Source organism: Uloborus diversus, chromosome 4, assembly GCF_026930045.1.
Source record: "Uloborus diversus isolate 005 chromosome 4, Udiv.v.3.1, whole genome shotgun sequence".
NCBI classification, from domain to species: Eukaryota; Metazoa; Arthropoda; class Arachnida; order Araneae; family Uloboridae; genus Uloborus; species Uloborus diversus.
This window is the reverse complement of record NC_072734.1, coordinates 76,062,638-76,123,710: the sequence shown is the minus strand read 5'-3', so window position 1 is coordinate 76,123,710 and position 61,073 is coordinate 76,062,638. Positions and strand designations below refer to the sequence as shown.

Here is a 61,073-nt window from a genome sequence, read left to right as displayed (position 1 = left end):
AAACCCTATGAGCTGAAAGTAAGTACACAAGAATTTAAGGGAAATTATTGACTTTCAAACTTTAATTACTGCAGCCCATGATGTCTCTGGGGGTTAATTTTTGTATATGTACTCAATGGCCCCCCAAGAATATGTATACAAAAATCATTACCATAGCCCCCCGGGGGGGGGGTGACAGAACCCCGGGAAGGTACAATTTGAGGGGTAAAAACGAGGGGGGATGGGGGTCAAATGGCACATTAGTAGGGCACAGGGAATGTGTGTGCGAAATTTCATCTTGCTTCGTCTTTTCGTCTGGGCTGTAGCCCTGTCAAAGAAAGCGAAAACTTTTTTGATTTTCTAACTTAAATTCCTCCTCCCCCTAATCGTCCAATTGATTGTACTTTGGTTTACGTCGTCAGGGGCCACTAGAGATTGAGTATGCCAAAAATCAACTCTGGGGGTATTCATGGGGCTGAGATACAGAGCGGTAAAAAACCCAGAAAACCCCAACTTGTTCTGTCGTGTAAACTGTACTTAGTCGTGTTTATTTTCTTTCATCTTTCTTGTCGATGGATTTGCTTTTGTTGGCTGCTGACGTTTGGTTTCCTTGGCGGTAGGCATTTGGTTTTCTTGGCGGCCGGGGCGCTCCCGCGTCCCGTGATGGGGGACTTTTGTTAGCCATTGCCGCAGAGAATCAATGAATACAATTCTATAGAAACAAGATTGGTACACGAAAAGCAGGAAGGCAAATTACTTTTTCTTGGCATAGACGTTGGGACTGGAAAACTCAATAAATGCAACAGTAGTCAAAAACGATCAGCAGGCTTTTGCGATGATTTTTTTTTTTTTTTTTTTTTTGAGCAATCACGATTGCTTATTGTTCTCAGTTGACTGTTTTGATGTGCTATCATTTTATTTTCCCGCCAGCAGCCTATGCAGCACCACCATCGACCGGCTCCTCACAATGCTGCTCCTATAGCGAAAACAGTCTCCAGGTTGCATCCATGTGCTACACACACGCGCATACACACACAACTACACACACATACAAATACATACACCTACACAAACACATATACACACAAACACATACACACACAAACACATACACACACTCAAACACATATACACACACACAAACACATACATACACACAAACACAGACACCTACACACAACTACCCACGCACTCATGCCTACACACAACTACCTACACACTCATGTCTGCACACAGACACAAACACATATGCCTACATCCACATACACACTCCCCACCACACACAACTACCCACACACTCATACCTGCACACAGACACAAACATACATGCCTACACACACATACTCCCTACACACAAACACACATACCCTCCCCCCCCACACACACAACCATAAACTCACATACCTACATACACATACACTCGTGATTGCGAAAAACATGATTTAAATTCAAGAGGTCAAAATTCAGATTATTATTATTTTTTTTTACTTATGGAACTGCCGGGACCTTACTTAGTTGTAAAAAAACTGACCGTTCCATATTTAAACTACTTTGAATATCTCTTCCAGAAAGCATCCGCATGTTCTACAAGAAAAAACGGGCTGTTGGGAGAACCTCTTCAAGCGGATGTCGCATAATGTTGGACAAATGTTCGATGAGCCACCGTTTGGCTATAGAAGGCGTAGATAGAACCCTAAAAGGCCAAAAAGGTTCAGACTGTGAGTGGTGTCACCTTTGTGTTTGACGGTGTCTTTTATTAAACTCTTCATGAGGTGCCCTAGAGAAACGTGTGCAGATTTACTTCAACCTGATTAAAGTCGTCTCTTTGTACGAGCCCTTTACCATCTCTGTATCTTGTAAAAAAAACTGTAAGAGCCCGTTTAAGAGATGGTTGTAAGCATTACTAGAGTCTTTTACTGTAAGAAAGTAACCGGTAAACACATGGAACAGGATAACTGATCAAAATAGATGAGTTGAGAAATTCTCTCTAAATGATTTAATCTTGTATGTTTATTCTGAAACCAAAACTCTGTCAAAAAAATTACACATGGATGGGGGAGAGGACAATAGTATTTGCTAACAACGCTTTTCATCATGCACATGAATTCCTTAACTCCTCACGACTTCTCTTCATACTGTTAAATTGAACCATGTGACCGGATCGGAGCTTTAGGTTTTCCTAACCAAATGATCAGAAAGTACAGTGCCTAGCAACATTTGTTTCTCCGCTCAAATCCATCTGAGTTTTGGTCAAGAATACTTTTAGGATTATCAAACTAATCAGTACATTATTAAAGGAAAAGACGAAAAAAATTTTATTTTCGTCCAGTTTGATTACAACAGGGTAGTTCTGTACACAAAAGATCAGTGCAGTGGAAGATCTTTATCTTTGGTGGAAAGAACAAATTAGGCAATATATGAAGTTTTAAAAGTTTTCGTTCAAAAGATCGGACCGTTAATCGGTCGCAGTTGTCTTCGCTCATTGATCGGCTGGATTACAGTAACGTGGTGGCTTGGCGACTTTGGCTATAAACAATAGAGTTACGTGATCATTTGTTTACATTATAAAGCTACTGTTACTGTAATTTATTGTATTTTTTGTTTATTTGGCGAAATATTTCAAATTGCAAGGAATTGTTTTTTGCTTTTAAAGAGTTTTCAATCATTTTAGTTGAAGCATGTGTTTATTTTATATCGGGAGAGGGTTTGGAGAGGGATGAGTGATTTTCGCTTATTCAGAGAATTGTTTTAACCTTTATCATTTTTTTAAAATGACATCCTTTCGATTGTTTTATTTTTTTTCATTAGGGGGATGTTGCAGCGGGATTTCCCGTTTGTTCTAGATGGGTAGTTATTTGTTTAATCTTAATATCTGAGGACGCTTTTTATCCTTTGAGTATGGCTAAAGGAACAAACCATCAAGTTCGGGAGAAAAAAATAGTTAATAAAACAACTGCTCAGTGGGCATTAGGTAAATCAATGTACGAAATCTGACACCAAGCAGCTTAAAACATTTTCATTTTACTTATTTTTTTCAACAAAACGGTTCAAACACTTGATAGTTATTGAAACATTTTAACTTTTCAATTTATAAAGTTTGAACAGAACAACGTCTGTCGGGTCCTCTAGTATATATATATATGTATTAGATACATATAATATACATAAGATATATGTATTATATATTTTAATAGGGCTGCCCATCTAAGGGGGGGGGGGTATGGCGCAGACTGCGCCATCGAGATTTTTAGGGGTACTTTTCTTACTTTAAGAAGTTTCCTGCTCAAGGGGGGGTTCGCCCTTGACGCAGGGGCGGACTGGCCTGCCGGCCCATCAGCCCTCTGTGTTCATTTGTGCCCTCAAACTTGTGCGACTTTGTTTTTTTTCCTTTCATTTTTTTTTTTGCGCCCTTAAACCTGTGCTCCGACGTTTTTTTTTTTTTTTTTTTTGTGTGCTCTTGATCCTATGCGGCTTCGCCTTTTTTGCGCTTTTAAACCTGAGTGACTTCGTTTTATTCTTTCTCTCTTAAACTTGAGCGACTTCATTTTGTTTCTTTTTTTTTGTGCCCTCAGACCTGTGCACGTTCTGTTTTCCTTTTTTTTTTGTGTTTGTATATGTGCTCTTGATCCTGAGCACCTTCACCTTTTTTTCTTACACTCTCAAATTGGGCACCTTCGAATTTTGTTTTGTGTACTCGAATCTGTGCAACTTCGTTCTTTTTTTTTTGCCCTTGAACCTGAGAGTTTCGTTTTTTTTTCTTTTGTCTTGTTTCTTTGCACCCTTAAATCTGAGCTTCTTCGGTTTTTCTTATGCACCCTCGAGCGTGCGTCTGTGCTTCGTTCCCCCCTGCTCTCGAACCTTTAAAAAAAAAAAAAAACTCCAATTTACTTTTATTGTTCCCCAAACGTGTGCCCCTCCTTTTTTTTCTGCGTCCTCAAACCTGTACTTTTTTTTTTTTTTTTTTTTTGCGCTATAGGCCTTTTATGTGTCAAGGTCTTTTGGGGGACCCAGTCCACCCCTGACCTGGCCTAGGGGGTGGGGGCACCCTGATTTTTTTTTCTTTCTATCTATAATAACTCGAAAACGGTTAGTGATAAGACTAAGTCCTGGGTGGTATAATGCTCCACTTGGGTCCTTCTATCTTGCCCTTTCATTTGGCTGATAAGATCAAATTCACCTTGCACACAGACAGAAGCAATGATTCTAAGCTTGAATACTAGAGTTTTAGTAATTAAATAAATCAAATTTAATTTCTTTTAAAAAGTAAATCAGTTTTTCTTCACAATGAAGTTTTGAAAAACCAGAGAAGAATGTTACTAATTTGACAATGATATGTTGAAAAAGATAAGTAAGGACTAAGGAAGCAATTGTAAGTTTGTTTATTGAATGAATATTACAGACTTTTCATTTTAGATGCTTATAACGCTTAAAGAACTGACAGAAACTGAATTATACATAAGTGGTAGAGTTAATACAAGACTAACATAAGATGTAAGTTATATTTTTTCACATAACAATGTATTTTAATATACCTCAATCAAAAAAATCCACATGTGAGTTTGTAAATTCTTTAAGAAATAACTTTTATGGACAAATTATTTTTCCTTCAATTTACGTTCACCTTTCATCTGCCGTCACACCTCGTTATCAAGTCACTCTTGGGACTGTCTACAAAGTGTCGTCAAAACCGGACTTGCTAATCGGAATAGCTTAAAAAAGCATAACTAGTCATAGTTAATATGACTGTTATTCAATAAGTAAGCAATTCCTTTTATTTTAAACATTCATATTTTCTACGAAGTTTATTTTTAACTGAATAAATAAGGTGTTTCTTGTAATTACCATTTCTTCACTTTTGCCTACAATCTGATTAGATTGTGGCAGCTAATCCTTCAAGTGCGGTAGGGGAAACCTTCCTGCCTTTATATTGGAGTTTAGTAAGACCCCATTTGAAGTGTATTGTGCAGTTTTGGTCGTCTTATCTGAGGAAAGATATTTGTGTATTGGAAAGGGTTCTAAGAAGGAGGATCAGAGGGGACATGATTCAGTTGTTTAAATTTATCAAAATGAACGATGTTAATGGATTGAATTTTTGCAACGAAAGTAGGACAAGGAGTCATTGTTTCAAGCTATTCAAATCTCAAGCTTACCTGGAAGTAAGGAGAAATTACTACTTTGATAGGGTTGTGGGCACTTGGAACAGTTTACCGGAAGAGGTGGTAATGAGCAAGGGAGTGGATAGCTTTAAGAGGGCCATTGATCTTCATTGGGGACTAATAAATTGACTAGGACCAGCCTAGCTGAGCCAAGAGCCTGTTGCTGGTCGTCACATTTGTATTTGTAATTGTTTTCTATATTCTATGTTGAGTATTCCTTGTCAATCTAGGGGGGGGGGGGGGGAGGGTTAATGTTACCTCTTTCTTACATGGGAATGGGAAAAACTTGCTATGACCAACTATGACAGCTGAGAGTATGGTATTGTTTTTGTTTTTTTTTTGCCCATTGTCGGGGAAAAATATTACTTTCTTCTTTACTTGAGCAGAAAGAGAAGCTTGCATTAATTTAAGGTCTTAACAGATATTTCAATTCATTAACCACTCTCATTTTTCCAGATTCCACAAATAAGGTGAAATTACTTTATTTTTTAATGTGACATCTAAAGCTATAAAACTCCCATTTTATTAAATACTTAATACAAGCTGAATCAAGACATCACTTAATACAAGCTGAATCAAGACATCATGTTTACAAAATGACCTTATGATACTTTGATATTTACTAAAAAGATTCAGCTCTCTGTAGCACATTTTATTTCATTGAAAATGAACCAAATTAAAAAACAAAATTAAACTAGTATAATAATGATTGAATGATGAATTACATAATAATAATTAAAATTATAAATGTTTCTTCTCGATAATCTTTTGAAAATGGCGGGATTACCATTGTTTTCTTTCAGCCGATTTAACTTTTTTTTTGCCTTTTACTGCAATCCTCGAGTTATTCTTTTCAGTACTTTCATTAGATTTTTCAACTTTAGTTTGCAAAATTTCTGGGTTCCAAGTCATCACTGGCAGATTTGTTTTAGCAGGATTTACAATCTCCAATCAATTCTAAAATTCTCTTGCTTTCATCATTTTACAGTTTCGCATTCATTTGATTGATCTGTAGTTACTTTAATAGCTGCTGTCTTTAGCGTTTTGCAGCATCTCCGTAAATTTCTTGGCAGTTTTTTCCTTTTAAATTGTAATTCTTTCCTGTCCCCCTTCCCTCTTTTGCAGCCTGATTTTTCTTCTGCTCTTTTTTTATATATAGTATAAGTTGGAAAAGTTTCTAACATTTTTGCAAAGACCCCTAGTAGCACATGTCGTACGACGATATCGTAAAAATGATCGATACCATATTGGTACGTTATCGGATCACAATACACAATGATGTCTAATCCAGCAACAGGTGCGATATTGTGACGATATCGTAAACGACATTGTGTTGACGACGTCAACGATAACATGTCGTTATACTGTTTTGCCAATATCTTCCTACATCGTGAATACGGCATTGTGACGATATCCTAAACAGCATTCTGTCGTCATTGTTTAGCCAAGAGTTCTGATATTTCAATATATCGCTTCACGTCGTCTCACTGATGATGTGACCGAAAAATGCTGTCTTGGAAAATTTTAGCCGCACTTTCAAAACCTAAAAACAGCGGAAATAACTAAAAATAAATAAATAAAAAATAAAAAAGCGAAAATTGCAGATAAGCAGGAGATTTTCATCCTTGATGTTAGCAACTTAAACTGTTGTGGTAACTGGAATTTTACAATACAACATTGTTGTGAAATCCATAGCAACTTAATAACAACCAGAGCAACTTAAGATTATATACCATTAGTTTGATACTGTGAAAAAGTGTTGTAATATCCGCAGTGTTGTAAAATCTGGGTGACACGATAAAGGAGGTTTGTTTGACTATATTTTTACCAACTTATAGATATATATATATGTTCTAATACTTTCTAGCTTATAAATTAACTTTCCAAAAATTTCTTGTTGCTACACATTTACAAAAGTAATTAAACTTTATCTATTTCTATCAAATATATGTATTCTAAATTTTATGTACAGTTTAATGTTTTATTATAGTACAATATATTCATGCAAATATTCATTCGTCTAGGGATGATATATTTTGTTCAGACTTCAATGGCTAGAATATTTGCAGCTGTTTAAAAATATTAGGCCCTAATTCATGAGGTAATATGCTTGCTATATTTTTATTCATCTAGTTCAGCATTGAAACTTTTTAATTATAATTATTATTAAATTTGATTAATGATACAAGTATTTGTAATTAACAAAGATAAATAAAAACTCAACCAAATATATGCACAAATAGCTCTGCATTGACATTAAGCCAAAAAAGGTTTTAATATGATGTACATTGTAGAAGCTCTTGAGTATGGATGGGCTTTAACACACTCATTTTCTGAGGCTGAGATCTAACTTTATTCATAAAACTCTGAGTACTTCAGTTCATTCATTTAGTAAAAACGTTAAGATACTACTATGTAAAAAACTGAAAGGCTGATTGAGTGCAGGTATAGTTGATTATAAATTTTATACATGAATATTAACAAAATAAGGTTAATAATGAGTCTCTAATATCACTCAAAAGACATTTAGAGACATAAAAATCTGGAGATTATTAATTTTAAGTTCAAATATCAAAAAAATTACTATTTCTTTAATCACTAGAGCAACTAGAATTTTCTCACTGTGACTATGTATTTGTGTGTGGGTGGGAGTATAACAGTTTTTATGTCACGTGTATACATGTAGCCACACTAGGATTGGTGTTATGACTTAGAACAGGGTTTGAGGGGGCGACCCTCCAACTCCCCTTCTTCTGTGACGATTTTAGATTTAAAATTAGGCGTCAGACTGAGGACACTATTTCCCCTTGTACTATTGTTATCTGATATCATGTCCTGCAAGCCCGGATCTGCGTACCTGCAAGGCGGGGGGGGGGGGGGGGGGAGTCATATCCTTAAAGGCCCAGGAAATTGAAAAAAAAAAAAAAAAAAAAAAGCACTATAACAAAGTTGCAAATATACACAGCTGACCTCTGGAGAAAGGCCCTACAGATTTTGTCGAGGGGTGCCCAAAATTTATAGATCCAGGCCTGATCTCTTGTAAAATTTTAAGAATCTCTCAAGTTAAATCTGAGCTTGTGTGTGTAAACAAAGAATACATAACGGTTGAATTTGTAAATTTTCTAGTACCAGAACGGCAACTAAATCTCAAGTCATGATCGATTTAATATGAACGGGAAATATATATTTTAAGAAAAGCAGTATCGAAAACAGCGTTCTGGTGCATTCTGGCACCAAATCAACCCTGGTACGTAAATATGACGAACACTTTTTATTACTTAACAATTTTATTTACAATGAAACCATCTTTGATTTTAAGGAGCAACTGTAATCAAGAGAGATTAAATTTCTTACTTTAATTTTTTTGTAGAGTTGCATTTCAAGTAAATTTAAACTGAAGCAAGTAATACAGTCAAACCTGTCTATAACGATACTCTGGGGACCAAGAAAAATAGCGTTATAGACAGATTATCGTTGTAGACAGTTTGAATAAAAAAATTTCAAATTCAAAAACTATAGTTTTAGTCTTAGATAGAATTTAAAACGAAAGTTTTGCAAATTAAAAGGTATAAAGCTGTGTATCAAAGATATTATAACCCCCATGACCCTCCCATTGTATCCGCCACTGAAAATGCACTGAAAACAAGATTAAAAAGAAGTAATAAGTAAGGAGTTTAAATTATAGACAATTTATTGTTCAACAGCAAGTCAGATAATGTCCTTACAATTTATTGTTCTTAAAATGAGTTAAACTACATTTTTGCAGTTAATGTTTTAAATATATTTTAAAAATCATAAAACTTAAAACAGTGCAAAAGTGAACTTTTACATTATTCAAATAACTTACTTGAACTCATTTTATTACAAAAATGAGGCTTTCATTGCTTATGCAAAATAATACTTCAGTTTTGAGTGGAAAAAATATTTCCTGGAATTTTAAAAACATTGAAGACACATAAATAAACTTTAGAAAACTTGTTTACACTTGAATGTAATATTTTTAAAAACCATAGCGCACTTTCAAGAACAAATATTTAAAAATGAACCATTATTATAAAATGGTAGTTTTCCTTAGATATCTATTTACAGTAAATTCTATTTAAGAGCTACAGGTAAACGCCTACAATTATGTAATTGTAATGGTACACTCCTTTCGGTTGTGTTGCAATTACACAAGACTATTGCACTTAAGGAACATAAATCATAAAAAAAGAAGATCATTGTAGTCGATAGAAAACTTATTTACAAGGGGAAACAAAAAATTCGATACTTTATGCCAACAGAACACAAATTAAATATTTTATTAATTTTTCAGAAAATAGGAAATGTTTAATGTTACAACCTTACTAAATTACAATTCACTTTAGCAAAACATACCAATAAAATATTCTATTCTGCTTCATTAGTTGTTTTTGAATAAAATATAAATCCATTTGTCAACAAAATAAATATGCCTACGACTTAAAATACCAAATATACAACTAATATATTTCTTTTATAACAGTTGATATGTAAGCAGCATCACTCTTATCAGCCTGAGCATTATTGAGGAAGTTTTCTCCTCCTTTCCATCAGTTAAGTCTTCAGAATGATAAAATATCTTGTTTCCAAGGCAATGTGGCTACACATCTGCCTTCAGTTGGTTGTCATTCAGAACTATTTTCTCCCCTGGTTTGAAAGCTGGCATGCCCAAGTAAGGACAACTGGCACAACGAAATGCATCTCCAAGGTAACACTGCAGAAAGAAGAATAAAGGACAAACATTTATATTAAAATATTTTTGAAAGATTTAAAAAAGTTTATTATCTACTTTTTTATCAGCACAATAGGGCAACAAAAGTTAAGGCAGTGGTAAGGTAGCTGAAAGGGTAGGGTAACAGCACCAGTAACAGAAAAGGGTCCAATAACAGAGAGTCACAAGTTTGGATTTAAATATTAAGAATTTTAGGCGGGTATAACTGATGTTGCTGCGACCCATGAATACGGTGATGCAACAAGTATTATCAGAGTGAATTTTATCAGCGTGAAGGCAGTGCTGGAAGGTTATGAACAGAACACCGCAAGGTTTGCCTGTGTTTCATGACTTTAATAAGGTTTTAGATCTAAAAATGAAGAACTTTTTACATTTTGAAGAGAAAAGGAGAATTTTGTCCATTACTCATCCTTTTCTCATTTTATCAGTTACTGGGTATCATCAGAATTGATGGTGGGGGTCGGACAATTTTTCGAAATTGAGGAAATAAAAATAGAGATAACTAATTCAGAGAATCCAGAAGCAGCCAAATGTTAGATGAGATGTAGTTGCATGAGAGAAAAATAGTTTTAAAAGTCTAAATACAACAAAGTGCTCAGAAAATTGAGTTAACCTGAGAGCGATGTCTTAAGCATGTCAGTTACTTGTGCCGTTACCCTGACCAAAGTTTTATTGAACCTTTAAAATATTTATGCAGATGCATTAACTGTTTTTGTTTCTTTTTTTTAGATGAAATTGCTGTAGATTCCTTTTTCTAGATGATTTGTTGCTCACTATACAAATACACATAGCATGCCATGTTGTAGCTTTCAAAATTTAAACTAAAACTCTGATCAGATAATTATACACATCTTTGTCATATTTTATTGTATGTATAAAGCACAAAACAGTAAAAGATGAGCAATTGTTTGATGCAGACATACAGATCATAGTGTAAAAGTTCAATTGTATTTTTTATGCTTCAAAAATGAAACTTGTAGGATTTTTTACATGCATAAATGAAATTTTTAAGAATGTTCCTAAAGATAGGTTTAAAAAATATGTTTTGCATCTACTTTCAAAAATGTTAAATGCTAAAATAATGAAATACATACATTGCCACAAGAAGATGTTGCTGATCGATTTTTTTCAATTCTTTCAGATTCTTCTTGTTCTAATTCTTCGGCTAACCCACAGGTGCAATTTTTACAAGCCTTTCTTTGTTTGGTAGTTGCACAGACTAAAATTATAAAACATTAATTTTTACCAAAATTACTTCAATGAGACAATCAGTAAGTCTTATTTGCTTGAAAATATTTATTTACTTTCATACTTTCTGCACTCAACAAATTAATTAACCAACAAAATAAATTCATTTTTTTTACATATTTAATAAATTAAATCAATAGATCCGTAGCCACTTACAGGCTGAAAATAATATTTTCAAAGGTAAACGAACATGGTCACAAATGATTTGGCGCCTCAGAACAATGTAAACTAAAGCAGGTTTCTACTTACTAGGATTACATAAGCATATGAAACACACTAATTTTTACTTCCTTTTACAAAAAAGGAAGTATAGTATTCGGGAAAAAAATTTCACATAAAAATCAACTTTAATTTCCAATTTGCTCACCCCCAAATGAATGTTGAGTTTTTTTTTCGACTCGACCACACGTGGATAAGTGCAAAAGAATGTGTAGACAGGCGAAATATCCATTTTGACGATTCCCGAGTTAATTACAACGAGTTTTCTCATGACGTCTGTATGTAGCTATGTGCGTATGTATGTTGCATAACTCTAGAACGGTATGTTGGAGATTTTTTTTTTAAAATCCGGTTTTTGATTTGGAAACTGTTGGTGATATTTAGAGAGTAAACTATTTATTCCATTAAAATTGCCAATAATGGGAAAATGACATTAAATTGGAGTAAAAGGAAGTCATGTGATGCACACAGCTCTTTTTTTTCGTTTTTCATTACAGAGTGGAGAAAAAGCACTTGATCATATGAAAGTGATACACATGGCCACATTTCTCTACATCCAGCAAAAACACAAAGAGCAGAAATTCATAAAAATAAAACAATAAAAAATGATTTTATTTTAAATAGACCTGAAAATTAGACGACTGATTTCAAAATTGTGCAAAAAAAATTAAACTTTTTCTCACTTTGTTTTCAACTTAAACTTCATTGTAAAATAATTCTCAAAGTTTTTTCTGTGTATAAATATTTTTGATGCACATGTTTAACCTTGTTCTATACTTCAGATACAAAACTTGTCACTTCATAAAAATAAGTGCTAAAACCACTCTAAGCAATGGAAAAAGAAAACTTCGATTTTTTTTTTAAATGTCCCCATTTGGAAACATTGGAATAACATGAAGTTTTATACTACAGCTCTTAACAGATTCTGCTTGAAACTCTTCTGCTGCAACTTAGTACTTTTGCAAAAATACTAGATATAATTTAAACTGTTGTATTCGGTCAGTCAGTATTCGGTTAAGTCAAGTCAACTTAAAACTATAAATGGTTGAAAATGAATAAAAACAAAGAAAAAAATCAATGCTCATACTACATGTTTAGATTTATCCAAAACTGCATAAAGTTTCAGATAACTAAAGGTAAAACCCCGGAAAAATTAATAATTTGTAACTACAAACAATAACTTGAAATTAAAAAAAAAAAACTATAGAGTTAAAAAGATATTAGTGGAGAATTATTGTTTCTATTTATCAAATTTTTTTCGGGCAATTTGCTACTTCCATATGTAGAGGTTCGACTGTGTTTACTTTTCTTTATTTCCTCGAGTTAAAATGTACTTAATGTAATTTATCAAACTTAAATAAATAAAAAGAGGAACTTTTTTACAGTTAACTATAACAACAAATTCAATGAAAAAAAAAATAGTACAACTCTTGTAACAAAACACATATCTGTCATGTTGAATGCATTTTTTTAACAAGACAGTTTTAATTTTTCAGTTCCTCAAATTTTTCTTTTATTTCTTTTTCTATTTGTTTCATTTGGGGCCAAGGGTGCCCGTATGCAAAATTTTAAGGGGGGGGGGGGGGGCTCAAAAATTTCTCCATAATTCTGCAGTATATTTTCCCCATGGAAACCAATTTCAGAACAGATTAGAGATTAAAATTTGACATTTTTAATAACTTATTCATTAATGGCTGGAAAAGAAATTTTTACACATTTTTGCAAAGAAAAAAGCACTGAAAGCAAGAAAGTTCTCATTTCCAAGGAGGGGGTATCAAGCCCCCCTATATGGGCGCCCTTGTTTGAGGCTCTTTTTCTCATGCAGACTTCATCAAACTATTTGCTTGACTGTAAAATGTTATATCTCTCAACACTTCTGCTTTTCTAAAAGTTCATAGGCAGTTTTAAAAGTGAAAAAATATCAGGCTCGAAACACTTTTTGTCTCTTCAAATTTAAGTTCATCACTTATCTGTTTTTTTTTTTCTTGTAACAGTATCATTTTCTTTATTTTTATTTTCATTTTCCAAGTGTTCCATAAATTTTTGTTTTGATTTTACAACTGAGGATAAGTATTCTTTGGTAGTTTTAACATTTAGTAAACCCCCACAGAAATTTATGTGAATCTTTTATTGTTTTGCGAGCAATGTATGATTCTTCTTTGAAGTTTTCAATTTTCAAGGTCAATACAAAATTCGACAAGAACCACATCAGGTGTTTTCCCCAATTACGTGTTTTAGGGTTGCTTCCTGTAACAGTTCACACAATCCTATGCTTCATTTTGCAAAATTATTGATTTTTTGGCAAGCAAAAAAATATTTTGTAAAAAAAAGTGGCATTGGGGTTTTAACAATTGGGAGGGGGGGGGGACAGGGAATAACACATGATTACAGCAAAAATAAAGGACTTTCAGAACAAACTAAAGAGTAAAGCACTGTAAAAAAAATTTAAAAAAATCAAGCGTTTCAGCTTTAAAGGATAAAGTGCTTTAAAGGACCCATGGGAACCCTGTAAGCTATTTCGACAATCGTACCTTTCAAAGAACTAGGATCAGGTTTTTTCAGATCATTTTCATCAAGTAGCTCATCTTCATCAATTAATTCTACATTTTCGTCAAGTGTATCATCAGCAGATAGCATCCAAATTTTTGCAGTATTTGGATCAGTTTTAGCAGAATCTGCAAAACATGAAAATTACTGCAATCTAAATAAAAAACAGCACATTTGGAAATTAAAATATATGAAGCAATTTTATAACAAATCTGCCAACATCTACTGGGAAAAAATCTAGTAAATGATTACAACACACAGAAATTGTGCATTTTTCTTTATTACTTAGGGAAGAATAGGGATTTTTTTCTGCTATCCTTCAAAATAGAATCAAATGCAAGTTCTCCCCCCCCCCCCCAATGCTGAGATGTTAGATTTTGAACAATGGGGGATAGCAAAGAAGGGGGGCAAGCCAGGGTCCACACTCTGGGCAGTAACGTTTAAGGGCTGCAAATTCAAGAGTGATTTCCGAGCAGTTTCAAAAGAGGGTTATGATCCCTTTGACGAGAATAATGAGAAACCAAAAATGCGTTTTTAGGTTTATAATTTCGGACAATTTAGAGAGGAGAGTCCAAGATAACTAAACTCCTCCCTAATGTCACCAAAAATAACTTGGAATTGAATAGAAAATGGCTTTTTTTGCTTAAATTTTAAAGTTTCCAATAGAAAAAATTTCTCAGCATCCCTAGTCTAATGACACTAAGAATAGCTTTAAAATGTGTCTTTATGAGGGATGGCTCTGAAATCAGATGCTTTTTCCTCAGAATAATCAACGAAAATTTAAAATGGGAACTTAATGCAAGAAAAAAGTCTGTGGACCCTCTACCCTTATTCTAACCTGACCAGATGCAGATAAAAAAATGCATGAAAAGGCCTTCAATTTCAAAATCATTTCCAATGTATAGTCACTTCCTCATTTTTTAATGCCTCAACTATGTAGCCCAAAAATATATTTTAAAAACTTGAAACCAAAAACCATTCTGAGGACAGCCCCTAAACTCTCACCTTTCTCCTAAAGTCATCAAATATAGCCCAAAATGCATTTTTAAAACTTGAAAATTGCAAGGAAGGGCGACCAATTTACACCTTTTCTCATTACTTAAAATAGCCAAAATTGCATCTTAAAGATTTCAATTTCAAATATTTTTTTGGGCAAGGTCCTTGAATCTTCCCTCCCTTTACTTAATAATTTCAAAGATAGAGTAGAATAACACATTAAAACTTGGAATTCAAAAATTTCTGGGGAAGACACTGGAACACCACACCCTTTTAACACCATCATTGATTTTTTTTGCATTTCCATCATTTTCCTTGGAAGAGCCTCAAAAATCGAATTTAACCTTTATTATAGATAGCCTAAAATTAATTTCAGCTTTGAAGAAAACTTAGGGATGAATTCCTTAACACCCCTTTTCTCCAATTGTTACCAAACAAAGTCTGAAGTCATATATTTATGATGTGAATTTCGAAAACTTTCGGAAGGAAAGCTGCCTGGCTTCACTTTTTTAGTAAGAGTGCAATTGCTTTTTTCAGACTTCAAGTAAAAACATTTCCAGAGAAGGTCCTCAAAGTCAACAAGGAGAGTCTAAAGTTACATTTTGATGACTTGATATCGAAATATTCCCAGCGAGACTTCCCCAGACCTTTTACTTCACCAAACAGCGTAGAATTTCATTTTTGAGAATTTTCTGCAGTAAGGCTTTAAAACCCTGGACTCTCAAAGACAGCGTTAAATGGATTTCATCTCAAAGATAATTTTGGGTGGGAATTGTTTCTTCTGTCATTACCAAACAAAGCCTAAAATTACGTTTTTATGTAGAGCGTGACTTCAATGTCGAAAATTTTCCAGCAGAGAGCCACGAGACACTGAGTTTCCCTCCCTCCCCTACTGTCAACAAAGATTGACAACATTATTGTGTTTTTAAAAGTTAAAGATTCGAAAAGTTTCTAAAAAAAAGCCCTCAAACTTTCCCAGTTTCCTCAACTTGAGGGAAGATTGTTGAAAATTATATTTTCAACTTCAAATTTGACAAATTCCCAGAGGACCCCCCCCCCCCCCAGTCCCTATTATCACAGATAGCCTAAAATTGAGTTCAATTTTAAAAAGCAACAAAGCAATTTTTGTTATCTTAACCCATTTTACAAGGTCAAATTACGCCTATGATTTCAAATAAACAGATATCATAAACTCAAATTTTAAAATGTATGAAGTTCATTCTTTAAAACAATTTTTGGAATTGTAGATGTAAGAAAATTATTTTAAATTTCAGTTTTAATAAAATATATTTCCTCAGAGTCAAGAGAAGAGGCAGCAATTTTCTTTGTGTAGCATTTTGTTTGCTAACATTTTAACATGAAATAGACTATTAGGCTTTTTTTAAATTTCAAATTTAAACTGAATGGTTTTAAATTATAGTATCAATTAGATATTCATTTGTCGAATTAAATATTCTTCAAAATGCTTGGAAGAGTATATTCAATGGAATTCTGAACCATATGAAAGTTATTTTTCTTTCATTGTGGAATCTATACAGCTTTAATGGCCTAATTTAGCTCTCTAGAACAAAGAAGTACTCAACTTCTGTACTTACATTATTCCCAAGTGAACATAAAACATCACCACAGATTCAAACTTAAATCTAAAATAAATCGACTATCAGCATTATCATCTCATTCACAACATACATAATAAACTGATGAAGAATTCAACATATACAGGATAAAAATTATTTCCTTTTTGATTATTGATAAGTTTTACATGCAGGAGAAGTAAATTTAACTTTTTAAAAAACTTCAATTAAAAAGGTATACATTTTGAGACATGAAAACAAATCATCATTTATATCAAAAAATTTAGCATTTTTAGGGGCTTAACAAAAAGTTTAAGAATTGACTTATAAAGCTTCAAGTTATGTTGAATTGGCTATATGCATTCAGTGTTCGCACTCAACTATCCGTAACTTGGGTCCGAAGGACCCATTAACGAAATAGATTTGGGTCCTTTGGCGGAAAAAATGAGTCCCTTAAATTTTAAACAAATCTTAGCACATAATTGAATAATATACAACTATTTATACTTAGGGAAAAGAAACTATCCACATAGTTATTTGAAAAAGGTATGAAATAAACTAAATTGGTTAATTTTGCCCTTTTTTTCTGTGATTATCATATGTTCAAATAATACACTTGCAAGATTTAGTTATTTGAGAAACTATTTAGTCAGTTACAATGAGGTAAACTCAAAATTTACTTTAAAGTTGGATTTTACCATGAGATAAAAAATAAATGCCTTTGATTGATCAAGCAGAAAGCACTCCCTTAACCTTTGCTTTCATGAACATTTTTCTAGGTGAAAAAAAGCAACTAGCCCCCCCCCCCCCCCTCCATCAATTATCAATGGCAATTTCATAGAAATAGAAAAAAATCGCAAGCGAATTAACACAACGCAAAAATCGCGATCGCAAAAACGAAACATTTTCTCACATGAGTATGAAAATTGCTCATTTGCAATCTTAAATTAGAAAATTTGACTTCATTGCGACTCTTTTAAAATATCTGTGTTGGCTTTGGTGCTACTTTTAAAATTTCGCCATTTTCAAAATGGTGCGATCGATTAATACGTGACTTTTGCAAGTCCAAATAAAAATAGCCCCTCAGAAATAGGTGAATTACTAGAAAATGAACAAGGTTAAAGTGCTTTTGTATAAAATTCATATTCATAAGTAATTTAACAAGAAAAATGTTAAGTTCAGAACTTTGTGTTTTGCGCGATCGGGAAAATGTTCGCCATTTTTTTTTTCACCCATCCTTTTATTGAGGATGCAAGATAATAATTTTCAAAAGTAATTCTGGTTAGGTGGATGCAAAATAGATAAGCTTTTACTACTCAGTTGTCCTGTATCAATCCTGAAGATTGCATTGAAACCACTCTTACTTTTGATCTTTATTGTTGTTTACAGGAATTTCCCCAAGATAAAAGTTGAGGGAGAACTTATTCTTAGAATACAGTACAATGGGCTATTTATGAACTTGCAATATTTTGCTCCTTGAGCTCTGCCCAGGAGGTCACTGTAAGCTCCAGTCTTATCACTAAAATTCCATTGACTGGTCAACAGTAGGGGTGTGTTTGAATAGCTGATACAGAGATAGGGTCATTTTAATCCTTTTCTGTTGATTATCCTGGTCATTGAAGCTTAAAAACATTCACTAGATAGATCTTCAGCATTTTCCAATTTTTTTTCTGGTTTTTATCTTTTGGGTGTTCTGGGTCCCTAAGACCCGAATTTTCGCGGAAGTTGCGTCCCTTTCCCGCGAATTTGCGTAAAGAACCCGCTATAGCGCGTAAACGCGAACCCTGCTGTATACACTAGAACTTTGTTTTACACGGGTTTATTTCACACGGTTTCGATTACACGCGGTTTAAGTTTTGACACCTTTATTTTATTTTATGCGGATGAATTTTGGTTTTATGTGGATGCGGCAATGCAAACAGATAAAATTTTCCCCCTTTTCAAAATCCAAACTCCTAAAGAGTGCAGATTACACATAATAAACTGCATTTTGGCGTCCTAATAATCGAGTTTCGGCCACTGGAGACATTTTATACGATTGGTTCCAGAGCTCTTTCCAGAAGTAAAGTTATTAAACTCATACAGTTCAGAACTCACTGGAAGAAGAGCTTTTAGAAGTGACAAAGGAGGACAAAACCAACGAGGATACCAACATTGAAGACACACAACCGAAAACTTTCACATTGAAAATTTTGAGCTATTCCTAGACAATAGAAATGACCTTTCTGATTTGTTAGTAAAGGAAGATTCTATGATGGAAATGACACAAGTGATCATGGGTGTGTTAATGCTCCGCAAAGAAGTACAGAGGAAAATTCTTAATGATTGCCATAAGACTTATATTAGCCAGTTCCTATTTATAAACAGAACATAAAATTATTTTATATTTTCTTTCTGCATGTTGTGAATAGAAATTGATATAAGTACACATTAAATTTATTATACAATTAGTCATCACTAGAATGAAGTATTTTTTTATCTACGGAATGTAACCCCTATTTTAACACTACTATTACGTCTCAATTTATGCGGTTTCAGTTTACTCGGCGTTTCCGTGTAACGAAACCCCCCCGTAAAACGAGGGTCTACTGTATTTCAAATATAGCAAGATTAGTTAGTAATGTAGAATACTGTTGGCCTCGCTCAAAGGAATACCTGTGGTTCAACACAAATTATTCAGTTAGCAAGGATTTTTATTATGAGGGGAAATATTGTCTACCATACCAATTAAACTTGTCTCAAAATATAAATATGCATATCTATTTAAAATAAGTGATGGTTAGTGGACAAACATTTTATAAATAAATTCATAATCAAGAAAATAATGTAAGGATTAAAAACATATTTCATAAATACATATAAAAGTGGCAAAAATGCAAGTAACTTGAATTACAAAATCTTTTTATTTTTGGCACCACTATTCACTACATTTTTAAAAATATTTGCAAAAGTCAAAGTTTTATGCAATTAACCTGGGAAATTATTTGATTAAATGGAACTATTTTAACATTGTGTTGCTGGGATTCCATATCGTTTTATTCTTCCAAGCAGGGTATTTGTTGATTCATTATCTGATTATGAGAAGAATTAAATTATGTACATGCAGATTATTTTAAAATTATACTAGTTTTACAGAATAGGTTATGCTCGGATTTATATGGTCCATTAGCCTTAACTGAACTAGAAGTAAGAAATTGGCTAAAAGTGTCACACAAATATCATATAAACTTACAAAATCTCAACAAACAAAAAACATGAGTAAGGACTACATAAATATGATTTTTTGTACCTCTTTTGGCAAATGATAAAGGCATAGAAGATCCTACTTCAAAATTTGGCTTTGTAGCTCTTACTTCTATCAATGAAACTTCACTTTCTTTATGAGTAAAATTTGTGTCATATTCTTCAACATTAGATTTGCTAACGGGTTTTATTTCAGGCTAAAAAACAGAGAAAAAGTTAAGCAAAAAGTATAAAAATATCCCATTTCAGTCAATAGCTAGTGAAGTACGTGATATAACCATACTTTTTTGCTAATTCTCGCTTCATTTTATCAAGATTATAAACAATCGCTATTGTTTTCCATAGATCTAAAAAAGGGTAGCGCACTTTTTCTGATAAAAGGGTATTCCTTCAACTAAAAGGACACTTTCTTAAAGGAATTTGGTAGTAAAAAAGTACTATAAGTTTTGTAGGAGAATTTTCCCTGCCCATTTTAGTGGGAAAGGGAAATGAGGGAGATACATTTCAATGTCCATGCTAGAGTGAATTTCAACTTTTCAAGCAAGAAAGTTTGATTTTGGATAAGTGTTGATAAATTTTGAAGGGGCAAGGAAAGTGCATTGAGAAAGCAAAAAAAAAAAAAGGGGGGGGGGTAGGTCACATTGAAGTTGTTTAAAAGGGGGCAGGGCGCAGAGCCTTCATAAAAATGTTTGGGGGAAACACTAAATCACTTATCACTAAAACTACAAACATTCCTAAATTTTACCAACATTTTAAATGCTAAAGAACCATCAACATTATATTGGCATTTACATGTTTTTGAAGGCTTGTATTTATGCTACACAAAGGAGGTTTAATAAAAATACTGCATTTCAAAAAAAAAAAAAAAAAAAAAGAAAGAGGTCAACAATGAATCTGAAACTTAGTATCCCCAAAAGTAAGTAACAATCAATAAATAGTGATCAAAAACGCTTTGACACACAAAATTAGTAGATTCCTGCATACACGTGTTTCAAGGTTTCAGAGAACCTCTTTTTCAATGCAAATAGTGAGTTTTTGGATGAAAAGACATCCAGTAAAAGCAGCGAGAAACAACAGTAGACAATTTAAATAACAAATTAACAAAATAAACAAGATAAAATGAAACTGAGAGCTGAAATTTATTACATGCTTCCCTTCACGAGAAAACTGTTAAGGCTGTTCCGGTAGAAAAACATGCTAAACTTGACTCTTTGGGAACAGCGACAAAAAAAATCTAATCGCCAGATTGCAATGAAACTTTTTACTGTATCAGATGAATGTGTAAAAAACAACGTGCATGAAGTAAATTGCTGCTGAGTTACCTACATTTATCACAAAATGATATTAAAAAGTACTTTTTGTCAAATATGAAATATTTCTCTTAAATACATTCATGAAAAATCATCTAAACACAGAGATTCGAGATTTTTTTCTCTGAACCATAGAAACAATGTAGACGCATTGCAATTGAAATATTTTGTAAATATCATTAAAAAAATTTTCAATGCTCACGTGTTCTGAAACTTATTCGATTCTGTCCACTAATCTTATAGTTGCCTAAAGTGCCAATAGATGGCGTCAAAAACTCGAATAAGTAAGGATACGTGAAATTAAGGTCTATTTTATTAATAGCTCGGCTTTTTTCTCATTTTTATGCTAATAAATGATTCCATATGGACCATAAACTTTCTGTAACAAGTTTCATTCCTTCATATTCTTCATAAATCAGTCTAGATTTTTTTTTCTCTAAAACCAATTGTTCGTGATCGCGTGGAGATCCCGCCGGACAAATATCGCCATCAGTCAGTTTTGCAGATGAACTAGATTTTTGCGAAAAAGTGAGGCTTTCCATGCGTGTGCCCGAAGTGATGGCCAGTGGTATCGGATGTCAGTGCTTGTAGCTTGGGCTCGAGGCGGCAGTGATTGTAGTCAAGGAAAGAGAAAGGGGGGAGGGAGGACGTCCCCGTGTGTATTTTCCGTGTTATTAGAAACAGGTGGGTGAACTAGAATTGGAGGGTTGGCCTACGAGTGCTCGCCACACAATCTTTCCTAATCCGCAATGAATATCTTTCTAAATTGACGCAACAGAGATCATTAAAATTTCGTGATATTTTATTTCAACAACGATTTTAACTATTTTTCAAGAAGTAATTAATATTTTCTAATGTTAACGAAGGACAAAGATGATCTGAAAATAGTTCTTATTTAATTAAAAAAACCTTGCTCAATCCATTTGCGCAGGTGTGACATCTTTGTGCATATATTTGCCCTTTATAACAAAGAGCAAAGTATTATGTATGATAATATATGAACTTTCAAAAAAAAAAAAAAAAAAATTGAACTTGAAAAGTAAAGATTTTTACATATTGTGTGCGTACGCGTAATAGGCTCAAATCATTACCTTGTAGACACGAAACTTTTTTAGAAAGTAGGTACTTCGTATATTATGTAACGTTTAATGGTTTTTATATTTGAATGTATCAAAATTTTAAGACAAAGCTTAAAATTCTGGGAATAAATTGCAAATACAAGCATAAAAATGTCAAATTTGTGCAAATGGATTAAGTAAATCTTCATCTCAATTTTATACTTTAAAGTTTTAGACTTGGAAAAGTAACAGATTAAGTAAACATGATATTGATAAGCGTTTATTTAAATTGCACAGGAAGTATTATAGTGTGATCCGCGAGTTACTGACCATCAGCCAGTAAGTTGAACTAAGTTGTAACAAAGGTTTTGATTTGACCATTATGAAGGTTACGTACGATATACTTACAGAGACATCTAGAAGTTTTCAAGGAAGTCACTTTTCTTACTGGTGCAAATTGTTATCAGATAAAATGTTGAATCACCTTTTTCTAGGTTAAATTTAATTTTACAGGTTCATTTACTGAGATATGCTGATCAATGCTTATTCTCAGTGAAGGAAAAAAAATGCATTTAATAACTATCCATTTATGCTGTTTGTTATTGAAGGTTGGTCGATTACATGCATTGATCTAAAATGCCTTCAACGCCAGTAATTAACAAACACGATCTACCTGTAGTAATGACATAGTTAAATGCTAGTTTTAAAGCTTTTTTCTTTATACCAAAGTAATTACAAACATTTTTATGCTAAAGATATGAATGTGTATAGTACAACTTTTATTGAGAAAAAAAATATTTTAACCATTAATTGACTAGCTTGGTTAATTACTAATGCTCGAGATCAGCGGTTCCCAACCAGCATGTTGTGACTTCCAAGGGAGTCGCGAAGAATTTCTTATAAGAGAACACATTCAAAAACATATCATTAAACAGTTTAAAAACTAAAATATGTAGAGGAAAAAAATCATTTTAGAGAAGCATCAATACTTGAGCGTAGTGGCGAATTTAAAGAGCCTGATGATCCCTCAGCATTATTACATTTTGGTTTACGGACTTGCATCCCTACAAATTGCCGCGAAAGAGTCGAAAAAAACCTCACTATAACATTATCTAAAATTGTCTGAAAGTTCGTTTTTGGAACTTCAATATCGAATTTTTTTGTGAGACAGTCTCTTAACCCCAACCCTCATCCTGAAAGATGTCATGTAATTGCGTTTTCAGGACTTAATTTTGGAAATATTTCGAGAAGTTCCTAGAACCCTATCCCATTCCCTAAAAATAGCAAAGAAATGGATTTTTAAGCTTTCAATTTCGGAAATATTTCACAGGAGTGCCTTCTATTCCTTTTGCATAATTAAAGACCGTACAAACATTCCTTTTCAGGATTTAAATTTAAAAAAAAATTCCGGGTGAGGGTCTCCGATCGTTTTGCCTTGCCATCAAAGATAATCTACTATTCTATTTCTGAAACTTAAATTTCCAAAGTTTCCTTCATATTACCCCCAATCATTTCTCCCTCCCCCCCCCCCCAATCACTAAAACTTGATTAAAATACGTTTTGGTAACTTCAATTCCGGAAAAATTCCGGGGGAGAGGCTACCTATCCAAACATTTGCCTAATATTTAAAGGAACAAACAAAAAATACGAACAAAAAGACTACTTTTTTAAAAAATATTTCTAAAATCCAGGGGGTTCCAATGGCCCCTCCTCACCCTGATTTCCCAAATGACGGACCTGAAATAAACTTTGAAACGAAATCCAGGAAGGATAAATCGTTTTATTGATTTTTAAAATATTTTTGGGGGAATACCCCATTGGATCTCTCTTTTTGCTACATATTTTCCTGGTTTTCACCTCTCTAGCCCTTCCGAAGAATGCTCGTAGTCATAGTATATATTCCATTCTCCTCCAAATAAAAATGATGACAATCAAATGACTACTCATCATCGAAGGGGGGGGGGGGAGTTCACTAATCTTGCTAAAACAAAAGGAAAAAAAATCAGTATTTAGTTAAAATTTCATCACGTTTGGGAAGCAGAGAAGTGCTTGAACTAAATCCAATAAGTAACTTTTCTAACTTGGTTGTCCGTTTTCTGCTCAAGTCATTGTGGCAAAACAAGACGCATGTTTTATTCTGATCAACGTTTTGAATACAACCAACTTTAAACTATAATACTCAAAAATATACTGTCGTGAAATGTATGATAAATTTACATTTTCCCCAATCAAAATTGAGCATTTATATCTCTCATATACAGTCGGCTTCCGCTCCAAAGCGATTCAACTTACGCCAAATGCCTATAACGCGAGTTTTTCTCGAGTAACGAATGTTAGAGCTAACGCAAATTTCTCACCCACAACACGAAAACTTTTGGAAAGGAATCGTGGCGCAAAATGACGGCTTCGCTATTTACTACTAAATATTAGTTTCGTGAATATACTTTCATCCTTTTAGCATCACTAACTGCTCTAGTTCCCACCCAGCGCTAGTCAAAACATCGCTTTGTTAGTGTGTATAAATAACAACTCCACAATTTTCTTTTAATATTTTAAATTCTAAATATGAAAGGTGATGAAATATTCTGCACCAAAGCACGCTGTTTCATGCTATGTTTGTGAAGATAGAAAGAAAAAGTGAAAATTTGTGACAAGATAAGGAATTCTTGAACGCTTGAAACTCTAAAAAATGGTTCGAAGGCAGTGGCGGATTTACCAGGGGGGTGGTGGAGACGACCGCCCCCTCCGTAACTGTCATTTTCGAAAACCAATAATATAGAATTAAAGGAATTACTAGCTTTTGCTATTAATTTCAATCAAGTACATTCCACAAATTTGCTTTAAATTAAGTTGAGACAGTGTAGTCGAAGATGGACAGCATTACCCACTTTTTAATTTGAAACCGAAGCTCGCCCCTCCCCTCTTTTTTGAACATTAATAATTTTTATATTTCTATATGTGTCTTCCAACCTTTTTCTTCCATGGACTACACTATACTGGTATGATGATACATTTTGCTATGATTTAGAACAGTGGTTTCTAAACCTGGGGGTGATAGCCACCAAAAGGGAGATTTAACTCTTGAGGGGAGCGATAAGTTTGTGAGGGGCGATAGGGGGTGATTAAAATTTAAAATACAGGCTAAAAGTGGGCAATTGATTCCCTCCCCCCTACATAGTGGGTTGAGGGGAGAAATATGGCTTCCACGTTTTTCAACCGCCACCCCCTTGAAAAGAATGTAAATCCGCCACTGATCGAAGATAGCACAGCAATACTGTATAGTACTATTACAGTGTAGTGCTTTATTATTACTGCATACTGTATATGTACCGTACTGTTTTTTTTTTTTTTTTTCATGTCTCTCTCTCCCATTGATAATTGATACTGTGCATCGTTTGAATACTGCTGTTTTTTTTTTAAATACGGTAAAAATTCAGCTGTTTATGCAAGAAACGGTAATATATTGTTAAGAAATGGTCTGGAACAGTTTAAAGGGTGTTTAAAAATGTCTTAAATAATTGGATAAGTTAATACAAAATTCGTATATTGTACACGTATATTTGTATATAACACACACACAAAATCAACTCCTTCAAAGTTTCAGTAACGATACTAAAGTTAGTTGAAATCTATGATCTAATAAACTTTAATTTTAAAAGCACCAGCTTTGATACGGTGCTCCATATATATATATATATGTTTTTGTTTTTTTTTAATTATAAAATGAGAAAAAGCTTACTGATGATCAATTGGGTGACGGAGAATTAAAAACAGCAACAATAGCGATAATAATAATGAACAGAAATTTAAAATTAACTTTAAATTTCTTTCTATTAGAATTATGTTGTCTGAAAATTAATTTTTTTTCTCTCTTTTTTCTTCAAGTCCTTATTCTATTATACCCTTCTCAAATAGTTTCAATTATGCGTGCTCAGTCATTTAAAACGAGGGGCATCATGACCGGATAATTGGACAGTTCGGGCAATTAGAGTTTGGATAACTGGAATCCTACTTTGATATAACACAAATGTAATGTATCTTCAAACTCAGAAACCTGTAATTCTGTTATGGGGGGGGGGGGGAAATTCACTTCAGAGAACTCATAATTTAAAAATATTGATTTTATTTTTAAAAAACCATTTTTTGTGAAGTTATTTCTGAAATTAGATTTTTTTGGAGTTTTAAATAATAAAAAATGTAATAAACATCCATGGAATGACACAACCAATGATTAAAAAAATTATAATAACGAAAATTTAAAAAGAATCGCCGTTTTTGGTTCTGGACCAGAAATGGCAGCCGGGGGGGGGGGGATTTTGGAATGCCTCCCCTTTGTAAAATTTTTGTTTATACAATGTCTACAAGCATGCCGAGTTTCATAATTTTATCACAATTTGCAGTTTCTTCCCCCGTAGCCCCCCGACTATTTCCAAGTTAGGCGAAAACTAAGATCGATCTCGGGGGGGGGGGGGGGGGGGGGGGGGGCTGTTCCTCCCCCTCTTTGCATGACTGGGCCCTGTTAAATGCCGTAAAAAACTATGTTTTCTTCTTCAAAATTTTAAAAGATTCGTACCACCAAGTTTTCTCTGTAATTCCATGGTAATTTTTGTGGACCTTTGTCATGAACAAAAGGTAAAATTCCTCGTAAAGATTAAAAAAATGTGACCTTTCAAACACAATTTTCTTTTAAACTGTCCAAGTCTGATTTAACAAACTTTCCAGTCTTTTCTATTACTATTTAGCAATTTCTATAAATGCAGCATGAAGGAAACAAAGCTTCTAAAGATTAATATTTAAAAAAAAAAATACATTAGATTGACAACTTTTATTAGTAGATTTAATAGCCAAAAAGAAGACATTTCTAAAATATGTAGCGATAAATTTACCGAAGTTTCCGCGGTTAAAAAGATGAACCCTTAGTATAACGAAATCATTTCTGATCTAAACTTCAAATCGAAGCAAAAATGCTCTCATCTCATTTCTCTGCAGCGGTTTTGTTTGCTTTTCCGATTCCTTCGCGCTGTCAATGCCTGAAGGCACTTGAGGGGTGTGTTTCGAACAATGAAAGACATTCCTCACTGACTCCTCTGAAGAACAATATCTCCTCCACACAAATTCCGGTTTGTCCCCTTTTCTGGATGTCGCGTAAATCCTGTCAGTTGTAAAACTAGTTTGCGGCTAAAACGTACAACGAGCATGATGCTTTCGTCACAACCAGGGTGCAACATTTTGCGCCATCTATTGGGTAAAGGAAGTTTTTTTCATAAAATGGGACAGTCTTAAGCAAAATAAAGTTCATCAACAATCCCATAATAATCAATTCTGCTGACAAAATGAAACCGCTAAAGAATAAATTAGTAACAAATTTATGTTATGGGGAGACAGTAAAACAAATTGCTAAATATTTGTAAAATAAAACAAGAAATGGAAATGTAAAGACAAATAAAAGTAATTAAGAAGGACAGAACAATAACACTTGTATGACTAAAACCATAGTAGTGCAAAGAACAAGTGTGGGGGGACAATTATACGAAGGGAAGCCAAATTGCAGAAAAATACCGAATTGCTTAAGATCACTTACTACATTATAACCATTCTCCAGAATGCGGAAAGACTCTCAAAAATCAAGATCTGAAGCATGATCTGGGCATTTCTGGATAATATCATAAGAATTAAAATCAAAGGAGTGATTTGATTCCCAGCAATGTTGAGCAATACTAAACCTGTTCCACTGTTGTTTTTTCACATAATTTTTATGCTCATTTAAGCAAAATTTCAAAGAACAACAGCTCTGTCCAACATAGGAATGGCTGCAATTGCCTGTTTGGTGATAGTTTGATAGTTGAAATTTTAACCCTAACTCCAGTGAATTAACCTTAAACTCCAGTAGATAGCGTTAATTGTTGACCACTTTTTCGTTTTTACCAGTCTTACCAGTAAAACAGTTAAGTTACAGGATCCAGTTCAGCCTTGTCAAAATAAAGCATTTTCCTGCATGTCAAACTTTGCCAGAAAATATTATCAAATTATCATGCTATAGCGCGAGTTTCATTGTTGGTGACGTCAGAGCATTACTCGATCAGTGATATTCGCTATTATATACATGAGGATACTTTTTAAAACTTTTTTGTGAAAAGAAATATTTACTAAAAAATTGGAATCTAGATTGAATGTTTTTTCGACATTTTTTTAATACATGATGCAATACTAATTAAAAATGAAACATGTCGTACATAGTGTGCTTCTTTACATTCTTCATTCTTTGTAAAACAAGTAAAAATCAGCTTAGTCTAATAATACATTTTTTACCTTCCAGACATAAATGATCTTTACCAAACCACTTGACTGTGCAAGAGATTTTTCCAACCACCCTTCCACTCGGGATCCGTAAGTAATGAATGGTTTTTAACACTGCTGTGGGAAGGTAAATGGTAGTATGTGCAAATTTTTAATTTATTTGCATTTTTGTCATCTTTTGTATTTTAGCTTTAATGCACAAACTTATTTATTCGGTTTCTGCTGAATAAAAAGCATGGAAAAAAAACGTCAAATTCCAACATTTCAATATTGTTAGTACAGAATCCAAAACACATTCCTTCAAATGTCGCAAAAACTCTTTTCTGCAGATATTGCTCTTTACCTTCCTATGCAGAATGATTTTTTTAGTGGTACTGTAGTTCTCATAAGTTAAAAGTTATGACAATGATAAAAAAAAAAAAATAAGTAGTGAAAATATTTTAATAAAATGTCAAAAATATATCACCTGGCTAATGTTGATGAATCCCGAGAATTTCAAAGCAGATGCAAGCTTAGAGGCTGTTCGAAGGTTTGGTACATTATCTGTGGAAAAAGTTAAAGAAAGAACCATGAATATGCTTTTCATAAAGCTTAAAAAGTACAAAAATACACATTTATTACTTTACAAAACTTGCAATCAAACTCAAGTAAAATAAAAAGGTAACAATGAATACATTATAGCACATGATTAAAGATGTGGCTCAAGATGCATGTAAAATTTTTAAGATTATTTTACAAAAAGTTGGGAACATAATGAAAGATCAAGGGTGGAAAATGCTTTTGGTAGTATGTGGCACGTAGCAGAAAATTTATTATAGCTACTCCTCTTTTACTATTCACTTTTTATTTTTAACCAAAAAAAAAGCAACAAATTAGTTTTTAAATTACAACTAAAACCTAAAAATAATTAACAAAAGTGAACATAACTAATTAATGGCATTAACATCAATTGTATAAGTAAGTGACAGATACTTTTACATAGGAGAAAAGTTATATTGAAAGTACAGCACTAATCAGTGATGACAACCTTTGTGCGATTGAAAAAAAAAATAAAATAATAATAACAGCTAAGTTATCAAACTTCTTTTCCAAGAAATATAGCACATATTTAACTTTATAATAATTGTAGTTCATTATACAAGTAGTAAATTGTAAAATTTTAGTTACACCTTTTTTGAAATATTAACACCACTGCTAGAAGTGCACACTTCAAATTATTCTAAATATTTGTATAGCTCTTTCCAATCTGAAATTAAAATATAATTGCAGCCATTTGTAGTACAGTATTGAAAGCAAAATTAACATTGCACAACTCTTAATAATTTGCCTGTAATTAGTTTTATTTATTTATTTATTATTATTACTTGTTTTGTTTCTCAATTTAAAAAATAGGTACATTCTGATTCAGTAAATTTGTTTCGCACTCTTGGCTTCCTTAAGAGGTTTTCCATCTCCAGCTCAGTCACTTTCCTACGCCGGGCTGATGAGTGCTAATAAGCATGAAACTGCAGTCCTCGGCTGGAAATGACTGAGCTGGCAGTGTATTTCCACGTATTTCTGCTTTAGCCCTGGCTAATGGGCGGTAATTTACTGAATATACCTTGCCTCACGTTCAATCTTCGAGTTGAACCGAACCATTGCTTCGGTCACTCGTCTGGTCTGCTAATTCTATATTAGCTACCAGTTTGTTTCGCACTCTTGGCTTCCTTAAGAGGTTTTCCATCTCCAGCTCAGTCACTTTCCTAAGCCGGGTTGATGAGAGCTAATAAGCACGAAACTGCAGTCCTCAGCTGGAAATGACTGAGCTGGCGGTGTATTTCACGTACATTCTGATTGTTTTAAATAAATTTGTACTTAATGTGGATTATCTAATTTGAGTTTTTCAATTATCCAGGCAAAAAAAAAAAACTATTAATTAGTAATACTAGTTCCAAGTTTTTTTTTTTTAATTTTAATTTTAAAAGCATGCATTTCATACTTCTTTCCTGTATTACTTACCTGGGATTTTTAATCCATTTATAAACTGTTCAAAAATTTTAGTTACATCTTAACAAACATGGTCACCATTAAATTATTCCCCTTTTCAAAATATTTGTTAGAAATTGCTACAGATTTGGAAAAAAAAAAAAAAAAAAAAATCAATTACCAAACCAAACAATGTTGTCTCATTGATGTCACATCTAATTTAATGCAGTTACAATTGTGAAACACTAGCATAAAAATGCTTGCATTTTAATGAAAGAGGTTTTTAAATGTTTTTTCAGAAGTAATTTACGCATAATTTGTTAAGAAAAGTTTTTTTACTTTTGCATGATTTATATGATTAAAGTACTAAACATAAATTTCCTTAGTAAAGCCCTTCAAATTTACAGGATTTATTTTTACTAAGTATCCCAGCTTTTAGATTGAAAATTTTAAGATCAAAGCTTTAACACTATCAGTGCAAATTTTCCTTCAGGAAATTCAACTTCTAAAGCATGATTTTTAAGATTGGTTTTTATTGGTGTTGGCAATTAGATTGGTTTTTATCTTTATGTTTTAAAAATAATTTTACACAAATCTAATGGAAAAAAATCTACATACAAACCTTGTGTTGATACTGATTCTCTAATCACAACTGTTCCTCCTGGCTTCAAAACACGAGCAATTTCAGCAAATATTTCAGCAGGATGAAATGTTTGGGTTGGTGTTAAAGTTCCACAATAAATCACGTCAAATGAAGAACTAGCATGATCAGCTTCAAAATAAATAAGAAAATGCAGATTCACAGTAATAAATATTTATAATTACATTTGCAGTCAAAAAAAGATTGGTTCTTGCGAGCACGGCAACAATTGTTGTTTAATCATCAAAATATTAGGATTGTAAATGAAATATAAAAAAATATGACTGACCAAACAGTTCACAAATTAGGAAAAAAAGAAAAACAATACATGAAATATCACAACATTTTTTTACATAAATTAAATCTTTATTTATCTTACAAAATTTTCTAACTTAACTCATACAAATAACGAGAAAAAAAAAAAAAAAAAAAAAAAGAAGAAAAGATTATGATAACATCTAACAAAATAATGGTCTAAAAAACTTTACTAATACAGTGCCCGCCACTAATAAAATCACTGGATTATAAAATCAGCCGCTTTATAAAATCAAATCTGAAAGAACAGAATCATTACTATATCAAAATATGTTAGAATTATCCTTTAATAAAATCATCCTCGCCGTTTTATAAAATCAAACTTTCGGAGAGCATATACTAATTCTTCTCTGAATAGAACCAGGATTTTATTTTTTCTTTCAAGATTTAAAACAGTGCAACACTAATAAAATAACAAATTCATATAAACAAAAACGAAAAGGTGAAGGTTGTACATTTTTTTTCTTGGAGAGTTGAATGAAAAAAAAAAAAAAAGAAGAAGAAGAATGAAGCAGTCACAAGAGAACTGTTTCAGAGCCATATATTTAGTTGGTGCTGCCTGTTTCCTCTTCGCAGATCTGTTTCGCCTTGCAGCCTGACCACTGAGTTTCAATCAGTTCGTGCACATTCAGCTATCTACAGGGGTTGACAGTTCATTTTTACAATTAAGTTAAAATTGTTAGCTAGCAAGTCGTGATGACTTGAGTGTGAAAGATTAATCCGAAATTTTGAATAAGTATGACAAGTTTCCTAAATGTAGTTAGTGTGATGCTGCAATTAAATTAGGAATTTCTCAATCTTTACTTTCAAATTCTCTTACTCAAACAACAATAAGTCAATATTTTAAGACCCTTGTGAAATTTTTAAAATGTACCTTATGTAAGTTAAAATATACACTGTATATTGCAACTGAACTAAAATAATACAATACAACTAGACTAAAAATAAAATACAACTAATCGTTATTTATTCCTTTTTTAGAGTATTTATACTTGAAAACCTTATATTTTTTTTCAGTGCATGAGTGCCGGTTTATAAAATCAGCCGCTTTATTAAATCAAATGTCCTCAGAACGAATGTGATTTTAATAAGCGGCGGGCACTGTAATAAAGCTGAAAGTCTCTGTCTGGATCTCTGCCTGTCAGGATCTCCGTGACGCGCATAGCGTCTAGACCGTTTGGCCGATTTTCATGAAATTTGGCACAGAATTAGTTTGTAGCATGGGGGTGTGCACCTTGAAGCAATTTTTCAAAAATTCGATTTTGTTCTTTTTCTATTCCAATTTAGGAATATTTTCCCGAACAAAATTATCATAAGATGGATGAGTAAATTACAAAGTTATCATAATGTGGAACCGTAACATGGGCAAGCTAATTGGCAAGAAATTCATCATATATTATTTGTAAATATACAGGCAAACCAAAAGACCTTTTAATTTTCTACTACGGGCAAAACCGTGCGGGTGCCACTATTTAATAATAAATAAATAAATGCAAACAAATAAAAAGTGGAAAATTATGAATTTGGGAAAGGATCTCTGCAAGGAAATATTTTTCTCCCAAAATTACTTACATCACAGGATGCCAAATTTGAAACAATTTTTTTTATTTTAGAAAGAATACAATCAAATATATTTGATTAGGTAATTTGACTCAAATTGATGAATTTTGATTTTAAAAGAAGTTTTTCTTGACATTCAGAATCAATTTGAAAAAAAAAAAAAATCAAACACTTGTTTAAAGAACAATTTTTTTTTTTAGCTTGGTAATTGCATTGTATAGATAAATTTGATTTTAAAAAAAAGAAAGAAAGAAAAAAGAAAAAAAGAAGAAAAAACCCCCACCAACAACAGTTCCACCTAATATTATAAAATCAATAAGGCATAGACAATCTGTATTATACCAGAGAGGTCTAGTAAAGGAATAAAAGATTAAAGGACATTTATACACGGGTGGATTATTGAAATTAAAAAGTGTGGGACAGCATATGGCTTTCCCCTTTGACTACGCAACTGAATCCTAAAATATAAGCTTCTGCTATATTGGCATAAAAACACCGATACAACAACCTACAAATTGCAATATAAAAATATATTTTTAAAATTATATTTTTGGGCTACTAAATTTTCATTGTTGGTCTCTATCCTAAAAGAATGAACTAAGTAAAAGTAAATAAATACAAGTGATGATGTTTAAGGATACAAAGCTTTGAAATTTTTTCTTACACACAACTAAACGTTCCAAATTTTCAACAGCCACCAGTCCTTTGTCTCCAACTGCTTTTTGAAGCTCTTCAACAACTTCCATCAAATGGCCTTGTTTGACAAACGTTCCCCATAACAGCAATATCTTTTGGCCAGATGTAGGTATAGAACTCATACTGAAAATTAAAAAATCAAACATGAAAAAATGCACTTCAGTAAACAGAATTTTTTTTAACTAAAAAAAGCTGCCTATTTATATTTTTGCATGGATAACAAGTGGAAGAAATTTAAGACAAATGATAAGAAGCCCTCACGGTTTTTTTTCTATTACAGTAAAATTAAGTGCTTGGTCAATTACTTTATTTTCTTATCATCCAAAGATTATTTTTAACTGTTTAGTTCATTTTGCTACTAAATTGTGTTATTTTAGTTTTTTAAACTATTATTTCTGATAATGGAATGCATTAGAGACGTACCGAGTAGCACTTTGGCCAAGTCGCCGAGTACCGAGTTACCGAGTACTCGGCCTTTCACCACTCGGCCGAGTTACCAAGTACCAATTATGTTTCAAGAACCACCGACACACATGTGATGAATTTTGAACTTATTGGAATAGTAGTATAGACCTCCTGGTCCATATAATAGTTTTTAAAACTAAATTCCTTCTGAAATTTAATTACACATTACATAAACAATTTTGTTTGTGCCAAAAATTTTACAAAAAAATTATTTTTAAAATTAAAAATAAATAAATAAAAGGTATGATTAATCAAGTTGGAATTAAAACAAATAACAATAAAATCCCTCTAATGCGGACACTAACAGGACAATTTTTTTGTCCGCAGGACAGGGGTTTAATAATGTTATTTTCATTGGAACTGGGGAATTAAAAATTGTCCGCATAAGAGGGGTGTCCGCCTTTGAAGGGTGTCTGTTAGGAGGGGTTTCACTGTATACCAATCATAGTTCTAGTCCGCCAAACATAAATAATTCTTAAAAGCAGATAAAACAAATATGCAGAAACACTGCAGACACGTGTTTCTGCCCCCCTCCCTTCCCGTTACAAGGAACGTCTTTTTCAGTGCATAACATGTAAGTTAAAGAATGTAAAGACATTTGACAAAAAAATCTGACTTTTGTCGGATGTCTTTAAATCCACGAGCTCCCATTTTGTGCATTGAAAAAGGAATTCCTTGTAACGCCAAAACACATGTCTACAGTGTTCATGCACTGTGCTTTTAACGTTGTTTTGTTTCCTTTTATTTTTTAAGCAAAGGTATTTTATATTTTTTTATACCTAATTTTTGTTTGTAGCAAAAATCCATTTTTAACATAAAAATACCATATTTTCTATACTTACCTTTTTTTGCATAATTTCTAATAAAAAGTTTTATTTACTTTGGGAACATTAAAATAAAGATTTATTCTATTGAAGCATTATAAACTGCATTACTCTCAAAATTTAAATTTGACTTACAAATTTTAATTGTAAATGATTGCAAAATATAATGCTTGCTCTTTTTTTTAGACATTTTAGTATCTGTCTTGGACAATATTCAATTTTTTGCAACTACTCGGTATTGGCCGAGTTTCTGATCAGAATTTGGCCGAGTACCGAGTTCTCGGCAAATTGGCCAAGTACCGAGTAGTTACCGAGTACTCGGTAAGTCTCTAGAATGCATCTTAGTATTCTATTGCATTATTTGCATCAGACATTTTGAATGCTTTCTGGTAAATTCATGTGCAAACATTGTTACACTCCGCAACTCTGATTTGTACGTTGTAAGTAATTGTAATATGGCACTGGCTATTTGTCCCAAGGAAAGTTAGACCCACAAATGTACAAGTTAAGCTAATAAAAGGGTGTTAATTAGAATAAACTAATAACTTATCGTTAATAAATTAATTTGATCATAGAATATTGCATTGTCATCAAGTCTGAGGTTGCATTCAAAATTTTAAAAGAATTCGATCACAAAAAGTGAGCGAAAATCGAGTTGCAAGATTATAAATTTAATTTCGGTGTAGACGGGATTAGAACGCACGCCCAATGATTCCCGGAGGTGAACGTCAGCGAATACCCGCGCCTTAGACCGCTAGGCTACGAACGCTCATAAAGTGGTAGAATGTACTAACAGTAATAAGCCACTAGCTCTTAGTCCAAAGGAGAATTACTCACAAACATACAAGTGAAGCTAATAAAAGTGTGTTAAAAATAAGGCAATTGCTATAACTTTTTTTTAACAGAATAGCAGTAAATTTGAGGTTGTCTTACCCAGTGGCGTAGTTAGGGAGGGGCGGAGGGGGCAATCCGCCCCAGGCGGCACTTTGGGGGGGGGGGGGGGCGGCAATTTCACACTTTTGATGCGAAAAAATTTAACACGTTTTTAATGTAAGGAAATCATGCTTTTAATCTATTACTGTAGGCAAAAAAGGAAAAAAAAAAGTCTTCGAATTGTAAGGTTTTAGTACGACAATGATAAGAAAATTACTCTAATACAAAACATGTGTTTTTCTTGTGGATATCTGAGCACTATTGTTTGTTTTTTCTCTTCTTTCGTCTGAAACTACAGACTGAGGGAGGTGATAGTGTGAAGTCAAGGGACCATATTTTTTCCTTCTTTTTGCTGTTAAGGTTAACTGTTACGGAGGAAACAGTTACTTTCATAACCTTTCGTTATATGATGAAGCTACTAATTGATTTTAAGTTAGATTTTAACCTAGGAAACCACCATATTAAACAAAAAAAAACTTTTTTTAAAAGCAAAGTGGCAACAAGAGTAAAAGGAGGGAGGTCTCAAATAGTGCGCGATTTCTTGCTCATTTTCAGGATAGCATTATCTGTTTCAACAATTGCTTTGATTGGTCATTGACTACAAAATTTTCACCAAGATAGAATGAATTTTATGTTAATTTTATAAAAAACAAACTCACAACTCTAACAATAACTGCTTGTACTAAAGGATTAGATCAACTAATACCTTTATACACTGAGTTTCATATTTAGTCATTCATTTTAAGGTAAGGTTTTTGATTACTAAAATGATCTCCATCAAAGAATTTCACATTTCGACCTCTATTAGTGAAAAAGATAATCATCCAAATTTGGTAATATAGCTGTACCGGATCTAGGGAAGGGGAGGGGGTGAGTCTTACTCGTAGCCTGGGTGGCAACTTTTGATTTTGTCAACATTATGTTAGACACTCAAGAATGGATCCAACAAGGAGCTATAACTCCCTATGAGAAACCAAATTGACCCGGAATTTGCTTTTCTAAAACTTTAAATTAGGAAAATTTCGCCAACTATTACGCTTCTTCCAACTGTCACAAAGCTTAAAATGCATTTTCAGGACTTTAATTTGGAAAAACTTCCGGAGGAGAGTCACTTACCATTGAATGACCCACCGAAGACAGCTTAAAGTTACATTGTAAAACCCTCTATAAATGTCACATTTTTCCGTATCCCCCCTTAACGTCACCAAACAGCCCAAACGTGCAGTTTTAGGCTTTAAGTCTCAAAACATTTCATTCGCCCACCCCATCCCTTCACATCTCATCTTTTAGCCTAATATTAATTACTGAATTTTTATAACTTCAATACCATCAAATTTCTGGGGGAGGTCAAACCCTGACTCTTCCTGTATAATGATTAAATATAGTCTAGTGTGTATTTAGGACATCAACTTCAAGCTTTAAAATCCACATCTCATCCAATTTCTCCAAAAATAGCTTAAAGTTGGGTTTTTGATACTTAAACTTCAGAAAAACTCTAAGGTAAGAAGACCCCAGATGTGCATGAAATCCCCTAACGTCATCACAGTTGACTCCAAATTTCGTTTTTAGAAATTTCTGAGGGAAGCCCGCAAAACCTTTTTTTCTCAGTGATAAAGAGCTTAAAATGAGCAACAGTTTCGAAAAAGATTTTGGGTGGGAAATCCCTCTCTGAACTCCCTATCAAACCGTTTTCCGTCAAGCAACGGCTGAAGTCGCGTTTTTAGGACGTCATTTTCAAAAAGTTTCAAGGGGAGACGGAAAAACTATCTGACTTCCCAACATATTTTTTGGAAACATTGGAATGGCGTCAAAGATAGCCTACAATTGCGTTTTTGAAACTTCGGCATCGAAAAATTTTCAGGGAACTCCTGAACATTCCCTATTATCTTTAACGTCATCAAAGATAGACTAAAATTGATTTCAAGTTGAAAATATTTCGGAAATATAATCCAGTCTTTGTTGGAGAAAGGGAATGCCCTTACACCACCAGATGCAGCCTGCTTTTACGAATTTTTCAGTTTTGTTGAAAAGCTTTCCGGACAGCGCCCCGACCCTTCCTCATTATTTCACGTATTCAAAGATAGCCTAAAATTACTTTTTTAACACTTCAGAAAGAACACAAGAAAATTTTTCTTTCTTTCGAAAAATTTCCTGGAGAAGTCTTGACCCCCTAAGGTCACCAAAGAATGCATAAAACTAATTTTAATTTTGATAACAAAAAAAAAAAAAAAAAAAAAATCTGAAGGGATCTCCAAGCATCTTTTCTATAAGAGTTACTAAAAATTAATTGAATTCGAATTTTGACATAACTTTTGTAATACTTCGGTGGGGCTCTAGTTTCTTTTTTTTTCCTTCTATAAGAAAAATCAAAAGGAAAAAAAAAAGTTTATTTTCTTGTTCATAAAAATCTAATTACATAAAATATTTTTGGTTCCTTAATGTCTCAACTATTTCCCATCAAAAAGGGCAGCAAATTGAGGAACCGCCCCGTGCGGCAGAAAGTGTAGCTACGCCACTGGTCTTGATAAATTTTACATAACCTAATGACTTTAAGTAACATATTAAGGTTATGTATCTACTTAGCAGAGTTAACTTTGAACTATAAAGATGAAAAGACGAAGACATTGTTAGCGAAACTTTATTCCAACTTACTAGATGATCGCCACTGTAAAACTTCAATAACTACTTAGTGTTGCCAAACAATAATAAAGAAATATATATAAACAATAATACAACTTTAACAGGTCTTACCACACAGACTCACAATAAGACAATGTGGTAATCAAACAGTAAATTAAATAGACATGGCCAAAAAAAAAAAGTGTCATGTTGCAGACTCTACACTTGGACAAAATATTGTGAAATGGCCCTTTAGCAGTAAATTATCACCCTTAAGCAAAGGCTAAGGTTAAGCTAAATTTATTTTAGCTGCCAGCTAGTTGACACTCTCAATTTCAACTGCCTTATGTTTGATGTATGATGACATCTGCCTCAAGTTTGATTTGACTATCCCAAACTGAGGAGTCCATAACAAGAAAGAAAATTCAGTTTCTGGGTGTCATCCCGGTAGCTGAGTTTGTTTCATCAGTTCAGGATGCAGATCAAAAATCAAAAAATAATCTGCAACACAAATCGACATTAGCTTAATTGTAAAACTTAAACTGCCACCAAGAAATGCCGAAAATAAGATGCTAACACAAGTACAAATACAATAAAAATCTTCATAAGCTGAAATTTAAGATTTAATCGTTCCATAAAACTTTTGTTTTTTTCCTCCCTTGACTAAGAAGTAGTCTGCAATGTTTCAGAAAGTCACAACCAAACATGGTGGCTATATTAAACAATACTTCTTCATTGCACTAAAGACAGAAGCCACGCAAACACATTTAAATAAATTAACGCTAAACTTTAAATTGAACAAGAAAAAAAAAAAAAACAATTATTTTTTAAAATGGCATACATGATCAAATTATACTCTAAGGAGTGTGACTACAGGATTGATACTTACTTCAAAAAATGTAACAAACATTTGAGCATCATTTTGTTATTTTTTTAATAATACAAAAATGTATACATAGCAATGAAACATACAAGCTACTAGTTGGTGTATTGAATCAAAAGGATCAAGAGATACATAAATACAGTACAGGGTTGGTATAAAAACTAGTTTTTATGAAAAATCATGAAGATTTCATGAATTTATTGTTAAGGAACGTTTAATATTCATATTTGTACATAATTTTTTCGTAATTAATTAAATAATTAAGAGTAATTCTTGTAAGTTCATTTCCTCGTACTTAGAGATTTCTGTAGGAGAATATTGTTTGAAAATCTTTAACTATTGAAAAAAAATACAATATGTAAATAGGTCTTGGTATAAATAATCAAAGAAATAATTAACTGTGATAGTTCAGGCATTATTAATTACTAAGAGCCAAGAATAAATTCTGGTAAATTAATTACCTCATAATCATAAATATCTACTATAAATAAAAAAGTAAAATTAAAATCATGCATTCTCAAACATGGAAAGTATTTTACAGTATCTACAAATGAATCAGAACTCTGATGTACATTACACAACTTTAAAAATCAAAAGATCAGCAATGCATATTTTGTTTAAAGATTTTTAAAAAAGTTAAAAATAGTGCAATTTATTTGCCTAGTGTATTAGTGAGAACAATTATAGAAACAGGACAAGTAGGTTTTAAGAAAATCATTATGTTTTCTATATTGTAGACATTATGAATATTTTCATAATTTTATACATTTTCTTTTCTTGCTCTGACTGCATCGCCTATCAGGGACACAAAAAGTATGCAGGTAAAAGTGCAATTTTATGATTGCTCTAAGTGTTCGTGGACTTCTTTAGTTTTTTTTTTTGCTCTTTCTATTTAAATATTCTAGTGTTAAAAATTGTTTACACAATGCATTGCTTCAATGGTACATAATCTATCTTAAGTAATCAAGCAAATTAGATAGTAAATGAAGTTTTGGTTGAAATATTCTCTTTGGACTACTGAGACGCAAAAGACAAAAGATAATGATAATTGAATAAATAAAAAAAAGCTACTTAATTTTTTCTCCGTCTAATTTAGAAAATCTTAAATTCTCTTCCTTGCATATTTATATACCTAACAAAAAAGATGCATTGATTAAAAAAGAAAAAAACGAAAGAAAAACTATTTAATGAACTTCCATTACCTTAAACGAGCTGATGTGTGCATCACATGACTTCTTTTTACTCCAATTTAATGTAATTTCCCCATTATTGGCAATTTTAATGTGATTCAATTGTTTACTCTCTAAATATCACCAACAGTGGCCAAATTAAAAAACAAAAATCGCCAAACTTGTCGCCAAGTTGGCGACCATAAGACTGGCGATATATCGCCAAGTGTCCGACAAATTATAACACCACTTGAGTTTACAACGAAATTAACGATGATTTCCCCACAAAAAGGGGCAAAAGCCCCCTTAGAAACATTCAAATGCAACCAAAAGGGAAGGTGCACAACTAGACCCCACTAGGAGTCTATGTACCAAATTTCAACTTTCTAGGACATACCGTTTTTGAGTTATGCGAGATACATACACACATACGTACGTACAGACGTCACGAGAAAATTCATTGTAATTAACTTGGGAGTCGTCAAAATGGATATTTCGGGTGTCTGTAGGTTCCTAGGCCATGTGTGGTCAGGTCGGAAAAAAAACTAAACATTCATTTGGGGGTGAGAAAAATGGAAATTAAGGCTGATTTTTCAGTGAAAATTTTTTCGCGAATGCAATACAGTCGAACCTGTCTATCTCGAATTTCACGGGAAGGAAAACAAATTCGAGATAAAGAGGTTTCGAGATACGGAGGTTTTGAGAAACTTATTGAAATTTGGAATCTTATGATGGAAATTTGAATTTTATACTAAAGACAATACGTGCGAAAGATTAAAATGTAAAGAGCAATAACTAACTCTTAAGCTATCCACAATTTCCACATCGGTTAAGGCTCCACATCTGGCCAGTCCACATGTGTATGTTTTAAAACGCACTCGTCCACATCCGGAAAACTCGAATTTTATATTGCTGTTTTATTTGACTGAAACTTTTGCTCCACAGACATTCTGTTATTGTTGAAAGCATGCTAGCTGTACTAAACTTGGGAGCAATTTAATTTTTTTTTAAATTAATGGATTGCCATTCAAAAATTCTAGAATTTTTCTTTTTCATCATTTGAAAGAATCTTTAACTTTCTTTTCACGCCTATCATCTCGGTTTTCTAAGCAATCACAACTTCAAGCAAGAGAGCAACCACAGAACACAATCTAAACCAGAAAACAAAGTGAAACGGTTTTTAATTTGATAATGATCATTAACCACGAACTTGAAAAACTTACCCAACATATCAAATCTGTCAAACTCATCTCTCACCTCATTGTCCCACTATCAGCCCTCTGCCTATTCTTGGACAGGGTGCATTTCTCTCTTTTTTCCACTGCCCTCTCTGCCCTTGAGGACAATGCTACTGTTTCTGTGTTCAAGAAACGTTGTTAGTTGCTTTGAAGATTACTGGGCTTCGAATCCGAAAATGACAGCATTGCTGAAATTCGAGATATAGAGGTATTGGGGATTTTTTTTTCCGAGATAAACATGGGAAAGACATTAAATTTTGGCTGCAAATGCAGGGAAATTAAAAAATTTCGAGATAGGCAGGTTTTCGAGATAAGCAGGTTTGAGATAGGCAGGTTCGACTGTACTTCTTTTTTTGTAAAAGGAAGTAAAAATGTAACTTTCTTAATTTATTAAATCTATAATTTATCTATATAGGTTTGCTAGTTACTTTGCATCAATTAGATTTAACTCTTTGCAATAATATGTGAAACTTATGAAAACATTTGAGGGAAAACAAAGTTTTTGAAAAAAAAAACTATTTTTGAAAAAAAACCACATGTCTTTTTTTAAAAAATCAAGGGATTTAAACCAAATAACCCTGATACAGTACAACCTCATTCATCCAGACATATTGGGACCAAAGGCAATCCAGATAATCAAAAATCCAAATAATCTGGATAACATAGATGGTAGCAAACAAAATCCTTAAATAAATATACTATTTATTACAAAAAAAAAACCTCTTGTTTTGTACTAAAATGACATAAAATTGACATGCAGAATTAGTTTACAGGACATTAAAAAATATATAATTTTTCAACAAAGAATTGGCTTATGTCTTCCGCTTTCTGTGTTTGATTGGAGTACAAGCACAAAAACACTTCAGCATCCATAGATAGCAAAAAGTGAATGTGTAGTGTACTTATTATAACATCTTGCTATCATAATTTTAATTTGTGAACAGAATTATTATAATACAGTGAAATCTGTGTATAACGATACTGTCTATAACGATAACCTGTCTATAACAATATTTTTTTGGCTCCAGCAAAATGTCAGCATGAATAATCAAACTGTCTATAACGATAACCTGTCTATTACGATATTTTTTTAAAGTCCCAACACCAACAGTATCACTGTAGACAGGTTTTTTGTATTAATATTGTGAACAAAAAATTAAGGGAAAAATATCTTCAAATTTGACCTGGACTAATGAGGGCCAGTAAATGAGGTTTATTATACCACATACAGAAAACAAAATATATGTGGCAGCAGCATTATTACGCTACCAAGTTAGGTTAGCCCTAACTAGGCTTGCCAGATTTCTGAAATATTCAACCGGGACATTGGATTACCCCCTCCCCTCACCAGAGTGACAATTATTCAAAAGGGTACACACCCCTGTTTGGTTTTTAGAGTATTTTAGAAGGTAGTTCATTCCCAATGCTGTGAATAAATGGTTACAAATTTTGAGCGTAAACCAAGAGTAATAAATAATACATGACACAAGCACAAATACATTTAAACATTTTATTTCCTACATGTTAATATTTTAAAGTTAATTTAGCACGGAGAAAAACTTTCAACGAGAACTAAAAATTTGAACAATATTTACATGTTCTTTGCATTGGCTAGAACTTTTTTAGAAAATCTTTTTTGTTTTTAATATTGTTGTTAAAATCCTCACAAGGTAATCCAATATTAATTTCACAAGTCAATGCTACAAATCTGTACCTCAGACCCAGACTAATGGAAGTCACATAACCGCTACTTTGCAGGAGATAGGAAAAACATTTGTCGGGCGCATGGAAAGGATAGGAAGCGCACTCTTTTAACACTGGTAAATAATAAAAGAGGGGTGTTTTTTAGAATTACGTTTGAATGGCTCGATATGGGTTAGGATTCAGCATACAATGCAGTAATAATCAGAAAATTGCATTTTTTGAACTTAGGCCCTATGTCTGGCTCTGAGGTACAGGAATGACTAAGTTATTATTTGAAATAAGCCTTCATAATTAATTAATTTTGGACATTTTTGGTCATCTGTAATCAAATTTACCTTTTTCCGGGACATGAAGTAATTCGGCCGGGGCGCGGGAAATTTGTCTGAAAACTGGGGCTGTTAAAAAAATCAAGTGGACAGTTAACTAAAACCACCACTTTCAACAATGATCCTTGAAATAAAGAAACTGCAACAAAACCTGTAACGAAATTGCTACTAAGTCTATTTTATGTTGCCCAGTATTATTATAAATCACGAGCCCGCTGAAACTGTTACTGTGCTAAAAGCAAATTTTTAGAACAAATAGTTTGTATTACTTATTAAACATGATAAAGAATGATTTTGAATGCAGACCCCAAACATGATCATTTTAAATGCCTATCAAATCGTGTGGCAAGATAAACTCTTTTTCAGACATTGCTGTTGTCAGTTATACTGTCTGCTTAACAGTAACAAAAACTCATCACCATTTATTCAAAATTGCGTTTAAAACTCCTGTATTAACGACTATATAAAAATTAGAGTGTATTTCAAAAACACGTGATAATTTGGCTACGGTGATGAAATCAATGTAAGCATTGAATCACTGTAGTCTGCAAGCATAATAACTTAGATGATATCTGCTTTGTCAAATCAATAGTTTCAACAAAATTCTAGTTATCACAAATGTAATATCCTTTTATTACCTTGCCAAAACCTGTGTTAACGCAACACACAGCGATTTCACAAACGATAAACAAAACAAGGTTGCGTTCGACGAAACTCACCGGTCGACCGGTAAGTAACTGGTTACTAACCAAAGCGTTCTATGATCAACCGGTTACCACAGCGGTTACCATTCTAAGCAGTTGATTGGTTGATTGGAGCACGTGATCATTAGCTGTCACGTGATTAACTAACCGGTCGCTCTCGGTCGTGCTCGTCGAACGCACCCCAAGACACTGTGAGGGGGGAAAGCGGGGGTCACATTCAAATTGCAGTTACGAAACAAATTTTTTCAAGAGAAAAGTTACACCAAAAGCAAAATAAAAATCCATATGAGGGAATTGAAGGTAAATTTTGACAAAAGGATCTTTTTTTCAGGATGTGGAAGTGATATCATCAGACAGAAGCTTTAATTTTGAATTTCTAGATTTACATTGCATTGACCGTTCTCTACTTAACTGAGACCGCATTATGCATTTCAAATTGTCGTGCAGACGATTGATAATGAAATCTTTCCTAATTCTCTTTTAGCTGTCATTAAACTTATCAAATTGCGCTTAATATCTTAAGATTGAAGATTTTCAATATATGAGACCTTATTTCAATAAAATATTCTCTAAGTATGGAAAACTGGAACTGTATTATTATAACCTGTCCAACTGCATCTTCTGCTATAGCAGCTGAAAGAGGTGCGATAGTTTTTTGCATTGGTTGTACTTCTAATGTATTTTTAAATTTTAAGAAAATCAAATGTTAATTACTTCTTTTCATGAATTAATCATGTTCTTGTCAGCTTTCAATTTTTATTTTGTTTCTTTCAGAAGTTGAAATTTTTAAAAAGAAAGGTAGACTATCAAGCTCTGTGCCAATTTTGACTATTGAGGACCCAGGCGAAAATATTGGTAGTGGTGCAGCAACTCTTAATGCTCTGCTTGTTGCAACTGAATATTTAAGTGTACAGCGAAATTATTCAGTATGTATATCTACTAGTTATAAATGGGATTTTCAAAATCTTACTTAAATAAGGATATTTATCTTTACAATAATTACTGGTTAGAGCACTCGCGCTGAATTTCAAACTCATTGTTTCTTCTCCTTAAAAAAAAAAAACAAAAAAAAAAACAGCCTGATTATCCGAACTACAAAAAGGCTAAATAGCTTGAAATAGCTTAGGATCCTGTTAAGTCTAAATCCGGCCTGGTTTCAGCAGTTAAAAGTTCAAAGATACAAAACTTTCCTCATGTGAAAAAAAAAAAAAGGAATTTTGTAATTTTAACATTAAAGTTCAAGCAGTTAGGAGTGTCTTTGAATTTCTATCCTCTCCCCTTGCAGCAATGTAAGAGCATCTAAACACCTGCACCTGCAGTCTGACCACCCATGAGATGGAATGCAAACATCCACTTTACTGGCCGAAATGAGCACATCTATTAGTTTTCAGGGATGCTAGCTCTTTGCAGATGTATGTCAGCCTCGAAATTAAGCAGTTACATTGAAATTAACAGAGCACGCATATCAAATTTTTCTTTTCCCCCTCGCTCAGATAGACTTGTCTTTTCTGCACATTTGCCAATCCTATATCATCTGTGCTATGTACCAAATATGGTAAGGATCCCACATAGATTTATGTAAAGAAAGTAAATACATGCATGTACCCAGAGGCAAGTACAAGCACAAACTAAGTATGCAGTTATCTGGTGCCTCTAAATGCTCTTTTGATTGCTACTTACCTAATTCAACTTTTTTCATTTTTACATTATTCGTTTGGTGCCCCGTTTAGTTACTTAACAGCCAAGATGAGATTATAATTTTGGTTTCTTTTCATCACAACAAATGAAATACATATAGCCAGGCATTTTTGCATAAGCTAGACTTTTAATTTCAGGAACACATGAACAGCATATTCCAGGTCAGCCAGTTATTAACATGAAACGGCCCTACATACACTGTTTTGTTTACTCTTTCACGAGTTTATTGCTTATTGCATTAACATGAGTTAAACTTTTTTTTTAGGTTATATCTTATGACGTTCTCTATGAAGCTCGAATTTTAATTTTGCACAATGTGAGTAATACATTTAACCGTTTCTTTTGCTTAATTAGCCAATGGAAGAATGATATATAACTTGTGTGTGTTTAAATTACTAGTATATATTGAACTGAATAGTAGCATCTTTTCCTCAATCATAAAAGTCAAATTTTGTTACAATTCATTGAAAGTATAGTTCTTCAAATTTGTGCTTCTTATTTCTGTTTCTCAAACCTTGAGATAAATTGTTTTAATAAATATTCTAAAATAAATTCAACATTTTTTGAAATTTTGGTGAAAATAAACTTGTATAACAAAATTGATTACTCATTCCTCAAAGCTTTTTGTCTCACTCTTGTCTTCTTTCTGCTTTTAAATCATCAAAATATTACACCTAGGTTTGTGAGTCGTAGAGGCAATTTTGCTGAATTTGTATTTAATTCCTACAATTGTTGCAAAGGAAATGAAAACTATTATTGGAGAACTGCAATCTCAAAATAGAAAAAAAATCCTATCATTTTAACAATTTTGAACAGAAGTAAAGGTACATCCTATTAAATAAATAAATATGCTTTGAATTAATTTTATAGCAAGAAATGAGTAAAACTAACATTTCATTTGTGTATTATAATATCTAAAGGGTAAAAATAGCAGTTGTCACCAGCTTCATGGAGTCTAAATGCAAAAAATTGAAATTAAAAAATCATCTGCCAGTCAGAACCTTAAAAAATAATCTTATATTTTTAAACGAGCAATTCTTGTGGGTATGTATGTACATTTATATTTCGTATCTCAGAAACAACTCTAACGATTTGGACGAAATTTTGGATTTAATTGTAGTTTAGCATTCTAAAATCATCTACATCAGCGTTTTTTTTCTGTAAAAATGCGATTTTTTACAAAAAAGTTTTTTAATATAAAGTCTAATTGAGTTCAGCCCTGAAAAAAATTGTGAATTGACACCTAAGGCAGACGATTTGCAACCATAACAATGAAAATTTGTCCCTTCTCGCTTTAAAATTTTAAACTTGTTTAGGGTTGCCAGGTTTAGCTGATGTTAGCCGCTTTGGCTAATTTCAATCGCACTTGGCTAAAAACAAATTCAAAAGCATTATGTAAGTTGATGTAAAGCTTTTTTTTTTTCTAAGCAAAACTATAGCTTGACCGTCTTATTTTATTTTATTTATTTATATTCTTTTTAACATTTCAAATAATTTTATATGTTTTTTTAAATCACGCATCTAAATTTTATTTCAAAAAAAAAAAAAAAATGTCTTGAAACTGTTTATATTTTGTTAAGACTGTTGTTGTTATAATTTGTTGGTGTGGTTTGTGGATCATCAATTTTTGGCCTGTTGTATGTAACATTTTCCATTGAAGGGAAAAAGATAGCCTGTTGTATGTAGCATTTTCTAGCGTAAAGTGACCAACTACACTAAAAGTACTTATTCCAAGTGAAAATCTCGATTGGGATAAAATCGTGAATCGCAACATAGTATGGAAGGAAGTATTGGGTTAAAATCCATTTCACCATAGTAAAATTGGCTCCAAGTTCAAAATCTTTTAATCAATGACAGGAAAATTGTATGGTGGAAACAAAAATGTAACAAATAGTTTAAAGCAAAATGTTGATTTAAGTGCATTCAGAATCTTTGTTTGGTACTTTAGTGTTATAAGATGGTCACGGCGCATTTTCAATCCTAGCATTCTTTTCATATTTATTATCACAATGTTTGGTCTTAGTTTTGGCAATACCGTGCGTTAAATATGTATACGAAACCAGCTCAGAGCTTCCCTATGTGGATGACTGTGGGGGAGAGGAGACCTATATTCAGTAGTAGACTTCTTATAGCTGAAATGATTATAATGCTGATGAAGTGATTACACATGTATATCTCTCGTTTTTCGGAAGCATATCCAACGACTGACGAGAACCTTAATATTTCGTTAACATGATGCTTTTCAAGTATACTTGAAAAAGTATCGAACCTCAGAAAAACTCAAGTTGACAAAAAAAAGAAAACTTTTAAAGCCGAGGGAGGCTCGGTCATTCAGGTACTGATTTTAAAGTGTGATAGACTGTCCCAAAGTTGTATGGGGAAAAACTGTTTTTTAGAATATAACTCGCGCATGCCATGGATAATTGTGACATTTGATATAAATAACTGTTAAACCATTTGAAGAGCATTAAGTGACAGCTCAACACCCCTAAATTTTTTAAAAACCTAATTTATTGAGAAATATTTTTTTTTCTCTAAGTTTTATAAAATTAACACTACGCAAAAACATTTCCTCTTATACTTTTCTTTATTAAAAGATTAATTCTCATTATTAAATGACCAATAATTAAAATTTAAAATATTCTTTTCACTGAAATTACTTTAAAAATTTTTTTGACGGAAATTTCACCAATTTTCAGTTTGCTTTACGCCATTTGAAAAATGAGTTGACGCTGTTCTTCATCATTAGTAGATTCCAAAATAAAATCTCTTGCTAATTTAACTGCTCACTCAGCACAATCATTTACTACCTTCAATGACAACACTGCTTCTTTAACTTGGATGTAATCATTTCTTTTAGCTCAGGTATGAACATCAGCTTGTAAAAAATTAGTATAAAATTTCATAACAGTAAACAGATTCTGAGTCTGTTCACACAGAACAAATGTAATGTGAAGTGTTTTATCATCGTATTAAACAGAAAGCAATACCTTTAATTACTAGAGTTGAATGAGTGCATGTTTTGTTGCACAACCCCCCCCCCCCCCCCCGGCTCAAGGGTTGCCCACCTAGAAGGGGTTGTGGTGAAGACTGTGTCATTGAAATTTTTAGGGGGGGGGGGGTTTGAGGGGTATTTTTCTTATTTTAGGGGGTCTCTGCAATATTGAGGGGGTGAGCACCCCTATCCCCCCTTTTTTTTGCTCAAACCACATCTAAATGGTACTAAAGTTCATCAAATGTTCTAGCCAGTGTGAACTGTGGACACAGTTAAACCATCTTTAATACTAAAGCTTGACCATGGAGAGGTGGCGGATGACCTTGAAGCAGAAACATCATTTGTATTACAGTTGGCTCTCTATTTAATGACTTTCAAGGGTCCGCAAAAAATCGCCCTTAAGTAGAATGCATCCTTAAATAGAATGCTTCTAAAACTACAGTGGAGCATTTGGGACCATGAAAAGTCTTCTTCAAATAGAGAAGGTCCTTAAATAGAGCGTCGTTAAATAGAGAACCAACTATATTTGTATCGGGTTGTTTGTTATTATTTTGTTATTGATACAATCAGCGAGATCACCTTTTTCTACTTGGTGCTTTCTGGCTGGTTCTACCAATTACAAATGAAATAAAATGACATTTTCCCTTCAAGGTCATCTGCCATCTCTCCATGGTCAAACTTTACACAATTTGCCAAAAATGAACACAAAATATTCGTGAATCTGTGAAGTATTATGGTCCAAAACTACATATCATGCCATAACTATCATTTTTTCAATAATCAATTTTTTATATGTGTAAAGGACTTGACGGACCCCATGTAAATTAGGTGGTTATGATGAAATTGTTGCTACCAGCTTTTGGCAACTAAAGAAGTTCCCTACTTTTGCCTTTAAATATATTCATTAATCAAGTTCATGAATCTTAAATGCTGTGCTGTGTAACTTTAGCTGTGCTGGTTTTTATGTTTTAAACTTCTGCCACTTTAGCATCAACTTATCAAAATGTTGGCAATTTTTACATTATTTAAACATAACCTTGCTCTTTTTAAGGATTTATTTTAAATTATTGTTACATGTTAGATTTTATTAAAAAATTTTAATCTTAAAATTTTCAGGGAAGGAATCACATTTACAGTTGTTGCGAAAAAGCTTTTATCACACTTCCTTTGGAATGGCTGCCTTCATCTACAGATGATAGATCCTATGCAAGTGGAATTATGACTAACCTTGAGTCATTATTGCTTCTTATTGAAAAGGTACCTTTTTCTGATGATTTGAATTCCATTTACTTCTATGCAGAAATAAAACAAATGTTCATGTCAAAATCTTTTAATAAGTGTTTTATCTCACATCAACAGCATTATTAAATAACAGCAAAAAGAGCATTGATGAACCAAATGCCAATCAATCAAAACACAAGTTAAGCAGAGACGTTCCTGTTGGTGATTTCAAATTTAAACATATGAGCCATCTTAGTATCTGTTAGTCCCTCTATGTTACTATCCTCAGTGCTTTTGTCAAGGTAACTAAAGTTTGACAGGGGCAGATCCAGAATTTTTTTCTCACTACCTATTTTTGTGAAAGTATTGTATCAATATTCTACTTTTTGTGAAAGTTTTTTTTTTTTTTTTTTCTATCCGCATTGATTTTGTGATCTTTTAAAGGCACATTCTAATTTTTGTCCCAGAAAATTAGAGCAATTTAAACGTTAGTTTGAAAAGTGCAAATGTCATTAACTAATATTTCAAACCTTTTTTTTTTGGCGGGGGGGGGGGGGGGAACTTAAGAGGTAGGCAAAATATCATTATATCTCAGCTCAATAAGCTTTTTACTGTGTATTTGTACCGTAGGGATGGTGATTCAGGAAATCACCATCCCTAAAACTGATGCTAAAAGATTGCTTAAAAGCAATTTGGCGAAAAACTGAAACTTGATTTTAATACTATGAAAAAGTTGTTACCTAAGCGACTGTTCATGTAAATCATCTTAGTATTTTATTTTATGAATAAACTATGTTTCAAACAGAAATTCATGTTTTCTATTTTAAAACACAGGTTTTTGTGAAACTTTCGTTTTTTAAATATTGTTTCTAGAATGTGTCGATTTTCAAAGTTAGTTTTGTGAAGCTGCTGATTTTATAACTTGATTTTTGTGAAAGTACCGATTTTAAAATAAAATTTTTGTGAAAGTACCAAAAAGCGGTAGTAAAACCAACCTGTATTGGGCCCTGTTTGACCACCAGTAATATGGAAAGACAAACATCCGGTTTATAGTAGGAAATGCAGGTATGCCCCCCTAAGAGCAAGACTGCACCCCCCTATATATTGTGAAGACCTCCCCCCATAAGTGAAAAACACCCCTTATCTCCCCCCTCCCGCAAAAAAAAATCAGTGATGCAGTCTGCGCCATGACCCTTCCTAGATTTTCACCCCTGGGAAATGGATGCATCTATTAGTTTACAGAGGTGGTAGTTTGTTCGTTACAGATGTGCGCTTTTGCCTCTTAATTATTTAGATGCAGTTTTGTATAAATGATAGTTTGATCATGGCAATCCTCATGTATATAATAGCCAATTCATTGATCGAGTAATGCTGACGTCACCAACAATGAAACTCGTGCCATAGCATAATAATGTAACGGATCCGGTGCAACTTCCAACTTTCTTGAAAGGACGACACAGTTCTTGATTAAGAACACAGGAAATTTATTTACACTATGTACAGGGAAGATCGTCAACAACTGCTAAATTAAAGTCAGACCAAGCAACATAAGTAGAAGCACAAATTTGCCTTCTACTTACGTTGTTTGGTCTGACTTTACTATTCAGCAGAAAGGTATTTATTTATCTTAACTGCTAAATTAATCATCAGCAATTAAGCAAATATCACACAACACCGTAAATTCAACGGTCACACACGTATTTACTTCCAAATACGAAAAACAACACAGCGAAATGACTCGCAATAAACAGAGCTAATACACTCTCAGTACAAATTCTCAATCGAAACTCTCTCTTTATCATGTGTAACGGCTTTTTATACACACCGAGACCTCTCAACTATTCCAGAAAATGCTACACTGTTCTACACTTTCTTATTTCTTTTCATTCACAGATTTTATCAATGAAAAATAGGGGAACGTATACTTCAGCCAAACGTATAGGGGCTGTATATTCATTACGGGAAACTATTTACAGGTTACGTTACTACAATAATTACTATTTACAGAATTTGTAACAATAATTTGATAATATTTTCTGGCAATGTTTGACATGCAGGGAAATGTTTTACTTCGACAAAGCTCAACAGAATGCAGTAACTTAACTGTTTTACTGGTAAGATTAATTTTAGGAGAATGAAAAAGCAAAAACGTGATCAAAAGTGAACACTATCTACTGTAGTTTAAGGTTAATCCACTGAAGATAGGGTTAAAATTTCATCTATAAAAGTATCATCAAACAGGCAATTGCTTTGTTTAAATGTAGAAGTAATCTTCATCTGTCGTACCTTGACGGGCGATTTTCTAGTGATTACCTACAGTAGGGTCTCAAAAATCCGAGTCTCGAAAGTCCAAGGTTCCGCTTAATTTGAGGTGCTTTGTTGATATTTTAAAGATATATTTTTATTCCTTTTTAAAAATATTTTACTATGCTTTGAACTTCCTTGACAGCATGCAATAAGGTGATAAAAAGACATTGAAAGGTTTATGTCAATAACGTGAAATGAAAAATTTATTGACTGCTTGATATGGATTAAAAAATGCCTTGGAAAAAGTAAGAAGGTTGATACAAAAAATAGCTTGAAATTAAAACATTGTTTTGTCTCAAAGAACAAACAAACAGCTCTTTCTTCTTCAAACTGATTGCAATTAAAATGGGGAGTGCAAAACTTGACGTTGTACAAATTATATAGTGTACAAAATTTTATCCTTCTATAAGTAACGTTTTTGTTCTATGTGAGGTACATACGTAAGCTCACTTATAGCCACAAATGTCACAACAAAACTCATCAAAATTTATTCGAGGACTATCAAAGGGCATTTTTTGGTTGCCTGAAAATCTACACACGAGTATGTGTAGATATCAAGAAAAAACTAATCAAAACTTGTTTAGGGTTAATTAAAGCATTTATTTGTGTTGAAATTTGGGTGATAAATATTTTGAGGAGACAATATTTTCATTTCATAGCCTCAGGAAATAAACGATGCATGTCCTTATTTAATTCAAAGATTGTTTTGGATAATCCGAGTTTTCAGTAATCCAAGGTGGCGCGAGCCCCAATTACCTCGGATTTTCAAGACTTGACTGTATATTCAATCAATATCCTCACCACAAAAATTTATTGATGTGTTGTTTACTTCATAATTTGAGCTTACAGTTTTCCTTTTACATTTCTGGACAAAATGAAAACATTTTATTTTCTTTTTGTTGTTTCCGTAGAAACTGTTTCTCATCATTTTCAACTTAGAGACTGCAATAAATTAATAAGGTACTAGTGACATTATAAAATGCGTACACCAATATTCCATCTTATTTTCCCTAATCCCCTGTTAGATTCATTCAGATAGAATCATCTCAACTTGATTGATTGCCCATTCCATACATTTCTTGGTCAGACTAACAGTAGAGGGTATATGGGGGAGCAAGCCCCAAGTGACAATTTCTGGTAGGTGGAAAATCCCCCCCCCCCTTTTTGTCTTTTTTTTTTGAAATTTAATATAGAAACTTAAATGAAAGATGTGTAAAGATGGCAGTTTCAAGATTTTCCTCCTACTTGGAAAAAATCATAAATCTGACACTGGCAAATAAACATAAATTAAAACCTTTTTCAATGGCCAATTTGAACATGTCAAACTATTAGATTATAGTGTTCAGCAAGGGCTGATAGCGATTGTAAATCAGTCTGATGACCCTAAGCGATACTATTGAGTACTTGATAAGGAGTAGGGTGATTGGAAATAGTAGATAGTATGATTTTGAATAAAAATTTTGAAGGCATAAACTTTTTTTGAAAAATTCATTTTGAACTATTTTCTTCTAAAATTGTTTTATGAAAAGCTTAGTATCTGAAAAAAAGGAGCTTTTTTTTTTGAAGGGGGTGGGGGGCGACGGTTAAATTTCAGATGTTTGGCAGCTTTGGATGAAAGACAACTAAGTTAAGAGAAAAGAAAACTTATAGCCCACTAAATATCAGTCAGTTCAAATAAGATCATTCACTAAATTAACTATAACGAGCTGATGTGTGTGTGCATCTCAGGACTTCCTTTTACACTAATTTACTGTTATTTCCCCATTATTGGCAATTTTAATGTGATTCAATAATTAACTCTCTAAATATCACCAACAATGGCCAAATTGAAACCAGATTTAAAAAAAAAAATGGACAAATTTGTCGCCAAGTTGGCGACAAAACTTGGAGACTAAAAGCCTGGCAATATATCATCAAGTGTCCACCCCTTTTGAAACATGCAAATGCAACCAAAAGGGGAGGTGCACAACTAGACTCCACTAGGAGTCTATGTACCAAATTTCAACTTTCTTAGACATACGGTTCTTCAGCTATGCAACACACATATACTGATGCATACGTACATACAGACTTCACAAGAAAGATCTTCGTAATTAACTCGGTAATCGTCAAAATGGATATTTCGGGCATCTAGATGTTCTTAGGTTTTATGCACTTGTGGTTAGGTCGAAAAAAAAACTCAACATTCATTCGGTGGTGAGCAAAATGGAAATTAAGGTCGCTTTTTGAGTGAAATTTTTTTCGGGAATACAATACTTCCTTTTTTGTAAAAGGAAATAAAAATGGTAAACTTTGGCAACAAAACAGAACCTTTACATTTCCTTTTGTTATCTGTTGTTGTTGAACAGAGTACAGTCAATTTTCTGTTTTTTTAAGGCCTGTAGCACAATATATATATCAAATTTTCAATTGAATATCATTGTTTGTGTTTGCTTAAAATTTCTCCTGATACTTGGTTTCCTTCTAAAAGGTTAGTTATTTGAAAAATCAATCATCCAAATATCCTCATTCCCAATTGCTTTGAATAATCATTGATCTGTGTTTAGTTTCAGATTCAACTTTCTTTGTCTAGAATTATGAAATTGTTAACTTATAGACGTTATATTCTTTAATTGGCAACTATTTCTATCTTAGTATTATTTTTTCCTCTTGTAATTAATTTTGCATTTGTTCCATTTATTAATGTAGCTTTCTTTTGGGAGTCCAAGTGGAATATGGGTATGTAGTACAGATATGATGATTCTTCATACCAAAGAGAGTAAGATTATTTCTTCAAATAACTTTTCAAATGTGTGTAAGAATGTTAATAAATTTTCTAACCTCAATTCTGGCTTCTTTTCTAGAATTTTCCATCGATTGGGAAAACACTGAAGATGTAGCTATATTTTGCGTTTCTTCAGAAATCAAATATGCCACTGGTCATGGAGTCGTGGATATTGATATTCAGGTTTGATCTTCTTTTTGCATGTATTATACATAGATAGGTGAATCTAATAAGTTACTGCTCTTAAACAAGGGCTAAGGCAGAACTACATGCAATATACCGACAGCCTGGTTTATTACATCCGATCCAGAGACTGCAGTTTCGTCCTTGTTATGGACTCAACAGTCTGAAATAGTTAATAACTGATCTGATGGCAGATGTCATCTCATTGAAGCTGAGAGTGCCAACAAATCAGTAACTAAAATGTATTGAGTACACCCAGGGCCGTCGGAAGCTCTGACGGCTCCCGAGGCAAAAGTTTCCTGGCGCCCCCCCCCTATAAACACAGAAAAATCAAGTTAACTACAACATCAGTGCATAATACATACTTGAATTTCTTACATATTAATGAACAGAAGAATCAGAGTGTTATGCATAATCCAATTAAAACACAAGCAATGAGTCTGTTTCTAATATTTGTAAAACATTAATGCCCCAAAAACTTTTCAAAAAATTGAAATGTTAAAAATTTATCTAGTAAAATGTTATCCCACTAGATAAAGAACAAACAGTTGAAATTGAATTGGTTATTCATATTAATCAAACTAAGAACACGAATAAATAAGTTGCGGATTATAAATAGAAAATGTATTTATCGAAGTAAATTAGATAAAAATTAGATTTTGATCTGGACTCATCCATTGATTCTATTCAAGAGTTTTTTGGTTTTACTTGTACCAACTTAATACCAACTTTCATACATGTTGTAAGCAAAGATGTTATTCTTTTGCATCAAATATTTTAAAGTTTTAGAGAGAAACCCACAAATACTCAAAAACATTGATAATCGCACAGAATTTCGTTTTTGCAGCTCTAATTTCGAAAAATCACTGGCCCTAATATTACAAAATATGGTCTTACAAATTGCGTTTTAAGACGTGAGTTTAAGAAAATACTTGTGCAAGCGCATGCTGCCTTTCTTTAATATCACAAGGAATGGGTTTTTTAAATGACACTTAGAAAATTTAAGTGGAATAGCCCCTGAAAGTTTGTCTAAAGATGCGTTTTTGAAGCTTCAATTTCGAAAACTTGCAGGGGATGAAGGAATTGATTTGAATCTATTTTTAAAAAATAATCGATGGGAAACAGTTTCTGGGCTCCCTATTTCAATCTATTTAAAAAGAATGAATAATCGGAAACAGTTTCTGAGCTCCCTCCCTTAGCCTAACCTCAATAAACATAGACTATAATCACGTTTTCAAGGCTAAAATTGCGTTTTCAAGTTTCAAATTTTTGACGGACACCTTTTGACCTTTATTCCTATCAGATAAAAAAAAATCTTTTTTGTTTTTTCAATGTGCCCCCTTAAAACTTTTTTCTGGTTACATCACTGCACGCAGGGGCAGAATTCAAGCAATTTGGTGAGAACTAGACAAAGGAGAAGTGCCCTTTGTTTGATTTTAAACAGTTATATTCTCAGAAATTGTATCTGCTTCAATGATACAAAGGTAACTAATGTTTTGGAGACTTAGAGAGATGAATATTTTCGTGCCCTAGGGAAAAATAGAGAATCATTGCAATGATTCTCTATTTTGTGTGTCTATGACTGTGTATCTATGATACACAAAATGATGGGCCACAAGGTGCTCCTAATGTTATAAAATTGGGACAGTTTATACGATGATGGGCGTCACAAGGCGCCCCTCATTTCGTGTGAATATTGTCGTGTTCCGTCGAAATGAGGGCGCCTTGCGAGGGGCCCCTCATTTCGTGCTTCCCGGGGCAATTGCCCTGCTCGCCTCCCTCTTGGGACGGCCCTGAGTACACCAGCAAGTATCTGCAGCAATGGTGTAGTAATGCTCTCGTGGTACTAACACTTGCTGGTGTCTATTTTCTTTAGTTACTAGTTTGTTGATACTTTCAGTTTCAATGAGATGACATCTGCCTCCAACTCGATCAAACTGATTGGTCCATGACACTGCAGTCTCTGGATGTCATAACCAGGCTGTTGGTATATTGCATGTACATCAATCGAATACTTGTACGACCTTTATACATAGAGGATACTTATATGAACTTATTAAATGAAGATGTGATAACAATGTTAAAGTGATGGGAAAAATGAGTAAAAATTCATTTGAATATAAAATTAATCCTTTGCTCTTTCTCGAAAAATCAATATGATTTTATAGGATTTATTTATTTATTTATTTATTTATTTTTTTTTTTTTTTGCTCCAAATTTATGTCTTTATTTGTTTTACAATAGCTTGTAATATTTCTCCAAAAAAGAATTTTTTTGTTGATGTATTATGTGAAAGGTTATTTGCATATTTCATTTTATAATTTGCTGCTCAATTTTTTGCATGAATGCTTTACAAGTTTGTTTGAAAAATTCATTGAATGTTTAAGTTAAGTAACTATCAAATGTACACTTCAATAGAATGTATTATATTTTTAAAAATCAAAATATTTAAGACGATAATAAGCCTCAATCATTTTACAGTGGCTAGTTTAAATATGCCTAATTGTGGCTGAAAGTTCCTTGTATAATACAATACTTATAGGTCACCTTTGTTACCTAACTGTGACAAAAATGTTCAATGCTTAAAATTATAATTGATTACTGAAATTTTCTTTTCTTGCTTCCAACTTTCTCCTGTGACTAAAGCTTTCATGGTCATTCTTTCTCCCTAAATTATGATAATTTCAAAGTAATCAAAATATGAGGGAAAAACATACAGAGTTGACAACTTTGGTTGTTTTACTTATGATTTTAAAAAATATTAAATTAATTTTAATTGTCTCCTTTTATATGCATTTTTTAATTGAATTTGATCCCAATAATTTTGTTTTAGGGTTTAGTCTCTGATATCTATTATTGTGGAACTCTTGAACAAATGGAAAAACTTTCTCAAGGGGATAAAAAAGTGCCTTTGGTATGTATGCTACTTTTATGAGCCAATTGTATTGCCAGGGCTCCCAAATGGTCCGCTTTTCCCACCAAAGTCCGTTTTTTATTGTTGGGAAATGTGTCTTTACCTTAAGTTCATAGAACTAAATAAAAGGTTTACAGAACCCCAACATCAAAAAGCCGTGCAGTCTGCCAGTAAGAAATAAAACATACTCAAAGAAATTTTTAATAAATAACATTTATTAAAATATCACAGTATACAACAATAAACATTTGTTAAATACCAAAAATAATTTAGATTGTAAAAAACCCCCCAATAATCACAGAAATTTCAAAGTTAAATTGTTAAATAAACACTTTTAGGAAAACGCGAAACATTTTAGAAAAAATTGTAAAATGTCACCTTCCTGCGCTAAATGCGCATGTTTACATTGCTGAAGAATTCTTGACCAAGTGTAATCAAAACTGTTCCATCATTCACCGGCCGATAGGCTTGCTTAGTTCTAGAAGAACCTTTTCAAATACCGGAACACAAACTTGTGCACCCACAGGAATCACACCGGAACCTTCTGGAATTATGGTTGGAACGTCTAGGAAATCCAATCATGAAGGTCACTCTGAAGGACATCGATGATTTCAAACTGATGACAGTCCCACACCACCATAGGAGCACCGGTAAATCAATCCTTGTATTGGCCAAGTTTAAGTGTTAGGCCTAGTTGCAATGAACTACATCTCCCGCGAATATCTTCAGCAATGTTGACATTTTCCCTCCATACAAAGGAGTAATTTAGAACATTCTTAAACAACAATTAACACTGAATAAAACTTATCTCAAGCCCTGCTTGAATTCAAAAACGTTGCATCATCAACGGCTCGAGCGCGCCGCAACTTCCATCAACAACCTAGCACGGTTGCCAAACCTTCAAAGACCAATCCCTGATTGGTCAACAAAAACGGCAAGATGCCAATGGGGAGTAAACACAAACAAAAAAGTGAGCACTGAAAATATTTCGATCAACCTATTTATACGTTCTATGACCGCGATACGTCATCCCATGACACACCCTACTTTGCATTGGAGATATACATCTCAACTATTCCTGATTGAGTGATTTAATAATCTTTCTATTCGTTTTTTCGGCTCAAAGTAGCCAAAAACATCTCAACCATCGGGTGTTACGTCATAGGATGATTCCGATGTTGCACGATCATGCCCGAATCAATTTCAGTTATCCGCCGCTGGGACACAAGATGCGGAGTGGCAAAAACATATCGGAGGTAAGTTTCAAAAAATACTTTAACATTTGTAATTAAATTAAAAGCGCTCCAAGATACTGAATAAAGGCTTTCAAGCCCAACATTTATAGTAAAGTCCGCTTTAGACCGCTTTTTAACATTTTGGTCCGATTAGTCCGTTTTTATATTGTTTTTACTTAAATATCAGATTTTAAAAGTTTTGCATTTCGTTAAAAGTTACTGTACACCCAAACATGCCGCCGCAGCGCGTATTAAACAAGGTTCGTACATCCATACAAAACCTTGAAAAAGTATGAAAACTTTAAAAGTTTCTTTATTGCTTGAATTTTTTCAAAAATCATTGGATTGTGCTTGTAATTCTTTTAAAAATATTTCATTAGTGCAATTTTCTGTATTCAATATGATTTATCGCGTAAAATTGCTTTTGTGTTTGAGGTTTCAATCCTTTTGCATCTTGTTAACATTTTGATGCTTTTTACAATCCAAAGTGATTTTGACACGTGCTTACCTTAGCTTAGCTTATTTTTTGTTCAATTTCAATAATTAACGAAGGAAATATTTGGAAACCATAATAACATTGAGCTTATTCGGACTTCGCGGAAAAATGCTTCTCGCGTTTGAAATTTCAATCCTTTTGCATCTTGTGAATATTTTGATGTTTTTGACAATTGGAATTTATTTTGACATATGCTACTATAGATTAGCTTAATTTTCATTTAATTTCAATAATCAACGAAGGAATTATTTTGGAAACCATGGCAACATTGAACTTTCTCGGACTTCGCGGAAAAATGCTTCTCGCGCTTGAAATTTCAATCCTTTTGCATCTTGTAAATATGTTGATGTGTTCCACAATTGGTGACATATGCTACCTTAGTTTAGCTTATTTTTCGTTTAATTTCAACAATTAACGAAGAAAATATTTTGAAAACCATAACAACATCGAGCTTATTTGGACTTCCCGGAAAATTGCTTCTCGCGTTTGAAATTTCAATCCTTTTGCATCTTGTAAACATTTTGATGTTTTTGACAATTGGAAGTTATTTTGACATATGCTACTTTAGATTAACTAATTTTTCATTTAATTTCTATAATTAACAAAGGAATTATTTTGGAAACCATGGTAACATTGAACGACATGATAACAATTGAATGTTATTTTCCCATATGCCACCTTAGATTAGCATGTTTTATGGTTAATTTAGTAGAAAATAAATTTATTTTATGGGAAACATCGGCCAACATTGAACTTGGTTCGTGAAAATTTGCTTTTCTGAGCTTTCAATCGTTTTGCATCTTATTAATATTTTTATATTGATGGCAATTAGAAGTTAT

General features: G+C 32.9%; 1 protein-coding gene across 4 annotated transcripts; it reads right to left on the bottom strand.

The window, feature by feature from the left end:
- Window positions 1-8,779: 8,779 nt before the first annotated feature.
- LOC129221583 (anamorsin homolog) lies at window positions 8,780-44,409 on the bottom strand. 4 transcript variants are annotated; one of them, XM_054856090.1, is made up of 8 exons: window positions 40,483-40,520; window positions 33,525-33,679; window positions 30,968-31,117; window positions 28,847-28,923; window positions 19,762-19,912; window positions 13,887-14,030; window positions 10,983-11,107; window positions 8,780-9,870 (listed from the first exon to the last, which is right to left on the bottom strand). In XM_054856090.1, exons 1-8 carry the CDS (start codon window positions 40,503-40,505, stop codon window positions 9,757-9,759), a joined length of 939 nt encoding a protein of 312 aa, XP_054712065.1. In that variant the 5' UTR covers window positions 40,506-40,520; the 3' UTR covers window positions 8,780-9,756. The 4 variants fall into 4 exon arrangements, with proteins under 4 accessions (XP_054712065.1, XP_054712067.1, XP_054712068.1 ...); XM_054856092.1 differs by lacking the exon at window positions 40,483-40,520 and adding an exon at window positions 43,727-43,854 and having other exon boundaries at window positions 8,781-9,870; XM_054856093.1 differs by lacking the exon at window positions 40,483-40,520 and adding an exon at window positions 41,673-41,767 and having other exon boundaries at window positions 8,781-9,870.
- Window positions 44,410-61,073: the final 16,664 nt, after the last annotated feature.

What these genes read in the sequence shown, in the direction of transcription:
- LOC129221583 (XM_054856090.1), bottom strand. Translation starts at nt 40,505, where the DNA reads ATGCACACATCAGCTCGTTTAAG. An exon ending in TTTGGAACGTTTAGTTGTGT is followed by an intron (nt 31,118 to 33,524) that starts GTAAGAAAAAAT and finishes TTTATTTTGAAG; the next exon opens with CTGATCATGCTAGTTCTTCA. An exon ending in CAACATCTTCTTGTGGCAAT is followed by an intron (nt 9,871 to 10,982) that starts GTATGTATTTCA and finishes TTCTTTCTGCAG; the next exon opens with TGTTACCTTGGAGATGCATT.